The sequence below is a fragment of the Cupressus sempervirens genome, chromosome 6, assembly GCF_028749045.1.
Source record: "Cupressus sempervirens isolate cs-2001-9-10 chromosome 6, ASM2874904v1, whole genome shotgun sequence".
In the NCBI taxonomy this organism is placed as follows: Eukaryota; Viridiplantae; Streptophyta; class Pinopsida; order Cupressales; family Cupressaceae; genus Cupressus; species Cupressus sempervirens.
In genome coordinates, this window is record NC_143123.1 from 653,097,663 (window position 1) to 653,169,751 (window position 72,089).

Here is a 72,089-nt window from a genome sequence, read left to right on the forward strand (position 1 = left end):
AAGTGTGACCAACCTCTATGTCTATGGGTATGTCATCAATACATTACTTAACCATTGTCTTAACTAATCCTTGCAGTTCATTACAACATCATAACTCAACCTTTCTCTTAGGTGCTCTTGTTACATCTTGTTGATCAAATCCTCTTTATCAATCAACTAAGTGATAGCACTTGGATCTTATAAGCAAATGTCATTTCTAAAAATAGCAGGTTTGACATCAATGACAAAAAAATGATTGAAAACATTCATTTACAATAATCTCCCTCTTTGATCTTCAACAACAATGAGCTTTTCAATTAGATTTTCAACAATCTCCCTCTTTGGCATAGATGGCAAACCAAACTAATCAACCATCAAACTAAACTATCCAACCACAAACTAACTAGTTTATAACAATAAATCAAATGCCAAAAATTAAATTGTAAGATTACATCTCCTTCTACTATTCTGATTGGTTCATTTCAGCTTCTCCCTCTTTGCTATTGTCAACATAGCCTTGTTCTTTGTCTTTCTCCCTCTATATTGTTCATCTTCTACTATTCTGATCAACCTCTAAAATCTCCCTCTATCTTTATTTGTTCAGTTGTCTAGTACTCCCTTTTTCTAAATCTTTTATCTTCAACAATTGTTGATTAGTTGTTTACTTCTCACTCTTTGACAACAATGCCAAAGACATATTAGCATCTTTAATATGCAAGTGTATCTTTTATAGGTTTAGTCAATTTCTCTCTCTATCACCTTGCTTGTGACTAATTTGGAATTTCAGCACTTCTACTACTTTAGGCATGAATCCAAAGTAAACATCCTCTGCATCAATGTGTAAAACCTTCAACATTCAGCTCATTTGATGCAAGGCATTCTTACTTTTTCTTTAAGTAGCCTTAGCTAGGGGTATCACCCCTAATTTACCTCTAAGATACTCAAAAGCATCTTTAGGTAATGCCTTTATGAAGATATTGGCAATCTGTTCCTTTGAGCTAACATATTCCATCTTCACCTATTTTTCTTCCACCAATTCTCTTACATAGTGATACTTAATTGCAATATTCTTGGTTTTGGCATTCATTACAGGGTTCGTTGATATGTTAATAGTACTTGTATTGTCACAATAAAGTATCACAAGCTTAGTTATCTCTTCCTTAATATCTTGCAGCAAATGTTTGATCTAGACAATATTGGTGCAGTTTATAGAAGCTGCCACATATTCAACTTTAGCAGTGGACTGTGAGGTGCAACTTTGCTTTTTGCTTGTCCATGTAATCAACCTTTTTTCTAATAAAAGTGCTCCTCCACTGGTGTTTTTTCTATCATCAATGTTGCCTCCCCAATCTACATCAGTGTAGGCTCTCATTTCAAATTTTTCATTCCTTTTGTAGTACAAAGCAAAGTCATAAGTTCCTTTTAGGTATCTTAGTATTCTTATCATTGCCATTAGGTGATTTTCTCTTGGATTTGTAGAAAATCTAGCCACTATTCCAATAGCTAATACAATGTCTAGTCTACTATGTACAACATATTGTAGCTTTCCAATCATTGACCTATACAATGTCTGATTTACTTTAGTAGATTCATTATTCTTGGATAGCTTATGTCTAGTTCCTATTGGTGTGCTAACTGGTTTTGATTCTTCTAGCCCAAATGTTTTGAGTACTTCCTTGATGTATTTGGATTGAGTCACAAATATGCCACACTTCAATTGATGTACTTGTAATCCAACAAAGAATTTGATTTCTCCAAACATTGACATCTCAAATTCATGCTTCATTTGATTGGAAAAATATTTGCATAAAACATCTTTTCCTCCAAATATTATGTCATCAATAAAGATTTCTGAAATCAAAATGTCTTTACCTTCTTCAACTTTGATGTACAAATTTTTGTTGTCATCTATTCTATCAAATCCTATCTTCACAAGATATTTGTGCAACCTCTCATACCATGTTCTTGGTGCTTGCTTCAGTCCATAAAGTGCTTTGTGTAGCTTGCAGACCATGTCCTTGTTCTTCTCATAAGGAAATCCCTCTGGTTGTTCTATGTAGACTTCCTCTTCTAGTATACCATTTAGAAAAGTAGACTTCACATCCATCTAGTAGACTTTAAAACCTTTGTATGCAGCATATGCAAGTAATGTTCTTACTCCTTCCATTCTTGTAATAGGGGCAAATGTTTCCCCATAATCAAGTCCTTCTTCTTGTGCATAGCCTTTGCAAACTAGTCTGACTTTGTTTGTTGTTATCTCACCATTCTCATCAAGTTTTTTTCTAAACACCCACTTGGTACCAATCACATTCTTATTAGTTGGTCTAGGAACTAGAGACCATGTTTTTTTCTTCTCAATCTGATCTATCTCTTCTTTCATGGCTTTATACCAGTCATCATCTTGTAGTACATCTTTTGCTATTTTTGGTTCAACCTTGCTCAGTAGACATGATTCACTTCTAAGTCTATTTCTTGTCATGGGTTTGGTATCCTTGTCACCAATGATTTGATCGGCAGGGTGATGTCTTCTCACATATTTGGCTAATCTAGGTTTAGTCCTTCTTTCCACATTTGATCCTTCAGCTTCAGAGTCATTTTGTTCTTCTTCATCTGCCATTTCATCATTCCTTTCTTGCATATTGTTCTCAGAACCAACATGTGCATTTTCTACATTCTACAACTCAGCTTTTGAATGTAACTCGACATTCACAGACTGAGACTCAATAGATACTAAAGTTTGTTGTTAATTCCCAACTTGATTTGCGGCATTGTTTTCAATAGTCATTCCTTCATAGAAGTATACAAAGGATCTATAATCCTTTGGTTGCTTGGACTTATCAATCTGAACTTCTGCATGCTCATCAAAATTTATATTTGCACTCTCCACAACTTTGTTAGTGTTAGTATTCAAACACTTATATGCCTTACTTCTAGTGGAGTATCCAAGGAATATGCCTTCATCACTCTTAACATCAAAGTTTCCATTTCTAGTATCTTTGAGAATATAACATTTACAACCAAATACTTTGAAATGCTTAACATTAGGTGAATGACCATACCACAATTCAAAACGTGTTGCATTAGTACCTTTCTTAACTTAAACTCTATTTAGTGTGTAGACTATAGTACTTACAACTTCTCTCAGTACTTAAGTGTAACATTTTTCTCTATCATCAAGGTTCTAGCACAGTTAATCACTGATCTATTCCTTTTTTTAGCAATACCATTCTGTGGTGGAGTCCTTGGTGCTGACGTTTTCTTTTTGATACCTCTGTCATTGCAAAATACTTCAAATTCTCTTGATGTGAACTCACCTCCTCTGTCTGACCTTAGGCATTTCAGGTTCTTTCTTGTTTCCTTCTCAACTCTAGCCAAATACCACTTGAACATTTGAAATGCATCAAATTTTTTCTTTAAGAACATAGCAGTCATCATCCTGGAATAATCATCTACAAATAGCATTATGTATCTATCTCTTAGGTAGCTTTGCACTTCTATTGGGCCACATAAGTTTGTATGAACTAACTCTAGAACTTCATTGGAAGTGTATGCTTTGCTTTTAAAACTAGATTTAGTTATCTTCCCTAGTTGACATTGTTTACACATTATATTTTTAGGTTTCTTCAACTTGGGCAACCCTTTGACTTTGTTCTTCCTGCTAATGATGATCAAATTATCAAAATTAACATGACACAACCTTTTATGCCATAACCACACATCATCAAGTCTAACAATGAGACATGCTGCTTCTTCCATATCAAGATAAAATAGATTACTCTTAGTTTGTTCACCTTTTCCTATCAGATTTTCATCAGTATCATAGATCTTGGCAGTTTTGTTTCCAAATTCCACTTTGCAACCTATATTGCCTAACTGAGATACACTCAACAAGTTTTAGTTCAATCCTTCAACATAGTATGCATTATCACATAAAATTTTCTCTATAAGTTTGATAGATCCTTTTCCTTTGATTTGACATGGGGCATCATTACCAAATCTAACACTATTTCCATCATATTGAGTAAAGGTAATGAACTTACTTTTATCTCCTGTCATGTGATGTGAGCATCCACTGTCTATGATCCACTTGTCATTCTTGTTCACACAGGTAACCAATGTTATTGCTTCATCTTCATCTTTGTCTGATTCATCCTTCATGGCTACATAGACTACTTCATCATCATTCTTATTAGAATCTTCTTCAACAATTTAGCATCTCTTACCTTTCTCCTTGTAGTCTTTGCTATCATCTTCTTTCTTGTTCCTGTACTTATTTCCTTCTTTGTAGTTCTTCTTCTATGTACATCGTGCAGCAATATGACCTACTTCATTATATTTGAAACATATGATGGGGAGCTTACCTTTGAATTTTCCTTTTCCTCTATGGAATCTCCAAGCCAGTAGCACTTCTAACTGTTCCAAATCTTCTTCATCTATGCTGCTATTGATGGATGCATGTTTTTTTTTTCTTCTCCTTTTTCTTGATGTTTCCTCCTTAGTGTCTTTCATTGTTATCTTGGCCTTGAAAGCAGATTCAAGGTTCTCAGGTCTATAGTTGTCAAAATTGGATAGCTCAAATGCAGTCAGTGTTCTAACTATTCCTTCAAAGGTTAGTGTGTTCCCTTGTACACACCTTAGCTATTGGATGGCTGAAACTCTTATAGCATAGATAGGGAGTAGAGTTCTTAAGTATTTGTTGATGGATGTTTCTTCTTCCAGTTGTCCACCTAGACTTCTTATTGCACTCACCACTTCTTTTATTCTTGCATCATACTGAGCAACATTTTCACCTTCCTCCATCTTCATGTCATCAAACTTCTCTCTTATGCTTTCTCTCTTTGCTCTCTGGACATTCTGATCATCTCCATAGATATCTAATAAGGTTTTCCACATTTTGAATGTACTGTTACAATCATTGATGTCATCATATTCATCATAGCCAAGTGTAGAGGCAATCTCTAACATTGCTTGATTGTGCTCCTTCTTTTTGTTCAAATCATTTTTAGTAGGGGGTCTTGCTAGAGTTACATGCTCTATTACAATTGAGGTTTTTGCATAGTCACCTATTGATCCAAGGTGCAATTTCATCAGACTCTGCCATGCAACAAAGTTGTCTTTGTTGAGCTTGAGAACTTCACTCTTGGACATCTTGATCTTCCTGCTTCTAGTACCTTGAAACTAAATCAGTAGAAGGCTCTAATACCAATTGTTAGAATTTATTTAGAATAATTGAGAGGGGGGGGAGGGCGTGGTGAATTAGTTATTCAAGGTCCAAATGTCCCTTTCAAACTTTTCACTAAGTGTAGTCAATCCATTCAACCATTTATTCACCCAAACTTTAACTTATCTAATTAGAAAGTTACTATAAATCAACATGCAAGCATAACACATAGGAAATCAATGCATGACACAATGATTTACGTAAAAACCAAATTTGGGAAAAACCACCAGTAACATGGTACTTAATTCTCACCCTTTTGAAGTGATGCTCAATGAAAGGCCTACCCTATTCAAGGCTTACAACACACTATTAAATGTGACCTTGTTAGAGGATTTAACCACCCTATTCGAAGTGGGCCTAGTTAGAGGACTTTTAAAAAATTTACTTGGAATGCCACCCTGTTAAAGGATTTACAAATGGCTGTTAGGCCAACCTATATCCATAGGATTTTCGGATCTAATACAATTGCTGGAGTGTATTAGAAAATCTTGACCTAACTACAACATACAACTTATCTTGCAAATCTTATATCACTTCTTAGCTCATACCCTTGCCTGGCCTTCTATCTCTGTAGCTCTTAACAGCTTGCCTTATCTTTCAAGCTTTGTCTCCTTGAGTCTCCATACTCAATGTGCTAGTGCAATCATCTCTTCATGACCACTCATAGAAGTAGAGCCTCTATGCTCTTCCTTCTCCTAGATGTCTCCTTCTTGACACCCTTTCAACCACTTTGCAGATTTGGCACTTCAGCAACAATAGCATTAGCAAAACTTTGCTTCTTGGTCTATAACTTCTTAAATAGAAGTCTTTGAGTCCATTTTCTAACTCAATTCATCTTTTCTTCAATTTCAATTCACATGGATTAGGTGGGATTCATTGCATCTAACACATTCAATTTCCTCTAGAAACTTCTTGAATAATCCTTTAGAATTCACCCAAAAACAATTTACATAGGATTTTGTGCCAACAACTCATCATCCTTTTCCTCCAACTCATTCACAAAATTCAATGTAACCATTAAGTCTGCTTAGATTTGGTGAATCCTTATCATTTGAAATAATGCAACAACTTGACACTATTGAAATATTGGTGCTTGGCACATACTGTGTTACTCGACATCAACTATATTTTTCCTAATGCTTGGCACCTAAAGATCACTCAGCACATGAAGATCACTCGGCACATTAAGATCATTCGACACCAATTGAAAATTTTCTAATGCTTGGCACCTGATCTTTACTTGGCATACACTAGATTTTTCTGTTACTTAGCTCCTATAGAGAATTTTCTTGGCTTCAACTAACTTACTCAGCATCCACTAAAGATTTTAGTCTAAGCTTTGTAGTCAACCTTGTTACAACTTCTTCCTCCACTGTTTCTATGTGTGACCAACCTCTATGTCTATGAGTATGTCATCAATACATTACTTAACAATTGTCTTAACTGATCCTTGCACTTCATTACAACATCATAACTCAACCTTTACCTTAGGTGCTTTTGTTACATCTTGTTGATCAAATCCTCTTTATCAATCAACTAAGTGATAGCACTTGGATCTTTTAAGTAAATGTCATTCCTACAAATTGCAGGTTTGACATCAATGACAAAATAATGATTGAAAACATTCATTTACAATAATTTCCCTCTTTGATCTTCAACAACAATGAGCTTTTCAATCAGATTTCCAACTACATCAATTGACTTCGATAATTCAGAAAAAATTCTAAATTAGGTCAATTTTTTTCTTGAAAAATATCTAGGAAATAGGTTACTGAGTTAGGTTTTTATTGAAAATAGAAAATTTTGTTTATGATAAATTGAGTTCAAGTTATCCTTGTCAAAATGAATGTATGTCTAAATTATGATTGATGTCACTTCAAAACTTCATGTAAACCATACAATATTCAACCAAATTGAATCAAACCAAATAGATCCTCTAAATATTCATGTTACAAATCCAACATCAAAAGAATTACCTCATTATCATTTGTATAAAAAAAGTTATGCTTGTCAAGTGGACTATCACTCTTTAATAATTTCAATTTTTCATATGTACAACTTTTCGAGGGAGAAGAAAAATTTGACTTAAATATAATTTTAACTTTCTTAATTAAAAACTATGGTTACAAAGTAGGAATAAAGTACTAGAATTCAGTAGTTTATGTCATCTTCAAATTATATATAATTTTAGAGATATAGTCACTCGTATGTGAGGTTTATTTCAAAAATGTTGATTTCAGTGTAAAAATTGGTCAAAAAGTGGCACCCACTATTGTGGGATCACCCGTTATTTTATAAAGCATTTTATTATTGAAACCATTAAATAAATTTTAAATAAAACATATATTTCTCCTCTTTTTTAAGCATTTTCCATTCTAATAATTATGATTGCTACAATAAGGTTATAATAGATTTATATCACTATGAAAACTCAAGGTTTTTGGGTTAAAATTGAAAACATAAACCAAATTTTAAAATTATAATATATGTACTATAAAGTAATATTACCATTATAAAATAAAAATAAAAAATGTATGCACCCTCAAATAAAATTGTACCTAAAAATGGAATCTATATGAGCTTAGATGAAGCCTTAAAGTTTTTATTTTATTTTAGAAAATTACTTAATATTCTAAAATATTCAAGTACTAATAGGAGAAACTTTCTACACCATATGAAAGAGCTCAAAATTTTACCCAAGTGAAAAACATGTACTCCCAAACATGACCTCGAATGACTTACATATCACTATTTCAAAATTGCATGCATAATTTTGATGCTTGAATTTGTACCACATTTCTTAACTTCAAATGCATGTAGATTTTTCCTTAGAGTTTGATTTGGATGAAAATTTGACATTAGTTTATTTGAAATTCTTGAGTCTAATGACATCTATAGATTTACATCAACACACTCTAATTTTGAGTTGTGATAAAATCATAAGAAGAACATGCTCCTCAAAGCTACCAAAATATTTACTCAAATATCTCAAAAGGCTATCCAATTGAATTCAACAAACATTGATACTATGTAATATTTTCTTATGAAGGTAGACACCAAATATCTAGAGGTTCAGTAGGAAGAAGAATAAAAAATGCAAAGGACTATGATAAGAATAAATTGTAATCTAACCAAGAATGTAATATATTTGCTAAATTGGGTAGAAAACTATTACAAAGTAGACCCATTTACTAAATAGACTAATGTGAGAACTTTGGAGTGCATAACATTATGAAATGTCATAATATTATAACATGATAATTGAGGAGAACTTGTCATGGATATATGGTGAAAAAGAGAAAGTGCCACAAATCTACTAAAGGTGGATCATGCTCCAAATTGGAAAGATGTTTATGTTAGATGTTGCCTAAAGGAAAATAATGTTCTAAAGTGGAAAGGTTTTTGTGAAACACATTACTAAAGGTTGAATATATCATACATTTGAGTGTTATTGAGACATCAAATTTAATAATACAAGTTCTAACTAATAGATAGTTTAACTTTCATATATACACACAATACACCAATAATCATTTATAAATATAATAGACCTTTAACTAAAAATCTCATAGCTTTCACCTAAAATCATTTTCATACCAAACTAATAACATTTAATAATAAACCTAATATATTCAACATTATTGCCAGAAATATTTTCTAAATAATTATATTTAGAATATCTAAACTAATTTCTATTGCAAAAAAAATTGTCCCTGAAATTCTGAATCCCCAAGTGCAACACTAGTCTCTCGTGTGAAATGTGTACCTTAAGCAATTAATATAAATTCTCCTTGATATGCAGCTCGAAGTCCAATGTGTTTTACAACTGTCTACCAACTCGTAAGGTCACTTTCAATTGAATTTCCATATTTTATCTGCACTGCAAGTCGTGATGAAGTTCATTTAAAGTAAAATTCTCTGGTGGAATTCCAATCCAAACTAATGATTTATGTTTGATCACATGAGTTTACAGCTCATGTGTTTGAATCAGCTCCATAAAAGTGTCTAAGAATGTCAATAAAAACCTGCTATTGCTGTAAAGCTGTGATTTTACCACTGTGCAGGACGTCAACATGATTTGAATCATTCTGTTTGTTTACTTAACCTACTTTAGAAAGGCCGACAAAGCATAACTTTTCAAGGATTTGAAAAAAGAAGGAAGAATCGTTGAAAACCCATTCTAAGTGAGGTAGATGAAAGGTGACATAATGGTCGGCAATGAAAATGGTTGAATGTCTTTATCAAATAAACATTGTCAGTCACAGTGCACCGAGTGATTATATATATATATATATATATATAGACCAGCCTAAGATATCCATTAAGCAACTTTCGTCCTAATTCATTCCTTCGATTCTTATATCTCCTCTTTTCTATATTTGTACTTCAAATATTAGTGGCCATTAGGGATTGTTGTATCTTTTTATACTTTGGATTTTCATTCTTAGTGCCCATTGGGAATCGCTGTGTTTTTTCTATAGTTGAGCTTGAAATATTTGTGGGTATTAAGAATTGTTGTGTCTTTTCTCAATTTAAGTTTCAAGCATTTGTGGACATTAAAGATTATTGTTGTGTCTTTTTTAAATTTAAGTTTCAAGTATTTGTGGACATTAAAGATTATTGTGCCTTTTTGTATTTGGGCTTCAAATAATAGTAGGCCTTAGAAATTGTTGTGTTTTTCCTATATTTTGGTTTCAAATATTAGCGGGCATTAGAAATTGTTGTCTCATTTTTTATACTCAATCTTCTAGTCATTATAGATTGTTGCATCTTTTTTATACTTGAACATCATTTTCTATACTTCAGTATTAAATTAAAGTACACATTAGAGATTGTGCTATCTGTTTTATTAGTAAACATTAGAAAGAGTGATATGTTTTTTTATGCTGGGACTTGAAAGGATAGTGGGCATAAGAGAGTTGAGATGAACTAAAGACCTCGCTAGAACCTGAACCAGAAGAGAGAGAGCACCGCCGGTTTAACATCCATTAAAGATTGAGCATGTCTTATGGAGTGGACAGCAGGTGCTCTCTCTCTTCTCGCTTGGTTTCTGGCGATATGTATAAGGATGTAAAGGATGTTTCTTTGGATGGATGTAAACATTATAGATTACTTGAGAGGATAGTGGACATAAGAGAATTGAGATGAATTAAAGACCTCGCTAGAGTCTGAACCAGAAGAGAGAGAGCACCTCCAGTTTAACATCCATTAGAGATTGAGCATGTCTTATGGAGTGGACAGCAGGTGCTCTCTCTCTTCTCGCTTGGTTTCTGGCGATATGTATAAGAGTATAAAGGATGTTTCTTTGGATGGATATAAACATTAGAAATTACTTGAAAGGATAGTGGACACAAGAAAGTTGAGATGAATTAAAGACCTCGCTAGAGTCTGAACCAGAAGAGAGAGAGCACCGCCAGTTTAACATCCATTAAAGATTGAGCATGTCTTATGGAGTGGACAGCGGGTGCTCTCTCTCTTCTCGCTTGGCTTCTGGCGATATTATACACAAGGACGTAAGGTATGTATGGGGTGTTTCATCGTTGAAAAAAAAAAAAAAAAAGAGGTTTGGTTTGTCTAAATAATGCATATATTAAAATTCAGAACTAACTTCAGTTTCATTGATTCCTATTTAGCTGCAGCAGATAAAACGTTTGATGGTCCAGCACATTTACCAATTTGGATTCGGTTAGAGCAGCACACTCTTAAGATGCACGAGCAAGTAAATAGAGCGTTCGAGAAAGAGGGGAGGTTCGTAGCACACACCAACAAAGATTTAAAAATACAAATACGATTCCAACAGTAAATTCATTAGAAGATGTTCTGGTTTTTCATTCATCTTGTATAAACTTTGATGGTCGGATTTATCATTCTATCATGAATTAAGTTGATGTAGACTGCAGTTTAGCTGAAGCAATGGTTTTTAAATTTCTTTGTTCAGTACGTACAAGGTTTAGTCTTATGCCAATTGGAAAATAAAATCTCGTTTCATATGGCATTTAAAGTAAGTAGATTCTAGCTAGTGTTTAATTTTTTTGCCCTATAAACCCATTGTCTATTTAATAGAGGCATGATAGTCTGTCTGGTATGGCTTGGACGAGGACAAACAGTAGCTAGTGGAGATATTTGTCCGGAGAGCATTCATGGAGTCATGCTGTAGGAATTTTTTTTAATGGATAGGGATTGCATTATGTGCATGATGAGTGAATGATAGCTAGATGGTTAGCGTTGTGTGTCTATGGGAGCAATATATTTCTCTTTAGTGACATTTTATAGATTTGGTCAGTATATTTAGGTATCACGGGCAGATAACTTTATAAAGGAAAGGATGTCTATAATAAGTAGGGAAAAATGTTAGATTCGGTCATTATATTTGGATGGTTTTAAATGTAGATGATAGATGGATTTGGAAGTGAAATTATTTAATAATAATAGAATTTTATTTTATTTGTAAAATTTATTTGTAATAAAGATTTATTTGTTTAAAAAGTATTGTTTCTAAACATAGTTTTCTCTATTTTTTATTTTGTCCTTGTTTGTATTTGTATTTTATTTTCAAATGCAGCATTTTGTAGTGAATTTTCTTATATTTTAGATGGTCATGTTAGTAATATAATTGTCCATAATCATGTCACTTTTTCTAAATGTGCTCTTGTTCACTTACCACATTTTCCTATAGGTCAAATTATTTTGATTGTAGACATGGGTCTACATGTTTAGTTGTAAATCTAAAAGAAAATCTCAAGTTAGGATGTTAAAGAAAAAAATTGAAGATTTCATTCAAATTAGTTTGCAAGTTAAGTGGACCCAAAACCATTGTTTCTAAGTTGGTTGCATTGTTTTGGTATTTTTGTGACTGGTTTTTCTCTAGTTCAATATTTCCATTGGTTTGATCTATAACATGTTTGAGTCCTTCCTCACTTTTATCAAAACAATTTGTTTTTGTTTTACAAAGATTTGCTAAATATTATCTCCAAGTATTATCATTTACTAATTATAAGTGATAAAATGACAAAGATATAGTTACATAAGACATGTGGCTTATAATAATTTTATTATAACAATATAATAAAATGATGTTTTTGATGAAAAATATTTATAAAAATGATTTCATTTTTTTCTAATTCAAAATATATAAGGGAGAGATGTATTTGTAAAGAGAAATCATTTATAATAATGATCATTTTTCTTCCTCACTAAGAAGATCATGCTAATCAAGAAGACATTAGATTACTACATGATTTCCTAAGTGAGGAAATGATTGTCAAGAAAATCATAAAAATGGAGAATGAAAGAAGAGATATACCACAACTCAATCGATGGGATTCTATGGTGGACCCTTGTATAGTAACTTCTTTAGGTTCTTTGGCATGTGATAGGGTTGAGTGCTGCAACAATGTAACTAGTTATTGTGATTAGTGATGATCAACATTTTTTTTTGGTTTATGATATTGTTGCCATTATGTATTTTGTAACCTCTTTGATGTGTATATTTTCAGATAAAAAATGACATTAACAAAAAAATTCCATGATGCAATATCTAGGTAGAATATTAGAAAAAATTTGTGAACTTTAGTGATGACCCAATTGGGACACTATGTTTATTGTAAATCATTTTTACCCACTATCACTAATAATAAAAAGTAATGATTTTTTTATTGTATTGATATTTGTTAAATTCAATCATTATATTTTTACATATTTTACTAAGTGATAGTTTGAAGGCATATTTGAAAATAAGTTAGTTTTTATTCAGGAAAAAATAGGTTTATAAAAGATATTGAAACCCATTGGAAAGTAGATTTTGAAAGAGATTTACAACCCCATCTAAGTCACAGAGGTAATAAAAACCTATAGTGAAAGAACACTAGTTGAATAATAGCCCAAAATTTAAACAAAAGGAATAAAGGCTACCCGAAAAAAGGTCAAAGCCTCACAATAAATCATAAGGTTTTGAAAGGATCCCTAAAATTTGACACCTTAAATCAGGATTTAGAAGGAAACATTTACCTTGAAAGGGTTTTCATAAGCTCACATCACCTGGTATCTAGATTCTACAAGGATCTAACAACCAAAAAAAAAGAGCCTAGCAATATCTAACTAAGAGCCACAATCCTAAAAGGGTTTCTCAAGGGTCCCCCAATATTCAACAAACAACACTTGTGCATAGGAAAACCAACACCATAACCATAAGATTTAAACTCTATAAGAATCATGAAAACAAGAAGGCAAGCATAGGAGAGAACACATCCTCTTGGCTACATAGAATTTAATCTCCATAGGAATTTCATCCACTTCAATAGGATTTATAGAAAAGAAAGGGAAAAATTTTGAGGTAGATGGAACCCTATGAATCGAGAGTAGGAGAGAAAGGAAAAGATTATTAACACTTATCCCCTTAAAATAATTTCTCTAAAACTCCAATACAAGCCTTGTAACCATCAACACACTATCATTAGAACCAAAAGAAACTACAAGTGAAGGACACCTAGTGAACAAAGAGGAAGGGGGAGGCCATAAAAATGTAATAACCATTGTCACAACCCAATATGACAAGAAAATGTTCAACTAAGAGTCTCATCACTATTAAAAGACAAAAAAATCATCTAGTGGAAGACACCAAGTATAGGAAGAGGAGTTAAAAGGGAATATGTACAATAACACCCATTCTGTTGAAATGCATACAACCAAACCTCACTAAAGTTGGAGTCCACAAAGAATCTCAACAAAGATAATACACCTACTAATGTAGGGGCATCCTAGCTATAAGAGAAATCTTCCATTACCCAAAAAAATTCCCTTTTATTTCTTAAATAAGGACCATCTTAGTGAAAAGTTATGGTATCTAAAGGCTTATAACTTAGTAATTCAATCATATGAGCTTAAAATATCCTAATTTCTGAACTAGACGTTCATCTTGGACACATTAGCCTATTAGTTGAGGCTCAATGCCATATCATGAGTATTCATGGATTTATTGTGGATTTCTAGTGTGCAATTTTGGTATAAAAAATTCAAGCTCACCATTGAAGACCTTAGAGGCCCTAGATGGGCTCCAAAATGGGGTTGACTGGAGCTTGTGTTAGCTATGCCATGTAGATTAGAAGCTCAAGATTATGAAAACTGGTTATAATAGCCACTCAAAGCAATGGTTTGAAAGTTGTGGCCTTACAAAGTTGGACCAACCAAGATTTCAAAAATAAGTGTCAAAGGTGTATTAGATTGACTTTATATGTAACCTTGGAGTTATTCGGTCTTAAGGGTTAATGTTTGATGTCTAGAAACTTCCTAGATAGTGTAAAAATACTATATAAAGAATGCACATACATTGTCTAGGATAACTTTGTTGTAAGTTATTGTAAGTAAACCAACAATTTTGAAAGTAAATATAAGCATTCACATAGATAACTCATAACACCATTATTTTTTAACTAGGGAAACTCTAGCCAAGGGAAAACCCTGATGGGGATGATACCCACTAGACGATTCAATAAACAATAGGATCCTATTAAGGGTATTGACCCTATTAGGAGTCTATGAAGTACATATAGTGTCTCAAGTCCTTGTTAGGAGACTAGGCCTTGTTAGAAGCCTCAACCCTATTAGGAGTTTGTAGAGTAAATACAATGTATGAAAGAAGAGCCCACTACCCTAATATGCAATTATATAATTTAGTTCTTCACAAGAATATATATACATACAATACATGTTGTCTATTATACTTCACACTTGTTATGATCATACATTAGAATTTGCATCACATAAGGTTCAAAAATCTTTCAATCTCTCTGTACAATAGTTCACATCACATAACACTTGCTTGCCTATCATAGATAGCACACTTATCTTTGTAAGATAAGATCTTTACTTATACCTTACATATTTGCAAAACTTTTCTAAGTCATCCTTCATCACGCTTGACATAATATAAATAGCTTAAGGGTTAATATCCACATATTTGGTTATCATAACCTCATAATTATTTTCTAACCAAAATAATTTGTCAGGCCTACAACACAATTCTTTGCAATGCTCTATTATGTACTGTTAAATGCTTGCACTGGTAATTTAACCACATCTCACGTCATACTATCTGTATGCACTTGCACACTCACACACATCATCATGATATTGTAACAAAGCTTCCCTCAACTATGCATGAGCTAACTCACAACGAGTCATTCATACACTTAACATCTACTCTTTATGTTGTTGCAAACTGTCTAACACTTAGATAATTTTCTAACACTAAATTCATAAATGAAATGTTGAATGTATGTTCCCATAAATGAGAACCATCAAGACATTTATCTAACCATATTACCAATAGGGAGTCTACCATATTCTAGCACTTCCCAAGGTGGGTGTGGATATGGTTCCAACTTTGGAGGAACATTTTATTCATGTGGTCAGCTCGGCCATAAATTAGTAAAGTTTTCTACAAAGACATCCTTAGGACCTAGTAGAGGTGCAACCATGTTAGAACCTATCATGGGTGATGCTAGAAAATCCTACAAAGTATTTGCAGTGGTTGAAAAATGTCAAGCTATGCACCAGGGTACTGTAGTCGAGGCTATAGTTACATTACATGGTAATTCTTTTGTTTTATTAATAGATTCTAGTGCATCAAATTCTTTTATTTCACCTTCCCTTGTTCAATGATGTGGGATAGTGGCTACATGATAGGTTGCTAGGTGGCAGGTTGAGTTAGCTATAGGTTCAAAGGTGACTATGGATTCTATAGTGAGTGGTTGTGTGTTGGACTTGGGCACCTTCACTGCCACAGTTGATCTTCATATTCTGTCTTTAGGATCTTATGACATTGTGTTGGGTATGGACTAGTTAGCTACCCATCAAGAAAATATAGACTACCAACATGAGTTGGTTTAGTGTGTGGATGGCATAGGTGGGAAGGTGGAACTTGTAGGGGTTTAGAGGCCAATGTCCTTTGGATGATCTCAACTAAGCAACTGAAGAAGAGTGTATGACATGGATGTTAGATGTTTATGGTCTCTATAAGTGAGCTCAAGGAGGCTGAGAGTCATTAAGTAATGCTAGATGATCACCCACTCCTTCCTAAGTATGTTGATGTATTCCCTAATGAAATACCAGGAATACTGCCATGATGTGACATTGATTTTCATAGTGATCTAACTCCAAGAGTAGAACCTATTTCATGAGCTCTTTATCATATGACTACTTTGGAGTTGACTGAGCTCAAGTTATAATTGGAGGAAGTATTGGCCAAGAGTCATATTCATCCTAGTGTATCCCTATGGGGTGCACTTGTCATCTTTGTGAAAAAGAAAGATGGATCTATGCATCTATGCATTGAGTACTAGAAATTGAATATGGTGATGTTGAAGAACCAATTACCTTGTTGAGGATTGATGACTTGTTTGATCAGTTGAAGGGAGAAAAAGTGTTCTTGAGGATTAATCTAAAGTTGGGATACCATCAGCTTCAGATTCATGAGACTCACATTCACCAGACAACTTTTCATAAACGCTTTGGGCATTATGAGTTTATAGTTGTACTCTTTGGGTTAACCAATGCTCCATCAATTTTAATGAGTTTGATGAATGGAGCATTTTTCATGTACCTTGATCAGTGTGTCCTTTCTTCCTTAGATGACATATTGATCTATTCTAAGACTATTGGAGAGCATGAGGTCCATTTACACCAAGTGTTGCAGTGGTTATGAGACCATTACTTGTATGGAAAATTGGCTCAAGATAGATTCTTCTAGTCTGAGGTGAAGTGTTTGGAGCATATCATCACAAGTGATGGTATTTTAGTGGACCTAGAGAAAATTTGAGCTATTATGGATTGGTTGGCACCAAATAATATTTTTGAGGTTTGAAGTTTCATGAGATTGCTAGGTGACTACCTTCAATTTGTGAAGGACTTCTCACTAGTGGCTAACCCTATTACTTCTCTTCGAAAAAAGGGAAGAAGTATGTTTGGTTAGAATAGTGTGAGTCAACATTTGAGGATCTAAAGGAGCTTTTGACCAGTGCACTAGTCCTTGCAGTGTCTAAAGCTGTAGGTGTCTTTATGGTTTGCACAAATGTATCATTGGAGGGTGTGGGTATAGTCTTGATGCAAGATGGTCATTTGATTTCATATGAGTCTAGAAAACTAAAATACCATGAGCTTAACTACTTCAATCATGATTTGGAACTTGTGGCAGTTGTGCATGCACTTGTGCATTGGAGATATTTTCTTTTGGGACACATATTTGAGTTGCATTGGGATCATCACAGCTTGTAATATATCTTTGCTCAACCAAACTTGAAAGCATAATAGTGTCACTAGATGGAGTTCATGTGTGAATATGAATTTGATGTTCATTATATCAAAGGGAAAGAAAATGTCATTGTGGATGCCTTTAGTAGGAGACAACATGAGATATTAGTTTTGTCATTGGGATTGGATTTGGGAGGCCAAATCTTGGAGGCCTTACCTAGTGACACATGGTATTAGGAGGTGAGAGCAGAGATTGAGTTTGTAGGTACCCTTGAGGGAGGTTTTAAGGTTATTTTCTAGAGTACGATGGACTGCTATGATACTTGGGGCACACTTATATGTTAGTGTCTAGGAATCTTTGTACCTTGATTTTTTCAAAAGCACATCATGCACCATATTCTGCACATCCTAGTGTCAAGAATATGCAAGTTAAGCTTAGAAATTTGTACTTTTGGGTAGGGATGAGGAATGATGTTGCTGATTTTTTTTCTTCATGTCTAGAGTGCCAGAGAGTGAAGGCAGAGCATTAGCATACAACAAGGCTTTTGTAGCCATATACCATTTCAAAATGGAAGTGGGATACTATATCCATTGATTTTATCACTGGGTTTCATATGTCATCATGACAACATGATTGTATCATGGTGAGAGTGGACAAGTTGTCCAAAGTAGCATATTTTTCACCCATGAGAGAATCTTACATAGCTTCTTCTATAGCATATGTTTTCTTGGAATACATTATTCATTTGCATAGAATACCTTGATGGATTACATCATATAGAGATCTAGTGTTTACCTCATCATTGTGGACATCTCTCTAATATGATCTGGTTACATAGCTCAATTTTAGTTCAGTTTACCACCTAAAGACTGATGGTCATGCAAAGAGTGTGAACCAAGTTCTGGAAGACATGCTTTCCATGTATATGATGGATAGGCATCTATACCTTGTTGAGTTTTCCTATAAGAATGAGTACAATAGTTCTCTTGGTATATCATCTTTTAGGCCTTGTACGATAGACCATGTCATACCCCTTTGAGTTCGGATTGTTTAGAGGACTAAGTGATTTTAGGTCCAAAGATACTTTAGGATATGGAGTAGTAGGTTTTTTGTATTAGAGAACATTTGGTTACTACTTAAGATAGGCAAAAGAAGTATGTAGATGCCCATAGGTTGGATTGCCACTTTTCAGTTGGTGGCAGGTTGTTTTTGAGATTGTGTTTGAGGAAGAGCCCCATGAATTATGGGAAAGGCTCTAATTTGGTTCCACATTGTTTTGAACCATTTGAGATCCTCGAGATGATCAGTCCTATTTCTTATAGACTAACATTGCCACCTAGTCTATAGCGCATCCATGATATTTTCCATGATGTTGTTTTGAGGTAGAATATTCCCAATGTGATGCATGTACTTGATTGGAATGCTTTACAAGTGGAGGACAAGAAACTTTCTTTGGAGCCCATCAGTATCCTTTAGCACTAGAGACTAACCCTTAGAGGTCAAGATGTAGAGTAGGTAAGGGTCCAATGAGACTCGAGTGATGAGACTTTTTCTACTTGGGAAGATGCTACATGGTTGAGAGATTTATACCCTTATATTTTTGCAAGATTCCAAGAGTAATCCTATGCATCATGGGGGAGGATGTAGTACCTCTCGTGTTTGTATTCTATACCTTGTTATTTTTTTTTCTAAAAGATACTTTGATACTCATGTTTGAGGATATTCGAGATGACTTGATGGTCAGATACTATATTTTGATTTACCAGTATCATAGACATTAGATGCTATGTAGTTTTTTTTTATCATATTTGTATGATGATTCTTATTGATGTGACATTATTCTTTATGATGATATTTGGTTATTTTCTATTCAAACATATAGTCTATTTATGACTATATGATAGACTTACTAGATTCTAGATACTTTGATGTGATGCTATGACTATTTACTTCATTCTTGCATTGAGATTTTTTACGACACAATGAGTGATTTATATAGATTATTTTAATGTTATTTAATGCATTTATCTCTTTGGCTATATTATTATATGCAACTACACTTGATTGTGTTGCTTAGTGTACAGGATTTATATCCCCAATAGTGGCACATGTTATTAGTGATTTGAATGTTCTTACCTAGCCAATGTCATCTCTGTATGGTCCATGTATTCAATTTAATTGATTAATTAAACCCTTTGTTGATTTAATAATTCTGGACTCATTTGAATTATGTTATTAGACTCGTGAGTGTGTCTGTACATTAAGAGGTTTACAATTATCGTGTAAGTTATTAAGGAATTTTTTGATTCAAATAGTTTAAGGGAAATTTATATTTGATTTAAATATTTTAATTCTTGACAAATTTTCCATAGTTTTATTCCATTTAATTGGAATTTCCTACTTTTGTCTTGGTTAAAAAGGGGTTGTTTAAGTGAGCCAGTTAATTTCCTAATATTATATTCCAATTTTAAAAGTGAATATATATCCCAAAAGGGAATTATTTCCTCACTGCTCAACTAAATAGGAATTTTGAGAGAAAATTCCAAAATCCTCTTTGATGGATTTTTTTTAAAAATTTGTTGTAGGAGCTATGGGCGTGGGATCGTCGTGAGGTTAAGCTTGTTGGATCTAGCTTAGGGAGACCTCTGTTTTCTAGGATTTTCAATAGTGATTGCAGGGTGATTATTTTATTGTGCACTTTTTTTACGCTTTTGGATACAAGGTAGGGCTCTCTCATTTTATTGTTTTTTCTTTGTTTGAGTGTATGTTTCTAGTAGTAAATTGTTTGGAGGAAGAGAACTACTATTCACTACCTCTACCCAGTTTGGTGGTTACTAGCATTTGAATATTTTTGGATTTAAGGGTTTGGGGTTTTGTGTCATTATGCTAGCTATTTTTTCATATGGAATCCAAACTAAGATTTTATTTGATATTTGTGACTCTTATATCAAGCAACATAATGGGTTTTAATTTCAAGATTTTTATAATTTTTGGTTTCATCTCAATTTGCATGTTGCCCAATTTTCTTAGGTTTTCTTGCCATGGAAGTTAGTTGTCGATCTAGATTATCTGTAGGGATATCTATTTGACCCTTTTTGTATTTTTTTTGCATTTGGATTGGTGTTGAATCCATACTCTTAGATATAGACTAGTTGAGTGATCTATTTTATTTGTGTTTTATATGTTTCTCATCTAACCCTTGGTACTATAGTCATCATGTAGTTGGTGTGCCCACACATGAGCGTGTTAGTGTGCACTTGTCTTTCTTGTGAGACTTGAGCTCCTTTTTTCTTGTCGATTGAGTTATATTCGTTAGGGTTGTGTTGGGAAACTGCATTGCTTATGGGCACTCATCATGTGATGAGCATGGGTATGTAGGGTAGTTCGGTGGAGGGGCTTCTCTCATAACCATGGGTCATGTTCCCAATAAGGTATATGTGTAGAATTTTCTAATAAGTGATAACTAAATAAACTCTTGGGCAATTAGCTAAGACAAGAAAATACTACGTATGTGCTCTTCAATTTATCTAAGGGCCTAATGTCTATGTGGTCCATTTGGTGACATGGCACTATGATTTCCTGAGGGAGTGTTTACATTAGGTGTTAGCTTGGGCTCCATGATGCCAAGAAATCTAATCTCCACCAAAGTCTCTACATAGTAGACCCATAGAGTGTCTGACCAGGACCTATTATACTGCATTGTCTCATGATTTTGGTTTTAATCTTGTGTATTGTTTGGCATGAGTGTTAGCCATGGATGATTTTCTTTATGTGTGTATGGGGTTGGATCACTATCTCCATAAGCATGGTGGGAGTGGGCCTATGGGCTCCATATGTTTGAGAGGTATAGCTACCTTTACAACTGGTGAGGATTAGCATACAAAGTTGGTCTTTCTCCATGTTTAGTTCTAGAGATGGATGCTAACATGGTTCTCCATTTCTTCTAGAGTATGTTTTCATGTAATTTATGTTATTGTAGTTCATAGCAATAGTTGATTTATGCAAATGTATGTTCATTGTGATGTTTGTTTCCATTGGATTACATTAGATGCTTGGATTAGATGTTATCATTGAGATGTTAGACTTAAATTCAATCTTTATTATGCTTTTGAGTGTTTACTCCTCAATTATTTGGATCTAGTGCTCCCTGGTGTAGTGGTTCAAACTGTTTTCCCCTTTCAATTGCTTGCCAAATTTTTTCCTTGTAAACATGGACAAAAGAAGTTCATCACTAGGAGATATTGGAAATGTATTGTATGCCTTGGAGAGAAAGTTCACATGATACTAGAAAGTATCGCCTGATAGTATTAAGTTCTATCATACAACACCAAAAAAGTATCAAATGGTAGTAGTAAGGTCTATCATGCACTATCTGAAAGTATTGCATTTTAGTTATAGGAAGTATGACACAAAGCTAGAAAAGTATCGCTTGGTAGTACTGTGAAATGTCATATGACATTGGAAAAGTATCACTTGATTTCTTTGCAAAAACCTGGTATTCCAAATAGTAGGTATCTCCAGACTTTTTGGTTGAGAGTCAAAGGGTGCTCTGGATACCCTCTTGGGTGGTGCCCCCTTCTAGGTCTTGACAAGTCAAAGATTATTGGTTTCATGTTTGTGTTGGTTGTGTTGGCAAGTAGTGATACTAGGAGATTTAATGGATGTTTTGATTGCTTGGTTAAGTCTTCCATTGTGATCATTCGATATATTACATGTTGATGTTGTCTGAATAAATGCTTATTACTTCAAAAAAAATGTATTGTCTTGTATTTATCCAAGTTCCAAGGATCTTTGAGCAGAGCATTACAGGTAGACCCTAAAGAAACACACTTGGTAGTTGTAAAAATAATATAAGATATTGGAAAGATGCATCAAATTTTGGATTATGGTATGATAGATCACATTACTTCACTACTTTTTTATATAATGATAAACATTGGGTAGGTAATGTCAATGTTAGGAAGAGTACTAGAAGTGATGCATTCTTCTTAGGATGGAGATTGGTTTCTTGGCCAAGCAAGAAGTATGATTGCATTTCACAATATACAATAGAAAAAGAGTATGTGGTAGTAGATTTATTTTTTAATTAGATCTTTTGGATGAAGAAAATAGTGAAGGATATATAGGTATTGAGTTCTAGAACCTATTATTATTTGTTGTCACAACTCAAGTATAGTGAACTTGTCAAAGAATCCAATTTTACATTGAAACAACAAAAATAAATTATTATTCACTGTGACAACACAAGTATAGTGAACATGTCAAAGAATCTAGTTTTACATTGAAAGGCCAATTTTTATTATTATTAAATATTATTTTCTAAGCAAAAAGGTAACAAAATAGGAAATCACATTGGAGCATATTAGTACAATGGAACAAATAGAAAATATATTTACTAAAATATTTCCTAAGGATACTTTTGAGTACCTTAGATGTCTTCTTGGGGTAATGCATCCACTCGATTCAAAGTAATTGATGGAAGGATTGCATCAATCTAGTATAATAATGCCATTATTAATTCTATATTAAATGTTTGATGATTCTTGGGTGTGTGTGTTGCTTTGGAAAATTGGTACATTAGTGTGTGTTGGCACTTGGTATTCATAAATTGGTTTGACATCTAAATAATAAGAGTACTATCAATTCTTAGTTTGGCGTAGTCACACCTTTTTCATTGATATCAATGGAGGAGATTAGTACATGAAATATGAGCATTTATGTATGAGGAAGGGTAACACCTATTGGGGAGAGCATTCATAAATGATGTTAATGAGGAAATACTTATAAAGTTACATTCAATTGATTAAAATTTTGGAGAGGTATTTGAGAGAGCATAATTTCTTTTTGATTGATGGTTTTTCATCATATGTTTCCATCAATGATAAAGGGGTAGATTGTTAAGAATATACCAAAGAATGAGAATGTTAGTACACATATTGGATTCTTATGTATTGTACTCATGATAGGATTTTCATTAATGTCTAAATATATGTGTTTGAGTTCATGTCAAATAATGTTTTCTGCATTCCTGTGGCAAATTTTATCAGCAAGCCTTATATACATCAAGTTAATATATGTGGGATTAGTTTAATAATTAGGGATATGTTCATATCTAACATCTATTTTTGTGCATGTTAATATGAAGGACTAGATCAATCTAGTTAATTTAGTGAAGACGAATAATAGGCAAGTGTGCCCAAAATATTTTACTAGTATTTCAATTGTATCTAATAAGTGAGATATGATAAAGATAAGTGGGCTTATATAGCAGTTTAAGACACGTTCATGATGCTATATTCAAGTTAGAAATGCTGGAGATTATCCTATGGAGGTTGTTGAAGTGTAACATGTGATATGTTCACTGGTAGCTAACTCTTGTATTAGGATTTATTTTGGACATTTTAAAGTGCATTATAGTGTGTATAAATTTATTGTAATATCTTAAAATAAAGTCCAATATTTCTCATTGTACATTGGGGAATTCCAAAAGCTCAACTCAATTATCAAGGTATAAAAGGAAAGATTATTTCCTTAGTTGAACAGGTATTGCATTATACTCCATTGATGCAGATGTGGTTAGAGGATGATAATTTGATTAGAGTAGAGAAAAGGATAATGTTGAGATAGATTTGAGAACTTAAAAGTAACTATATTAGGAAAGAGATTACTATATTGGTTAGTCACTACGTGGATATGTTAGAAAATATATCTATTTTGCAATATTAAGCAATTTAAATAATGGGTTTAGTTATCTTCTTTGTACTCCTAAGAGGGCTATAATATTTTGATAGGCATTTGAATCCTCCTAATGCACACATATATGTACTAATTGTATTAAATTTTCTTCTAATAGGTTCATATCCCCCTACAAGAAACTTTTATATTAGCACATTTATATTGTGGGTTCCATCCCCACTAGGGTTTTCCCTCTGATCAAGGGTTTCCCTAGTTAACAAGCCATTGTATCATTTTGTAAGTTCTATCTCTGGAATTTCTCAAATTATGGATTATTGAAGTTGGATTTGATAATTTAATTTTCATTAAGCATACAATTGATTCACCCCCTCCTCTCAGTTGTATTGGTGTTATTTACTTTCCAAAATAACATTAATATTTTTATCTATTTAATCAATGACAATACTTACAATGGTATCAAGAGTAAATATATCTATTTATCATTCAATCCAAAATATGTAGATTATTACTTAATCTATCAAGAAAAAATAAAATTTGTGAAACATAAAAAAGTTTTAAACATTAACAATATAATATGTTATGGATGTGCAACATATCCACCATCATAAAAAATCCAATAATCATGCAAGTGTAGGAGTGAGTCATAGATGCATCATAGAATATACACACATAGTCATATTTCATACATGCATATCCAAAAATAACATACATATAACTTTAAAACATGCATTGCTTCTCTAAACAAATATGCATTAATATATAACGAAGGCACAATTTTAACTCATGTATTGGAGAAATGCACACATGCAAAATTTTAGACTGTATGGACTAAATTCAAGGACATGGATGTCTAACAAAGTATATGTTCTTGAATTCAAACCTAATTTTGACTATCATAAAATGCATCAAATGATAAAAATTGACAAGGAATCAATTATACATACCACCTCTCTATAATCAGGTGGCTTTTGGAGTCAATGGATGTGCTTGAAATAATATATGTGTAGTGGAAATCACATGTTTTCTCTAACTATTAGCATATATCCACTTTCTTTTACACCATTATTAGATAATTTCCAAAAAAAAATTAGTTATACTTTCATCATATGACTAGGTTTTCTCATTTCACTATAATTATCACCTCATCTTGGGCTTTATAAATAAGTATATTTTATTTTTTATCTTGTCCTATTTATCATCAGTAATTTGTTCCTAGTCACAAGGGGAGAAAAGAGTTATGTTCCCTAATGAGGCTTTACCTCATGGATACATGTCCTCATAAGAATTAGTGGATTCTCTCTCCACCTCAATTGAGCAATGGTCACTCATAGCAACACTTATACAAAGAGTCATACTAAGGAATCTTTTTTATTTAGTTATCCTTTCAAGGGTCATGGAGAGGTACATGACAACAGTCTCACCTTTCTACAAGACTTTAAACATTATTATTGTAGGAGCAACATCTCCCTATCTCCCCTATCACTATCCAAAAAGTTTCCATTCCTTCTTATCTTGTTTAACCAATTTAACCTCAACCATTTATTTCTCCAAGATTCTATAATATCTCTATGATCTTTCCACATGGGAGTAAAATGATCACTTTGGCTTCATTTGAAGCTAATTAACATTATATCTTTTGAGATTCGAGAGCATTTTAAGAGTAATTTAGTATTAGTGATGTGTTCCTTTGGTCTATTAGTAGATCATTTAGGAGCATAATTATTATCCTTAGCCATTTTGAAATCATCATCAATCCATTGTCCATTTATTATCTTACTTTGATCATTTTAGCACTGATTCATGCAAGTTGCATTACACAACCCCTTTCCAATCATGCTGAAAATTCAAAGAGCAATAGAATAATTAAGAAAAGCTTTAAGGAATAAGGTAGAAAGGTGTGCTCTTGGTTTTGACTACATCTTAATGCTTGATTAACGTTCTTGTAGAAAAGGTAGAATTGTTATGCTAGTTGGTAGTAATATTTTACATTCTAGGAGCACATAATAGTTATTCATATAGAAAGAATGTTTCTCACCATGGTTTCTTGGCATTGGATTTTCCCACCATGGATGATATAAAATTGTTTACACAACAAAATCCATAAAATTGAATAGTAATACTGATGGATTCTGGAAATCTGATAGTTCTAATTAGATTTTCCATCTAAAAATTTTGTGTCCATGTGTATGGTATTTTTGATTCTATCTTTCATTGATAGGTAATCAGATCAAAATAATTAATAATTATTTTTGATAGAATATTTCTAGAATTTTATCAAGAGTGACTCACACCCTCTCTGACTTGTGGTATCTTCAACACATAACTGAGATGAAAAATTCAAAATTCTCTCATTTATAAATGAGAAAGAAGAAACCATATATGTGAAATAAAAGTTCCCTAATAAAAGAGAAGACAAAAGACCTTGTAGAATCCCTTGCAAATGCCGTTAAATAGTCTTGAAAAATATTCCGTCTTAGAAAGAAATAGAGTCAACACACTAATAATATCAAACTATTACAAGACTAAGTACCATTGTTGATGAAGAGACATGATTATGAATCTGTATTTACAATATCAAAAAAATTAGACATGGAGACACCTGCATGAGCATGAACTAGATACTTCAACTACATACATTCTAAATTGGAGACATACAGATAAAGTCTCACAGGATATGTTCTTAACTAGTGAATATAAGAATATTACATCAAATAAAGTATTAAAAAAAAGTACAATGAAGACGTGTGACAATTCATGAGTGACCCTAACGTTTTGAAGAATATTCTTATGTCCCTAAAATTCTCAACCCTCAACCAACATGAGTCTCTTAAGTGAAATGTGTACCTCAAGCAATGAATTTGAATTCTCTGCTATATGCAACACAAATCCAATCCGTTTTACAACTCTCTACCCACTCGTAAGATCATTTTTATTTGAATGGTCATATTTTATGTGCACTGGAAGTCGTGATCAAGTTCATTTGGAGTGAAAAAAATATGGTGGAATTCCATTCAAAGCTAATGATTTATGTTTGATCACACGAGTTTACAGCTCAGGTGTCTGAATCAACTTCATAGGAAGTGTCTAAGAATGTCAAAAAAAATCTGCTATTGCTATATAGCTGTGATTTTACCACTGCGTGGGACGTAAAATGTTTTGTATGTTTATTTAATCTACTTTAGATTGGCCGACGAAGCAGATCTGTTTCAAAGAGTTGAAAAACGAAGGAAGAATCGTTGAAAATCCATTTGAATTAGTGCGGGTAGATGAAAGGTGACATGATGGACGGCACTGACAAAGACTGAAAGGAAGTGGGTGGCCAGCCCAAACGCATAATAATCACTATTTAGTCGGTATTTGGCCATGCGAATTGGCGACCAACTCTCCGGATTTTTCCATCAAGACCATCCTGACTTTAGCCTCAACAGTTCCCCTTCATCAACAATGCAAAAAAACCAAGATTTGCAAATTGGTATGAATGTAGAGTGATTATATATATACGGGCTTAAGATATCCATAAGCATCCCCTCATCCCGACTCAGTCCTTGGATTGTTCTACATTTCTATACCAGAGCATGATTAGGGATTTTTTTATCATTTCTATCTTTGGGCTTGAAATTGTAGTGCACACGATTAGGGATTGTTGTATCTTTTCTATCTTTGGGCTTGAAATGGTAGTGTACATGATTAGGGATGGTTGTATCTTTTCAATACAGGGCATGAGAGATTCGAAGGCCTCCTTAGAAACTGAACCAGAAGAGAGAGAGCACCGCCTGGTTTACATTCATTAAAGATTGAGTATGTCTTGTGGAGTGGACAGCGGGTGCTCTCTCTCTTCTCGCTTGGTTTCTAGCGATATGTATAAGGATGTATAGGTTATTTCTTCGGACAGATGTTGTTCGAGGTTTACATTCAGTAAGACTTGTTTTCTGGTAGACTCTTTAAGAACTTTTCTTAACTTATGTTATTGATTTTGTTTAGATAATAGATTACGTTTGGCACTAACTTCAATTTCATTGATTACATTTTAGCGCTGATTAATCTAGCTGCAGCAGATCAAACGTTTGATGATCCGGCTAATTTATCGGTTTGGATTCGGTTAAAACAGCACTCTTAAGTTTCACGAGCAAGTAAATTTAGTATCTAAGTTAATTTGGTTTTTCCTTCATCTTGTTTATAATTTGATGGTCTAATTTATCATTCTATCGTGAATTAACTTGATGTGGACTACAATCTAGCTTCAGCAATGTTTTTAATATTTCTTTGGATAGTTCTTAGAAGGTTTACTCTAATGCCCAATGGAAAATAAAATAAATTGTTGCCCTAGAAATCCTTGTGTATTAAACAGAGTGCCCTGGTATTCTATCTGGTATGGCTGGGATGAGGAGAAACAGTAGCTTGTGGGGATGGTACTACTCACATGTCAGCCTTTTGTGATAGGGTGTTTGTCCGGAGAACATGCATGGAGTGACGCTGCAGCTTTCTAAATTTATTGGATGGGGATTGCATTTATGTTGATAGGGACTGAATGATTGGTTGATGGTTAGCGGGTGTCTGTCTATAGTGCTATCAATATATTTCTATTTCTGAGGTATTTGTTAGATTTGGTCATTATATTTTGACACCATTCAACGAAACAAAGGGGATAGATACGTATGTAAAACAGAGGCGATTGATAGTAACCAGGGAAAATTGTTAGATTTGATTGTAATAACAAAATCAAATTGTTAGATTTCATAATTATATTTGAATAGTTTTTTAGTTTAAGTGATAGAAATGTTAGATTAATTGCCAACTTCTTTATGGAGTTTCATGACATGGTTTAACTACTTTTTATGTTCTATAAGTATAGTGATTATACTAAATATTGCCAGGTCTATCTTTTGGTGCAACAACAACTCTAACTTGTAACAAGTGGTATCGAAGCTTGGTCACATATTCGAGTCTCCTCATGTAATGCTAATGGGGTGACCTTTCGGATTTGTGACATGGCTTAATAGCCTCTTACGTTCTACAAGTCTAGTGGTTGTATCGAGCATTAACTAGTGGTACGACAATAACTCTAACTTGTAACAAGAACATATTTTTAAGTGAAACTATTTATAATGATAGATTTTTTTATTTTATTGATAACATTTTATTCAATTACTAGATCTAACATCATGCAATTATAGATAATATAGTGACAATTTAAGTGTTAGAAAGATACTTTTTAAATATTGTTATTTCTATTTGTGATTTTGTTATTATTTGCAAGTCTATTTTTTATAGGTCGATGCTAATAATATAGTTGTTCATAATGATGTTAGTTGTTCTAAAAGTACCTTTGTTGACCTACCCCTTTTCACTACATATCAACATTTTTTTTAATTGTAATGATGGATATAATTAGATAGTTGTATAAGAAATCTCAAGTTAAGATGTGGGAGAAATAGAAATAAAGCTCTTATTCAAATTGGACACTTTCTCACATTTTTTAACCATAACATATTATATAATTAATTAACTAAAAACAATTTCATAAAATATTTGTTTTATAATAATTATAAATATAATTGGACAAAGATAATATTTTTAAAGAGAAATAATTTATTATAGTACATTTATATTTTATTGACACCATTTAATTATGGGAAATTCAATAGGGATTATACATTTATAAGAGATGTCAGATTTTGATAAATTTAAATATAGAACATGACATAGATGTCAGTTTTTGTATTAATAATAAAACTAGTTCAAAAAGGAATCCTAGAGAAAAGAACTATAAAGGAAAACTCAATTCATTTCCCATCATTATACAAGGAGTAGAGAAAAAGTCTTATCTACATCAAAATCTAAAAACTACTCAATGAAGCATAGGAACACATTTTTGCCAAAAAATACATATAAAAGAGTGTAGTGGGAAAAAGAGCCCCTCCTCCCCCTGCATCTGTCAGCCCCCATCCCAAGCCTAATTACATAAAAGCTCATAGATAAAGGAACCCATCATATATGTAAAGTGATTACAAATGTACAAAAGTATTACACCCTAATCTGAAATACATATACCCATCAACGTAAATCCATATTAAAAAATATAAATAGGTTCTCCATTAAAAAGAGACATGGAGCCAAAAACCCCAAAAGATATTGTGAATGAATTGTTAGAATGGGGTTGTTGTTGTACCAAAATATTGATCTATCAATCTTGATACAACTACTCAACTTGTTGTACATAGGAGGTAGTTAAACCCTTGTCATGAAAATCAAGGGGAGCCATAAATAGATTTAAAATAATCTCCCCCTTAACATTACCTGAGGGTATGAGGATTCGAACCTATGACAATTCTCTAATACCACTTTTTAGAATGGGGTTGTCACTACACCAAAAGATCGATCTATCAATGTTTGACACAACCATTTAATTTATAGTACAATGGAGGTAGTTAAACCCTTGTCATGAATCCTGAGATGAGCATTGAAAAAAAAAATCCAATATGAACTATCCAAGACCAATATTCTTCAATAGATCAAAATAGTTGTTTTCTTTAGAGTAATCATAATATTACTCTGATTAAGACTTCAAGGTAGGTGAAGATAATACAGATGTTAAGACCACATAACCAAGACTCACATCAATTAATAAAATAGTACATTGACTATTTAGCTTGGAAGAAGCCACTTTCCAACATGAGATGCAAAATTAGTAAGATAACTTGTGAAGTAGCCAAAAATATGAAGCACTAAGTGAAAAAAATTAAATGTTATCCAAAATGATACCATCAAAAGATAATTTTTAGAGAGAACCTTGTTATGAAAATTCATCATGGATTGCCACAAAAGTGGATCTTAATGATGTAGAGAGTGTGAAAACTTCTCACAAAATTTAGCTTGGTAGTCAAGTGATACAGTGAGAGCCAAGTTACTCAGCACCTTAAGGAGTCGAGTGACAAGCAATGCCAAGTTTCTTGGTCTCCAAAGGAGATAGCTCAGTAGCAATGAGCTTGATCAACACTGGGCCAAGGGAACTCGATCTACCAAGGAACCGAGTGAACTTGGTCAACCTAGTTAGGTAGGGGACCGAGTGATCTTAGTTAATACAATGAATGGGTGAGTTCAATTAGCACTAAGACCAAATGATTTGGTAAGCACAAGAAGAACTTGGTCAGCACTAGAAGCGAGTTAGACCAAACAACTTGGTTAATAAGGGCACTGAGTTACTTGGTGACTGAGCTACAGTCTAGTTTCTACCACCATTAAAATAAAGAGATAAGAATAGAAACTTTCAACTCTATTTTGCACAAGTACTAAACACAATGAAGAATAGATAGAAAGGAGACAACAATAAGACAAATAACTTGAGATCGACTAATATGCCTACTTTCTTGCTTTCTATTGAAAATTTGATTTAATTATTACAAAACTTGGGAGCATATGCCTTCAACTAGAGTCAAAATAAATTAACCTAAAACTTCTATTGATAATATAAACTTGTAGCACAAGTTGGTTGCATACAATAACCCCTGAAACAATAACTGCTTCCATAGGACAAACAATATGAACTTACATAGAACAAAGACATCAAGAGATGTGTTATTGCAACCTCTGATCTTCTTCTTAATTTCTTGAAGCTTCATTCTACTCTCTAAATTCTCTTCACTCTTCAATTGATCCCTTTCTTTCCTTCTTATTGAATGAATAAGCATTCTTCCATTTTGTCTTGTCTCAAATTCTTTCCCTCTCATTTTGAATTTGAACTCACCTATCGAGTTGAATGCCTCTAATAGGTAGGTCAACGTTTGGCTCAAGGGGCAATTGATAGTTTTAAAAACTACCCCTTTGTCCCAAGACAACAAGTAAGGATCAATCCTAATCCAAATTAACTATGCCAAGACTTCCTCTTGGGCACACATAAGTTGCGATGCCCAATGGCTTAATGAATATGCCTACTAGCTGTTGCTTAGACTTGTAAAATTCCATCTTTATTTCTCCATTCTTAAGTAGCTCTCTAATGAAGTGATATTTGATCTCAATGTGGTTGCTTCTCCCATGGAAGACTAGATTCTTTGTAATGCCCTGCTCGGAGATCCTTGGAACAAGGATTCAATACAAGCCAAGTTTTTTTCTTTAAAAGTATGAATGCACATGACAACATCATATAGGGATCACAAAGATCACAATGGAAAACTTCACCACAATCTCGACAACCAACAAACCTTCGAATGCCACTACCAAATTAACACACACAAACAGACCCCAACAACGACCACACACATGATGAGGGCTTGAAGAAATGACCACTCATCAAAAAAATACCAAGCTAGGGTAAAAAAGCAAAAATCTAAAATTTGGCTAAGTCTAAAACCCTGAAGCCCTGAAATTTGGCAAAGTCTAAATTTTTGAAGCCCTAAAATTTCCTAGAATCTCTATCTTATCTCAGAGAGGTCTAAAACCTATCTCAAAAGATTTGTTGCATATATTAAAATATATCTTAAGTATAAGAATATGTCAACTTATACTTAAACGATATATTTTAAACCCCCTGGAAAGACTGTTTTGAACTAGAAAGGTGTGAAATCCAATAAGGTGTCCATAACCAACTTTCAAAACTTCCTCGGCCAAGCCTAACTACTCCTTGTTTCTTGTGCAAGAAAGTACACTAGTCTTGAGTTTCATGTGAGATCTTGCATCACTATGCATGAGGAAGTGCATGGCTTTGCGTGAGGATTTGCTGCACACTGCATGAGGATTTGCATCCCTGCATGAGGAAATACATTCTTATGTGAGAAAGTACATTCTCGCATGAGGAAGTACATTCACATGTGAGGAACTACCTTTTCACATGAGAAAACACATTAGCATAACAATAGAGCATAAGTAAGAGGTACAAAAACATGAAATCCTCCAAACTGGGGAGTACTAGATCCATGTAAATCGAGGAGTGAATACTCGAGTGCAAAAAAAAAAAAAAAGAGAAACATCTATCCATCTAAACCAAACCAGTAAAGAATGTACTGAATGCAACATCACAGTGAATAGAAGTAACATTGCAATGTATAGAAATAGCATCACAATAACCGAAAAACCAAACTAAGTATGTAGTTCCTCCCAACCTTCAATAGCATCATAAGACCATCATGGATCCTAGTCATCCCCCATGCATAACATCACAATCCACCAATTAGATCATTTGTACTATCGTAATAGGGACGTCACTACTAAAACATGCTACAATAAGCATACGTAAATCTAACATGCTAGTAGTAACTTGCATAAGATAATCCTACAAGTAGATAACATCACCTATCACATGATAATCATCCTAATAAGGAAATGCATCAAAACTAACATCATCTAAACATGATATAAAAGCATTCCAAGGTGATCCCACAATAATGGGTTCCACTTTTTGACCAATTTTGACATTGAAATCAATATTTTTGCAACAATCATCATGTTCAATTGACTATATCTCAAAAACTATAAATAATTTCAAGATGACATAAACTAATGATTTTGAGTGCTCTGTTCCTACTTTGTAACCATATTTTTTAATCTAAAAAAAAAATTATTTAGGTCAATTTTTTCATCTCCTTTGAAAAGTGGTACATAATAAAATTCAATATTTTTAAAGAGTGACAGTCCGTTTGACACACATAACTTTTTTTCTAGAAATGATAATGATGTAATTCTTTTGATGTTAGATTTGTAACATCAATATCCAAAGGATGCATTTGGTTTGATTCATTTTGGTTGAATATTGTATAGTTTATGAAGTTTTGAAGTGACACGAATCATAATTTAGACATACGTTTTGTTTGACAGGGATAATTTGAAGTCAATTTATCAGAAACCTTTTTTTTTAGTAGAAAGGTATCTCAATAAGCTAGTTCCTACATATTTTTCAAAAAAAATTTACCTAATTTACTAATTTTCCTGAGGTGTTGAAGTCGGTTGATGTTGAATCGATAATGAACCTATAATGAGTTAAACTCATATTTGAAAGTCTTAATGAATATAATATGTATTACAATTATATTCATTGAAAAGCTTGCTCCAAGTAGCACAAATTGGAATTTTTAATTTTACAGTAAGATATCATTCAATCTCAATTTTAGGGGTCAAAAGAGCCAATTTTATTTTTTCTCCAGAAAACAACACCAAAAATGTATAATTTGAGATGTTTGCTTGAACACTATGTTCGCACAAACTTGTCTAATATGTTTGTGTGAACACATGTTCTCAAAAATGTATAGGAAAAATAATTTGGTAGTCAAAAATTTAATTTAATGTGTTCGTGCGAACATGTATAACAATTTGTGTTTGCATGAACATAAAAAAAAGGTAAATTTATCAAGATCTCAAATGGAAAAGTGGAGTTTTAATCGTAAAATCATCGTTACAAATATGTTCGCATGAACATATTAACAAGGTATGTTCGTTCAAACATACCTTATTTAAACTCAATATGTTTGTGTGAACATATAATTATTTTATGTTCATGCGAGCATAGTTAGAATGTTTGGGTGAACAGATGTAAAATTCTATATGCAAATTTTTCATTATTTCGCGATTTCCTTCATCCCCCAAAAGTGGTACCCAGTATTGTGGGTTCACCCTCCAATAAAAGCATAAATCACAAGAAAGCATACTTTGGAAGTTGAAGTACCAAGTGAAAACATCCAGCAATGGTTGCACTAGGGTAAAAGACCATCTTTGTACACCAGTCCCTAACAGTGGTGAAGTTAGCTACACCTCCGAACCACGTGGCACCCATAGGTCCACAGCCATCATGCTGATGGAAATAATGATCCAACCACAAACACAAACAAAATAATCATCCATGGCTACCACTCATGCCAGATAGTATGATGGTTGTAACCAAGAACCCAAGACAATGCAAGGAGTACAGGCCCTGGTCAAATACTCATAAGGCTACTAAGTAGGGGCTGACATCATGGGGAATCACGTTGCATTGAAAAGCCCAAGCTCAGATTGTGCGGATTCACCATCCCTCAATAGAATGGCTAAGCACAAGCATTTTATTATCTTTAGTTGTCACTTAATTAAAAACTTCTTCAATCAAATGGGAAATGGACATTAGAATGCATGACAGAAGCCCCCTCCATATGATCCCTACCCTAACCATTCTCATCCTATGACAAGTGCCTGTGGGCATGCATATTCCCATCCCAACCCCAATGATCATAACTTCTGAAAGTACCATGGAAGATTAGGCCTCGCAAGTCACCCAATAGATGTACACGCATGTACTTGTGTGTGGCGCACCACCATCATGAAGATCATAACAGAAGGATAGGATAAGAACACAATGCAAAAGATCACTCAATTGAAAACAACTCTAGATGATGGATTTTACACGAATCCCAAGAATCAATAAAGCCATACATCATGAAATCACTCTATGGACATTAATTTGGGAGTATGGATTCTACATGAATCCCAATGATGCAACAAGACCAAACATCATGAACTCACTCAACTAGCCTCAATCTAGGAGTATGGATTCTACACAAATCCTAGTGTCCACAAAATAATAACAAAGGTCCAAGAGAAACCATAACAACAAGTATAAAAATCACTCAACCAAACACAAAGTGAGGAGTATGGATGTGATACACATCCCAATGCAACATAAAAGTGAAATAGTGGTCTGGCTGATATCCAAATGGATCATCCCTATCCACGACCCAACTCATGCCAAGAAAACTTGAGAATATAGGGTGGCACACAAAACGAGGTAAAAATCCCAAATTTTGAAAAAACTTGAAAATAGAAACCCATTTGGCCTTTGGGTACAAAAACCCCAAAAATCCAAAAAATAATCAAGTTTGGACACTATATGCAAAAACGGCCAACATAATGGCATAAAACCCCAAACCCTCATCCCAAAAAATAGGGAAATGTTCATACACGACCAATCGAGTAGAACCAGCAAACAAAAATAGTGGGGAACACTAGTACTCAGCCTCCTAACAAATGACTACCAAAAATAGAAGCTGAAATGGAGCAGAAACAATAAAACAGGAGAGCCCTACCTCGCAGCCAAAAGGCCAAAATGGGAAACTAAACCAAAAATAAAATGCCTGTAGAAGTGGCCAAAAATTGCAACAATCTAAGGTATCCCTGAGCTAGATCCAACAAGCTCAACCTCGCAATGATCCCATGCCCATAGCTCCCACAATGAACAAAGCAATATTTTCTCATGAAAAGGATTTTTGGTTTTACTCTCCAACTTTCTAATTCAAAAGTGAGAAGTGAGGAATTAAATTCTTTTTTGAATACTTATTCACTTTTTGAATGAATAATCGATTAGGAAAAATAACTAGCCAACCTAGTTAAACCCCTAATCGACCCAAACAAAAATAGGCTATTCCTAGTAATAGGAATTCATCTAATGCAAAGCTGCCAAAAATTAAAATAAATCAATTAAAAAGCTTGAAAACCCAAAAAAAACATAAATTCCTTAACAACTTTCATAACAAAGTGAACCTCTAAATGCACAGACACACTCACTCATCTAATCACATAATGCAAATGAGTTTAGATTTAATAATCACCAGAAGAATTAATTAAACAATTAAAATAAGGATACATTGACCATAAAGGGGCAACATTGGTAAAATATGAATAGTTGAATCATTAACTCCATGTACCACTAAGATATAAGTCCTGCACACTAAACAACATGATCAAGTGCAATTGTATATAGTATCATAGCCAAAACAATAAATGCATTAAATCACCTAATTTAACCATTTATTTAATTATACTAAAATAATCTATTTACATCACTCACATTCACATAAAGCATAACAATGTGGGAATGAAGTAAATAACCATAGCATTAAATCCATCACCTAACATAATTAGTGATATGCCAAATACCAAATAACCAAATATCATCATAAAACACACTATCATCTCACAATGGCATCATCATGCAATATGATCAACTAAACAACATAGTTGTCTAACATCTATGATACTGAAATCAAGGGATAACATTTGACCCTCAGGTCATCTCAAATGTAAAACATAACATGAGTAACAAATATCTCTTAGATCAAAATATAACAAGGTAAATATCCAAACCACATAACCAGAGAATCCAACATGGACTATCTATTTCTAATTATTAAGCATTTAATAATGGTTGTTTAAGCAACAACAAGGAGGAAATTAAAACACATAAGCAAACACCATCATAAACATGACTAACCATTTCTATAGGAACCTAGTCCAAGGCAGTAGGTAAGAAGTACATAGTACAATCTTTGCACACATCTTTGGGTAATCACATAACAACCTCATGATACCACATTGATCCTAGTAACCACTAGCACAAACCTCAGTGAACCATAAATCACATCATAATCTCATAAATTAGCCATAAGCATAATCAAAGTAATTGATACAGAAACATAAAATCACCTCTACAGTGTAGACCACTTAGGGTCACAATCATGATCCATCATAAAAAAAGATCAACAAGGTTGCATCCATCAAGATGACTTACACAAGTCAAATGGGAGAGGCACTACATTCTTTGATAATGCAATTGAGGAAATGTTGCCACAAAAGATTTTGCTTCCACCCTCTTGCTTTTCATTCAAATCTACCAAGATTCTCCTTAGCCAAATAGCTTCACATGCTGTAGCATTCACTACTATGTATTCAACCTCTATTGTAGTTTGAGCAACATTTGGTTTCTTCTTGGATGCCCATGAAATTTCACATGAGCCCATATTAAACATATAATTGGAAGTGATTTTCCTATCATCTATGCTTCCATCCCAATCACTATCAGGGTACCCAACCAAGTTAAAATCATTAGATCAACAATATACAAAATATTAGATCCCTTGGCACCATTCACATACCTTAGGATCCTCTTTCTCACTTGCCAATGGGAATCCTTTGGTGTTTCCATAAATCTAGATATCAAACTTACTACATACATCATGTTAGGCCGAGTTGTTGTCAAATACACCAAGTTTCCAACCATACTTTTGTATAATGTTGGATTCACATTTCTGTTGCAATATTCCTTTCTCAACTTTAGACCTACTATTGTTGGTGTTGGGGCTGCCTTACTATTCTACATTTTGAATCTCTCTGAGGTCTGATTTGCATATTTTTATTTAGAGATAAAGATTCCATGATGCATCTATTTTACTTCAAGAGACCTAGGTCTATTATTTCAAATTAATTCTTCATGGTCTCTTTGAACCCACTAATTGGGAAATTATTATTTCCATTGAAGATTTAGTCATCTACATTTATAAGACAACAATCAAAACCATACCATTTTCTTCCTTGATGTAGAGAGTGGGCTTACCATCAATTTTGCTAAAGCCATTGCTCATCAAGTATGACTCAATCATGCTATACCATGCCCGTGGAGCTTGCTTGAGCCCATATAGAGCTCTCTTCAACCTATACACCTTGTTCTTCTCACCTACAACTTCATAACTAGGTGGTTGCTCCACATATACCTCATATTTTAATACACCATTTAAGAAGGTGGACTTCACATCTATTTGGTATATCTTCCATTTTTTCTAGGCTATAATTACTATGACAACACACACAATTTCCATTCTTGCAACTGGGGCATATGTCTCATCATAATCTCTACCATACTATTGTTTGTACCCCTTGACAACTAATCTTGCCTTACTGTTATCTATTTTTCCTTTAGCATTGCACTTGGTCTTGTAAAAACTTTAGTTTCAAAGTGCTTGAAGATTCATCCACTTTGCCATCCCATGACTGATTTTCAAAAAGCTCCACATCTCTTGAAATGATGATCTTGGTGATTGGATCATACAACCTATAGGTCTTTGATTTCGAGCTATAGCCTTTGTCATCCATCCTTTGTCTTTGTCCTTTTTTCACATGTGCATATGTTACACATCCAAACACTCGCAAGTGCTCAATTATCCATCCATGTCTTGACCATGCTTCAAGAGGAATCTTGTCATAGACTACCTTTTTAGGACACCTATTTATCAAGTATACTGTTGTTGCTACAACCTCTCCCCAATATCTAGTTGGGAGTCACTTTTATTTCATCTCATGCTCCTTGCCATCTCAACAATCATCCTATTTTTCCTCTCAACAACTTCATTTTTCTATGGAGTATAACTGGCTGTAAGCTCCTTCTTGATGTCATTTTTCCTGTAGATATTTCTAAACAAATTGGAGGTATACTCCCCTCCTCTATCCAACCTTAAAAATGTTACATAGTGTCCACATTATTTTTCAGCCAGGGCTTTAAAATCAACAAATTTATCAAATGCTTCATCTTTTCTTTTCAAAAAATACACCCATTTCCTATGACTAAAATTATCTACGAGTGTCATGAAATAAGTACTCCCCTACATAGAAGTAGTTCACATAGGGCCAACTAAATTATAATGCACCAATTGTAATGGTAACCTTGTCCTTCTAGAATTACTAGAATTAAAGGGAAGCCTATGTTGCTTCCCCAAAATACAAGGCTCGCACTTATCACAAGAATCAACAATATTTGGAAAACCATGTACAATTCTTTTCTTGGACAATAAATTCAAATCAGAAAAGCCAAGATGCCTAGACCTGAGATGCCATAGTTTTGAGGGGTCTTCAATCATGCTCCTAAGAGATGATTGTTGATGTACTATTATACATACATGCTTGGGAGGTGCAACAATGACTTGATAAGAGAAACATGTCTCTATCTTCAAGGGGAACGTCAAATTCTTTGTCTTTTGGACTATAGCAATTATCTTCTTACTCCTATTCTTTTTGTGAATGACACACTTGTCATTTTCCATCAGGACCTTGTAACATTTTGAATGAGTTGTCCAACACTCATCAAATTATTCTTCATAGCTAGGGAAAAATAAATATTTCCTATCTCCTTCTTCTCAACTTGCTTGGTGCAGACCATAATAGATCCTTTGTCCATAATGGGAATGGTTCTATTGTTTCCCATTTTAATTTTACACTTGAAATTTCTATCAATGAAAGAAAATAAGATTTCATTACCACTCATGTGGTTGCTACAACCACTATCCAAGTGCCATACCTCAGGGATGCCTTCACCAATGTTATAGATGATGAAGGTTGTGGGATTGTTTTCATTTTCCATATTCACATCAGCCACATTTGCATTATGTCAAGTGATTGATTACCTTGCTTCTTTCAGCATTCACTTGCATAATACCCAAATTTATGATAGTAAGTATTCTACATTTCTCTTGTTGGAGTTCTAGTTCTTCTTTCCTCCTCTAGAGTTTTTTTGAGTGATGGTTACTCCCTCTTTATTGCCTGCTCATCCTTAGCTTTCTCCTCCAACATTCCTCTAACCATTTCTTCCACGACTTTTACTTCTTGAGCCTCTACCAAAGCCATTTTTTCCTCTTCCCCACATTCTCTTAGGAAGTTGTAGTTGACCTATTAATCCAGTGCTCATGGATTTGAAGAGTTCCCATCAACTCATCCATTGTCAATGTGGTGAGGTCCTTGGCTTCCTCAATGGTCATCACAAGATTTTCATACTTTTGAGGTGAACTCTTCAATATATTCTCCACTATCCATTTCTCTTCATACTCTTCTCCATTTGATTTGATCTAGTTTATCAAAGTAGAGATTCTTGAGCTAAAATCTGCAATAGGTTCATTATCCTTCATTTGCAGGTTCTCAAACTCTCTTTTGATCATCTATAGCTTAACTACTCAAACTTTATCAGCTCATTTGAATTTTATCTCAAGAATATCCCATGTTTCCTTTGAATAGTTAGCTACTTCTATCTTAGGAAAAATAGTCTCTAGCATTGTTGCTTCAATTAGGCTTAGGGCTTTTGCATCCCTTCTTATTGACTCCTTCAGCTGAGTCTTCTAAGGGTTGGTGATGGTAGCTCATACTATGCTAGGTTAGTTAAATCATTTAAACCATTCACCACAAAGTGCCACAAATCATTTAGAACCATAAATTTTTTCATTTTATTTTCCTAAGTGTCATAATTTTGTCCATTAAAGGACAGTGATTTTTGCTATGTCTTTCCTACATCTCTTGCCATGTCAAATACCTAGAACATAAATTCCTAAACTCATGAGAATGTGGGGCCTTAAAGCTCTAATACCATGTGAAAACTTCTCACAAAAATTTTCTTGGGAGTCAAGTGACATAATGAATGTCAATTTACTCGGCACGTTAAGGAGTTGAGTGACAAGAAATGTCAAGTTGCTTAGTCTCCAAGGAGAGATCTCAATAGTAATGAGCTCGATCAACACTAGACCAAGTGAACTTAGTCTAATTCGAAATAGAGTGAGCTTGGTCAACTTGGTAAAGCAATGGACTGAGTGAGGTTGCTAAACTCAGTCAAGTAGGGGACTGAGTGAGCTTAGTTAATATAGTGACCGAGTGAGCTCGGTCAGCACTAAGACCAAATGATTTGGTAACTCTATCAGCACTTGAATCATGTTAGAGTAGAGAACTTGGTTAAAAAGGATACTGAGTTACTTAGTGGCTGACCTACATTCTAGTTTCTTCCACCATTAAAACATAGAGATATGAACAAAGACTTATAAATCTATTTTGCACAACTACCAAACACACTAAGGAATAAATAGAAATGAGACAATAATAAGCCAAATAATTGGAGATCGACTAATATTTCTGCTTTCTTTCTTTCTATTCAAAAACTAATTCAACCATTACAAAATCTGGGAGCATATGGCTTCAACCAAAGTCAAAATACATTAGCCTAAAACTTCTATTGATAATATAAACTTGTAGCACAAGATGGTTGTATACAATAATGCCTAGAGTAGTCACTGCTTCAACTAGACAAACAAAATGATCTTACAAAGAAGAAAGAGATCAAGACCCATGTTGCTTCAACCTCTGATCTTCTTCCTGATTTCTTGAACCTTCCTTCTTCTCTCTAAAAGTTCTACTCTCTTCAAGTGATCTATGTACTTCCTACTTATTGAATGGATGAGCATTCTCCCCTTTTTTCTTGTCTCAAAAACTTCCCCTATTATTTCAAATTTGAATTAACCAACCAATTTTAATGCAGAGAGGTGGAAGGTCATATATAATAGATAGAAATGAATAATATAAAATCATATTTTAAAGAAACCTGAGCATAAAATATTGATTATAATGGAGCCTTGAGAATTATAGTACCCAAAATTTACAACTGATTGAGATTTAGGGCATTTTACTCTATATCCATTAAATCTAACAAATCCAATTAATATTTGAAATCATCCTCTATATTTTTAAGAGTCAAAGGCAATTGTGAAGTTATAGACACTAGGGCTTCCCAATTAGGTTTCACCACAAGAGAATAAATACATTATAATCAATTTGAGGTTGAGAATAGAAGTTATCAAGAGATTGAAAGAATGAATAATGAGATTAGCACCATGGTCATGCAAAACAATTTGCAAATGGCATCAACTTTTAATACTACTATGTTCCTTAAATTGTCATTAAAACTAAAGCTATTTAAGATTCATAAGAGGGGAATGTAATTGACAACCTTATAGGATAGTTTCATGCTATTGAATAATTCTAAAAACACTGCCCTATAAAAGAGAAAATATCTAGTAAAAGTTCCTCCTATGTGGACATCACCCATCTAGAAATTATAACATTGTACTAATTGAAGCAAGGTATCATCCAGGTGGAAATAATGTAAAATTTCCTTACCAGAAACAATTTTAAGAATATTTCACAATTGATATATGGCTAACAAATTTGACTTGAAAAATAGAGACAAGGTTTTTTACAGAAAAAATTCTCTTCGAAGGTGGTGAAAGAACATGGTCCCCTATTACCTTCAAAATACCTGCTCTATAGGCATGACATGCTAAGACAAAAATAAAATCAAATTGTGCATGTGAGACAAGGTTCTTAAAGGGCTCTTCCCATGGATGTATAATAAAAGAACTACAAAGTATATATAACCAAAATTTGAATGACAACATGCTTGCATTAGGGAAATTATCACCAAAAGAATGGTTTGAAGAGGGGCCCATAAAAGTAGATAGGTAGGATCAAAATACAGAAACCACTAATGTAGCTAAGAGATAAGTAGAGACAACACAACATGGATCATGCAAGATGATGTTCCTTTATCATAGCACTTAGTGACAAAATTAATCATCAATAAAAGAGGAGGATGAAAAACCATTTCAAGGCATGTAATAGATGTAGTAATGACAAATGGTGAACTAAAGTACAAAATAACATGTATCAAAATGACCTTCATAAGTACCCCATCTAAATGATTCTATGAAAACTATTGAAGCATCATTAAAGTCACGCAGATGTCCATTAATAATTTCAAATATCCAACTCAAAAAAAACCATGGGTGATAATTACTTTAAAATAACATGACAGAGTGGTAGAAGGTAATCAAGTTCAAGTGAAATAAATATTGCAAAAGAATATAGACCATCACAACAATAACTGAAAATGGGTGAATAGTATTTTAAGAATATTTGTTTATCATGATATTAACTAAGGTAAATCTAGTGGATTTAGAGAGGAAAGTAGCAAATAAATAAAGAAACCATTATTAGAAAGTAAAGTCCATCAAGATAACTAAGAATGAGGGTGGTGAATCAGTTATCTAATTAAAACAACTCGCAATATCCTTATTAATTTCAAAACATGTAAACAATAGATACAACAACCACAAAAGGATAACAATACACAATAACACCAGATTTGTCAACTAGGGAAACCCTTGATCAAATAGAAAACCCCAATGGGATGCTACCTACAAAATGATGTACAAATATATAAGTTCCATGTATAAGGATATACTCTCTTAGGAGTCAAAAAAATACATTCATTATATATTAGTCCCTATTAGGAGACTTTGAATCCCTATTAGGGGATTCTAATACTGTTAGGAGTTGTGGAAGACATAATCACCTAGTGTCCAAACAACTTCAATAAAAGACCACCAAACCCACTATCTAACTAGCCTTAGTATCATCCTTCTTCGAATAATATAAGTAAACAACTATCAACAATGACTTCTTTGCCAAATATAGTCTATGTGTTAGTACATCATTTCTCAACTACACAAAACACTTCTCTGATAAAAATATATTCAATGTTAGGTTCACTAGATCTCACATACAAGTATGCATACTCACATCACACAATCTCATCACTTTAATCACTCTTAATCACAAGGAAATAATCTTTCATTTATATAAAAACTACTAGAATAATTTATTGAGTTAGTCTTGGGGATTTCTTAATTTAGAATATATAGGACCATATTAAGATATTAAATTTACATGTTACATTGCAATATTATATTTTTCATAATTACAACCAAATTGTTAGCTCAAAGTCTTCAAAACTCTTCACACATGTAACATCTAACTTTTCTCCCTTAACCACACCATCTTTATCTTGTCTTCTATGTTTTAACAACTTCTATTAACCAAATTCTATCTCTGTTTGGAGATATAATCAAAATTTCAACAACTTCTACACATGAACTCTATCTGAATATTGTCTTTAATATTTTTTTAATAATTGTTAGGATAATTTATATAATACATCCTCAACTCTACATAACCTCATCTTCAATCCTTGAGCTACACGACCTCAATCTCTTTTTGACACTACTATGCCAATCTCATAGAATAACATTGATGTTGGATAAGCACACAAAGTTCACACTATGGTTTGGATAGCACAAACTATAGGCTCCTAAAATTTTAAAAATAGTGCAAGTGGGTTATAGCATCAATTCTCTATAAATTTTCAACATTATATATTTCTACGTTAAAAAAAAACTATTTTTAATTTTTAATTAATGTGTGTTATAAGGGTTCTAAGGACCCCTTAGAGCACATATAATTATTTTGTTTAGGTCAAAAGGGGACCCTTTTGACCCATTTGATCACATAATATGTGTCTTAAGGAGTCTTCAAACCCTTTACCACACATATAATGGATGCAATGGGTAAAAAGTAAAATAGAGTGCCCTATAACCCCTATTGACCTATTTGATCTCATAATGTGTGTTTTAAGGGTGTAAAGTGCCCTTTCAACATATATACAATGGTTTGAATGGGTAAAAATGGGTTATATGGTATCCTAAGACCTCTTTTGACCCATTTGATCACAAATGTGTGCCTTAGAGGACCCCTTAGCACACTTGAAGTGATAAAATAGCTTAAAAAGGATCATAGGGTACCCTATTGTTGGTAAGTTACATTGGAACATTGTTGGTTTTTCATTGATGTCAAATCTATAGATAATACATATTTCTACCTAATCTAAATCTCATATCTATTTGATTGATAATACAGGATTTGAGAATTTCTCATTACAATAACACCTAGAGGAAAGGTTGAGTTATGAAAAAGGAAGCTATAATGGACATTTGATTAGTTAGACCTTGATGAGACAAAGTAATTGTTTATGTCAGGAAAGTTAAGCCAAGATGAAAAATAAAGTAAATGGTTAAGGAATGACAAGTGATGGTAGTGTCGACCAAGTTATAGTCCATGTGAAGAAAATCTAGTGTTGACCAAGTCTTAGTGTCAACTAAGCAAGCTAGTCGATGTCATGAAAGAAATTTTTATACTGCCTAAGTGTTAAGTGATGAGAAAGTGTCATATTTAGTGATTGTTGAGTAGCACTATTAAAGAATGAATTTGAACAAATCATGATTCTGAGCTGACTCAATTGATTTCTTGGGAAATGTAAATTGTGTTGAAGATAAGATTTATGTGTTGGATCATTAAATTCAAGGTGAGGATTAGGTAAAGACCTAACAGAAAAATTCTAGAGAAGTTTCTAGAGAAAGATCAAGAAGATGGATAGATACAATGAATGGTGTCAAACTTAATCATAAACCCTAAGATCTATGGTGTCATGGAGAATGGTAAAGAAAAAATGCCTATTTAAAAAGGTCTAGAGTCAAATGATGTATGCAAGTGCACATGTGAAGAAAGGCATATAGAGAAAGTTGGATTAGAGATGTACAAGTGTGAGAGTGAATGCAAAGCTAAATGAGATTACTTATGCAAATGTTCCTAATATTGATAAGTGAAATCTAAGCAAGAAGGCTTAAGTGTTGTTAAAGAGGGAAAACTAAATTCTTGAAGGGTTGTTGAGCGAATCAAGAATAGAGATGATAGTGGAGAGCTTATGAGTGAATCAATACATGAATTGAATAAGGATTTAAACTTGAAAAGTGAGTTGTAATCATATAGATCAAAACCCTACTATTTTCTTTCTCATCACTGTAAATAGTTTGTATTGAAATCTTTTTAATAGAGATTGACCTAACAGTCATTGAAGGACTTAACAGTCTATGTAAATCCTTTCGCAAGGTGACATTCTAAATGAAATGATCAAAGTCCTCACACAAGGCCACTCCTAATAGGGTGATTAAATCCTCTAACTAGGTCACATTTAATAGTGTGTATTGTAACATTTAACAAGGTTGGCTCCTCATAGAGCTCACTTCAAAAGAGTGAAAGAAATTGGTGACATGTTGCTTGTGGTTTTTTTCCAAATTGGGTTTCCACGTAAAAGTTCTAGTTTCAAATATGTGTTGAATGGTTTATATGTTTTACATTTTATATTCAACAAAGCATGTTATATTTGGAATTGTAATTTTGGTTTATAGTAGAGACTGGGCAACAACAGGAACCATAATAGTAAGAGTTTTGTGTTTAATTGTTCAAATGGCACTTGAGGACCTTGAGTAACTGATTCAACAACACCCCGCTCCTCCCCAGTTATTATAAAGATTTCTAACACCTATAACACCTTTTAGCACATTTGATTAATAATATGTGGCTTAAGGGGTCTGTGAGCCCACTAGCACACATATAATCATTTGAATAGGTTAAAAGGGGCCATAGGGTACCCTATGACCACTTTTTACACATCTGATCACACATTGTGTGCCATAAGTGGTCCTAAAGTCCCTTCACACACATATAATGGATCCAGTGGGTCAAAATAGGTCATAGGAAACTTTATGACCCCTTTTAACCCACTTTATCGCATAAAGGGTTCTACGAACCCCTTAGTACACATATAATGGTTTTATTGGGTCATAAGGTATCATACAACCCTTTTGACCCATTAAATCACATAATATGATTTAAGTGGTATGAGGATCTTTTAGCAAACAAATAATGGTTCTAATTGGTTAGAAGACAATATAAGGCACCCTAGGACCCCTTTTGACCCATTAGATGACATAATGTGTTTCATAAGGGGGTTGAGGATCCCATAGCACACATAATGTGATTGAATGGGCTAAAAGTATCTTAGGATAGCCTATCACAACTTTTGACAAATTTGACAACATAATTTTTGTCTTAAGGGTTTCTCAAACCCTTTAAACACATATAATGGATCTAGTGGGTCAAAAGAGGTCATAGGATACCCTATGACCCATATTGACCCACTTGATAGTATAATGTGTATCTTTTAGTGTCTAAGAACATAATAGCACACATATAATGGTTTGAATGGGTAAAAAAAAGTCATATGGTACCATATGACCCCTTTTAACCCTTTTGAAAGCATAATGTATTTCTTAAGGTGTCAAAACCCCTTAAGACATATGTAATCATTTGAATGGGTTAAAGGAGGTCATAAGGTACCTTATGACCCATTTGGACCTATTAGATCATATAATGTGTCTCATAATTAATATGAGGACCCATTAGCATATATAACATGATTAAATGGGTCAAAAGGGGTCATAGTGTTTTATATAGCCTCTTTTTTTACCCATTCAATTACATAATATGTATTGTAAAGAGTGTAAGGACCCCTTAACACACATAATATATTAAAAATATTTAAAAGGGGTCATATGGTACCCTTTAACCCATTCACTCACATGATTTGTGTCTTAAGGGGTCTAAGGTTCCCTTAACACACATATAATGGTTTCAATGCATCAAATGGAATCTTTGGGTACCCTATTATCCCTTTTAACCCATTTGATCATATAATATACATATTAACATGTTTGAGAACCCATTAGCACAAATATAATGGTTCAAATGGGTCAAAAGGTCTCATAGAATACCCTTTGACCCCTTTTGGCTTATTTGATCACATAATGTGTGTCTTAAGGGATTTAAGAAGCCCTTAGCACACATACAATAGTTCAAATAGATCAAAAGGTGTCATAGGGTACATAATGTGTGGCTTAAGGTCCTAAGGACCACTGAGTACATATATAATGGTTCAACTAGGTCAAAAGGAGTAATAGGGTACCCTATGATCCCTTTTGACCCTTTGATTTACTAGTGTGTTTCTTAAGGGGTCTAAGGTCGTCCTTATAACACATATAATTGTTTGAATAGGTCAAAAGGGGTTATAGAGTGCCCTATGCCACATTTTGACCCATTTAATTTCATAATGTGTGTCTTAAGGGGTCATCAAAGCCCTTAATAGTCATGTAGTGTTTTAACTCAGTTAAAAGGGGTCATAGGGTATTGGATCACATAATGTATTTTTGAAAGTGTTTAAGGATCCATTAGCACATATAATATGATTGAATGGGTTAAAAGGGGATATAAGGATCCATTAGCACACATAATATTTTGAATGGGTCAAAAGGGATCTTATGGTTATCTATTGTAGGATTTGAGAAAATATGTAAATCAAATCCACAAAGCCCACGAATACCTACATGTAGAAAACCTGTCACGGAGAGTAAAAAGACAAGTGACAAGGGTTTGATTTGAAAACTCACAAATTGTATATTTAGATGAAGAAAAAAAAAATATTATAATTACAAAGAGCTCAATCCTTATAAAAGGAGATCGAAACTCAAAAAGGGTAACCTAATAAGTTACAAAGGGTAACCTAAAGGTGAAAGCTATTTAATAATTACTAATTAATTATTAAATAGAGAAAGCTAAAAAATACATAAATTGAAATATTAAGAAGGGAGAAAAGGTAATTTAATATATGAAATTATATTAACCTTTTTCTCTAACACCCACCCCCCCACCCCCCCCCTAAGATGAGTAATGATGCAGAAAGAGCAAGGAAACCATAATGCAATGCTGAAAACAAACTTGGGTCCTAGTAACAAGGCATGCTGAGGTACCCAATCACAAAAAAATCTCTATGAAAAGGAGAAATAGAGAAAACCTAGTGGGAAAAGAAAACTCTACTCCAAAAAGAGATTGAAAACCTAGTGAAGGATTGCAAAAGCCTCCAACTAGAGGAATGCTCCAGAAAATAGGAACAAATAGAGATCATGAAGGAAACCACTAAAGCATAAAGAAGACACAAACTCTATCAAATAGAAATTTTTGATTTGTATATCCTCCTCTAAAATAGAAGGCTTCAACCAAAGTAGGAATGAAAAGAAGAGTATCTATATGGTAAATGATCTACTTCACTGAAATGCATAGGTATCCAGCCACTTCAATCACCTACTACATATGATCAAATATTGAATACATAGCTTACTCCAACAAACCAAGGAAGAATTAGAAACAATAGAAGAACCCCCCCAATGCAAACAAGGGTGAGGTGATAGGTAGCTGATAAAGTGGGCCAACAAATCTCTTGTAGAACAAAAAGAACCAAGAACATTGAGAGTGAGGAAGAGGTACAAACACCTATAAAGGCATGTGTCATCGACACATCATGGGGCTAATTTCATGGAAGGGACACTAACTTGAAAAAAGAAGGCAATAAAATGAAAATAACTATCCCCCCATGGAATTTTATAATGTAGTGAGTACAATAAATCACAATAATGAGAAAGATCCAAAAAAGCAAGGAGTGGCACTTTATCTCAGTGTGTTTGCATAAAAATGCTTACAAATGATATTAAAAATTATTAGAAAGGGTAAAGAGCTTATACAACAAATAGTACAATCCAAAAGAAGAGATCCCATGCCAAGAAAACAATCCCTAGACTTGAAACACCCAAGATATCCACCATAGTGCAAAAAAGAAGAAAAATGATAGATAGAACATGGAGTAGAATTTGGAAGAAATTACAACATTTCTCAAAAGTAGACAGAACTAGCTTTCTAAAAATATAACATTTTTGAAAAATGGAGATGGGACACTCAAGATATGCCTTCTAGAGTGAAAAATAAAACATCTAGCTTTGACTACCAAAACAAGCAACCAAACTACATCAAAATAAAAAAACACCTGCATTAATGTCTCCATCTCGGAACCACCTTTTTGACACTTCTTTTGGATCAAAAAAATGTCTGTATGCTCAAGTTACGACAAAAAAACTGATGGGGCCCCTATAAATACATAAAAATTATTATTTTTTAATAAAAAATAATTTAAAAAATTTAAAACAAAATCCCCACTATCAGGGGAGTGACAACTAGGTGGAGAGGTAGGTATTGGGCAGAGTGGGGCTATGGTAGAGTTGTTGGCGGTCCGCTAAGCAGTAACTGTAGTAGTGACCACAATAACTAGTTAACTACTATGAGTTAAAACCACAAATATTTTTGCAATTTAAAAATAAACCTATGTTGAAGTGCATGCAGAGGCTATATGGCCCTATTGGGAAAAAAATGTTTTGCCTTCCAGATCAATGTTGTCCAAAATGGACACGCTTTATATGGAAACTGGGGTTTAACATCTTTTGAATCCATTTGTGAGGTCTGTTTGGCATCAAACTGCTCCAAGAATCAATAACCCCTCATTTTCTCAAGAAATTCCCAAAAAAATCTAGATCTAATCTATCGAACCCTTTTTCTTTCTTTTTCTCTAAATATTGAACAAGTTGTTGCAAATCTAGCTCTAATACCATGTAGGATTTGAGAAAATATGCAAATCAAATCCATGAATCCCATGAATACCTACATGTAGAAAACCCATCACAGAGAAGAAAAAGACAAGAAGAGGCAAGGGTTTGATCTAAAAACATGCAAATTGTATATTTAGATGAAAAAAAAAAATTATAATTACAAAGAGATCAATCCTTATAAAAGGAGATCAAAACCTAGAAAGAGTAACCTAATAAGTTAAAAAGGGTAACCTAAAGGTGAAAGCCATTTAATAACTAATAATTAATTTTTTTTTAAATTAATTGTTAAAAAAGGCATAAAGTGAAATCTTAAGAAGGGAGAAAAGGTAATTTAATAAATTAAATTAAATTAACCTTTTTCTTTAACATCTATCACCCCTTTGATCCATTCAATCATATAATGTGTGTCTTAAGGGGCCTATGGACACACACACACACACACACACACACACACACACACACACCCACACACACATTTTTGTTCAAATAAGTCAAAATGCATCATAGGGTACCCTCTAACCAAATTTGACCCATTTGATCACACAATGTGTGTGAAAAAGGGTCTAAGGACCCCTTAAAACACATCATAATGTTACAATAGGTCAAAAATGGTAATAGAATACTCTATAACCCTTTTTGACCCATTGAATCACATAATCTATGTCTTGAGGGACTGAGTCACCATTTAACAAACATATAATGGGTCAAATGGATCAAAAGTGGTCATAGGTTACCCTATGATCCATTTTGATCCATTCAATTAAATATTTTTTATTTTAAGGGATCTAAGGATCCTTTAGGACATATATACTGCTCTGAATGGTTCAAAAGGGGCCACAAGATATCTTATGATCCCTTTTGACCCATTTGATCATATAATATATCTAAGGATGAGAGAGAGTGTTCAGATTGGCATAAGTGTGTCTTGAATTTTTATAGTGTATATTTTATATTTTATACATATACTTAAACGTTATATTTGTTGAAAATAGATTGATACAAGTATGAGAATGTGTTCCAATCATTATTTTGTCACCAATGTAAAACCTACTACTTGGTGGTAAGACAATTGCTTGGTTGATTTGAGTACTATCATTTGTTTGATAGATAAGGAGGTTTTGATCAAATGAGATAATAGTAACACCTAGAGCAAAGGTTGAGTTATGATATGGAAAAGGAGTACACAGATTAGTTAAGAAAGTGATGATATAGTGCATTGACTATATACTTAAGGTTGCAAAGGATGAGTACAATGATCAAGTTCAAAAGAAAAAGTAAAATGAATTAACTATACCAAGCTTAATAGCCTACATAGTAGGTGTCAAGAAAAGTTAGTGCATGCTAAGTATAATATCAGTTGGAGCCAAGAAAAGTCAAAGTTTAGTGTATGCCAAGTAATACAGTGTAAGCTAAGTAAAGTTTAGTTGATGCTGAGCACCAATTAACTTTAGCTCATCTCAAGTGATTTGATAGTGGATGCCAAGAAATGCAGTTTATGTTGAGCATCTAAAGAAAGTTAATACTGAGTGATAGAATTATGAGAAATACCATGAATTCATTAAATCTGAGCTGATAAGTTTGATTTCTTGGATTGTGTGAACCATGTGTAAGATAACTATGATGAGTTGGTAGCAAATAATTTGTGGTAAACCATTTTGAGGTGAATTCAAAGAGGATTGAAGGAGAAGTTTTTAGAAGGGAATAAAATGAAAAGATGCATAGATTCATTGAATCCTACCTAAACCTAAAATGAATGATAAAGGTTGAATAGGAATAGATCTTAATTATCTATTTATAGAGATGGATGGTTAGCAACAAAGATTGTCATGTGTGAGAACCTAAGGAAGACAAGGAGTCTGAGGTATTGCTTCATTCAGCGATAAAGGAGAAGAGACTAGTATTGGCAAGAAAAGAAAGAAGGCTTAAGAGAATGGATGCTTGAAGGGTGAACAAGCGATTAGAGGTAAAGTGTGTGCAAGCCAAGCAGAATGGATGACTGAAATAAAGATTTGTAATCTACAAGTGTGTTGTAAGTTGTTATCAGATCAAGCCTTATTGTTACTTTCTAATCGTTGTACTAGTCTAGGGTAAATCCTTTGGATTGAGGTTGACCTAACAGTCATTTTTAAATCCTTTAACTAGGTGACATTCCAAGTGAATGATCTAAATTCCTCTAACAAGGCTCTCTCCTAATAGGGAGATTCAAATCCTCTAACTATGTCACATTTAATAGTGTGCATTATAACCTTTAATAGGGTTGGGATTTCACAAGGCATCACTTCAAAGGATTGAGAATGAGTAGCATATTACTGGTGGTTTTTCATGACTTGGGGTTCCACATAAAATCATTGTGTCAAATGTGTTATTGAATTTGTTGCATTTCATGCTTACAATTTTGCAAAGTTGATTTGACAATAACCTACAAGTTTAAGTGATTGTATGATCTAATGGATAAATACATGATGAAATATGTTTTATGGATATGGGTTCACTAAGCTATGAAATTTTTTTATTTGTACATATGGATCTTGGATAACTTATTCACACCCCCCCGCCCCCCCCCCCCCCCCCCCCCCCCCCCCGCCCTCAGTTATTCCAAAGAATTCCAACAATATTTTATGTATGTGATCTCTATGCTCAAATTGACATGAGTGTGTAGCATTTGAAAGAGTTTTCTATTCTTTCTTTATTATTGTGGAAGTACATGCACTATACTGTGTTCCCACTATAACACATGTCTTCTACTTAAACTACTATATTTTAATAGCATGATCATGCTATAGCATGCTAGTGTTATTTGAAAACTATTATATTTTCATAGAATTCTCATATAATTGTGAACTTGCACTATAGCATGCTAGCAGTATTATATGAGTGTAATTTTTAATGATTTACCAATTCTAAGGCTTTGAGTTTCCTTGGAGATCCAACCCAAAGGCTTGGTGGCTTCAAACAAGTCTAAGACATGTTTTCTAGCAAGTTTATCAAGAAATGGATAATTTTTCTTACATGCTCTCCATCAAGTTTATTTTTGGATGAATATCAATTATATTAGGCTACATGAAATTGTAGATCTCTGTGTCTACCATATAACCATATAATTTATTTTTATTTTAGACTATTGTAAGCCTTTCACCTATAATTTCTTTTGAATGTATGTTAATTTTTTCTCAAAAACAAACATGTAGTATTTGGGGTTTAGATTTTGGCTCATTTATTGAAATTTGTAACAAGTTAGTTTTTTAGAAACTAGACTCCATTATACACACTTTACGAAACAAAATTTGACTTTTAATTATTTCTCAATGCTTTTTAGAGGAAGCCCACATATATTTCACATTTTTTGGATGTGCTCACTTACAAAATTATATATATATATATATATATATATATATATATATATATATATATAACCCAAAAAATATGGGATGAACTACATGGTTTTAGCTAACTTTTAACTAGAGTGGTTAAAGAATTTGCCCAAAACATTAGGATGTTAGGGAGACAACATTTCACACTATGTTATGTCCTTTTTTAGAAAATAGTACCACTTTCTATGGCCTCATTTTTTGAGGTCCTTAAACTCCATTTTAAAAAACAATTAGTATTTTAGAAACTAGATTTTGAGAACTACAACTTTTTTTTTAAGTCATATCTTGAAATTTTTAGTGCAACTATCTTCACATTCTAGTTGAAGTTTAGAAACCACTAATTTCTAGAAAATAAAAATAAGAATAAAAAAATAAAGAATGCAGTATAGAACTAAGTCAATGTAAACTTCTTCTTCAAGTTCTCCATTTAAAAATGATTATTGGATATCCATCTCATACACTTTGAATTTCTTGTTTGCTACGCATGCCAAAAACATTTTAACTACTTGTATTCAAGTACAAAGTGTTAATGTTTCTTCATATCAATACCTTCTTGATGTGAGTAACCTATACATACTAGTCTTTGTTTGTTTCTTACAATCTCACCCTTTCCAATCATCTTATTTATGAAACCCACTTAGTTCCAATAACATTCTTAATCTTAGGTCTAGGAACCAATTTTTAACTATTATTCTTTTCAATGTGATCTATTTCTTCTCTCATATCTTTAATCCAAAAGTCATCTTTTCTCAGAACATATTGAAGAAGACTATTAAAGAGGGAGATTGTTGAGAATAGATTGATACAAGTATGATCGATATGCTTCAATCATTGTTTTGTCACTAATGTCAAACCTACTATTTGTTGGTAAGACAACTACTTATATGATTTAAATACTATTACTTATTTGATTTATGAAGAGGATTTGATCAAAAGATCTAACAATATCACCTAGAGGAAAGGTTGAGTTACAATTATGTAAAGGAGTAAAAGAATCAGTTAAGACAGTGATAACATGATGCATTGATAATTTACTTAAGGTTGAAAAGGCTAGTTACACTAAGAAAGTTTAGTAGAACAAGTTACACAAAGTTTTTTTTCCAAGCTTGACTGAGTGGATAGTAGGTGTCAATCAAAGTTAATGCAAACCAAGTAGAAAACTAGTTGGAACCAAATAAAAGTCTATTCTAGTGTATGTCAAGCAAAACAGTCAATGCCAAGTAAACTTTAGTTGATGTTGAGCACCAGTAAACTTTAGTTCATGTGGAGTGATTTTACAGAGGATGTCAAGGAATGTAGTATGTGTTGAGCATCAAAAGCCAGATAATGCTAAGTGGCTACACAATTTTAAAGATCATGAATTCGATGAATCTAACCCGACAAGTTTATTTTCTTGGATTGTCTGAACTAGGTGCAAGATAAGATTTATGATCTAGTGGCATAGAATTCAAGGTAAACCATTTTTAGGAAAATTCAAAGAGGATTCAAGGAGAAGTTTCTAGAGGAAATATGAAATATAGGGTAGATTCATTGTATCCTACCTAATTTGTTCTAACTCTAAATTGGACAATGTAGAATGAGCAACAAAAGATCTTAATTTCCTAATTGTAGGAATGATTGGTTAGAAGAAAAGATTGTCATGCACAAGAACCTATGGAAGACAAGGAGTCAAGGGTTTTGCTTCATCAACTGAACTAAGAAGAAGAGTCTGCATTGGCATGTTAAGCAAGAAGGCTTAAGGGTATGAATTCTTGAAGGGTGAAGAATCTAATAGAGCTTAAATGTATGAAGGCCAAGGAGAATGAAGGACTAAAATAGAGATTTGTAATCTTCAAATGGAGTTGTAAGTTGTTATAAGATTAAGGATTACTATTATTCTCTAATAATTGTATCAATCTAGGGTAAATCATTTTGATTAAGGTTGACCTAATAGTCATTTGTAAATCCTTTAACTGGATGATATTCCAAGTGAATGGTCTAAAGTCTTCTAACAAGGCTCACTCCTAATAGGGTAATTGAAATTATTTAACAAGGCCACATTTAATAGTGTGTATTATAACCTTTAACAGTATTGACCTTTCACAGGGCATCACTTTAGAAGTGTGAAAAAGAGTAGCATGTTACTGGTGGCTTTTCCCAAATTGGGTATCCATGTAAATTATTGTGTCAAATGTATTGTTGAATTTGTTATGTTTTATGTTTAAATTTCTACAAGTTGATTTGACAGTAACCTACATATTTTAAGTCATTGCACAATCTTATGGATGCATGCATGATGATAAATATTTTATGGGTTCACTAAGCTGTGAAAAGTTTTATTTATACATATGGACCTTAAATAACTGATTCAACCCCCACTCCTCGCTCCCTTGCCTTAGTTATTCTAAAAGTATTCCAACAAACAATATTAGAACCATATGCTTAAGAGGATTAGTTTGAAGGTACTAGAAGCAAAAAGACCAAGATGTCAAAAAGAGAAGTACCCAAGCTTAATAGAGATAACTTTCTTACTTGGAAAAGTTTCATGAATCTACACCTTGGAAGAGTTGGAGATCATGTACAATCTACCATTACTACTAAGCAAGTTGATCTTGCTAAAGCCCCAACCATTGAGGATATGAAAAAAAAGAAAGAACACAACTAGGCAATGCTTGAGATTGCCTCTACTCTAAGCTATGCTGAGTTTGATGATGTCAAAGGTCTTGAAAGTGAAAAGAAAATGTGGGATGCCTTAGCCACCATTTATGGAGGAGACACTAATGTTCTAAGAGCTAAAGCCAAAAGTCTGAGAGGTAAGTTTGATGATATGAGAATGGAAGAATGTGAAAATATTGCTCAATATGTTACAAGGATAAAAGAAGTTGTTAATGCCATAAGAGGAGTTGCTGGCAAAATAGATGATGATATTGTACTAAACAAAGTTTTAAGGACACTGTTGCCTATGTATTCTATTAGAATTTTTGAAATTCAAGAACTAAGATGCATACTAGGAAATAATCTATCACTTCAAGGTCCGGTAGGTAGATTCACTACTTTTGGGCTATCTAACTTTGATAATTACAAACCTGAGAAATTTTAATCTTCTTTTAAAGTTAAGGTGTTACTGAAGAAACCTGATGAGAAAAAGAAAAAGATGAAGTATGTGTCTAGTGACAATGATATAGATGAGGAGGATGTAGAAAAATTTGAAGCACTACTAGGAAGAAGATTCTATAAAGGTAAAAGAAAGTTCAAAGGTAAATTACCTATCATTTGTTTCAATTACAATGAGGTTGGTCATATTGCTAATAGATGTCTAGAGAAGAAAAACTATGGAGGTGATGACAAGCACAAAAGTAGGAGAGATGAGGATACAAGGACTGCAAAGGAAACGGCAAGAAGTCTTTCTATATGCTAAAGAGGGAAAAAAAAAAGATGAATCTAATGAACATGATGATGAAGTGGTATATGTTGTAATGAAGGAAGAATCTGATGAAGATGAGGCAAGTACACTAGTGACTTGAGTGAGCAAGAATGATATATGAATCATTAATAGTGGGTGTTCACATCACATGACTAGAGAAAAAAGTAAGTTTGTTACCCTAAATTGTTATGATGGAAATAACATAAGATTTGGCAATGATGCACCATGTTTGATAAAGGGAAAAGGTTCAATTAAACTCATTGATAAGATTCTATGTGACAATGCTTACTATGTTGAAGGACTTAACTATAATCTCTTGAGTGTATCACAACTAAATAATTTAGTATGTAAAGTTGACATTGAAAACAAGATTTCTAAGATAAATGACACAAATAGAAAATTGATTGGAAAGGGCGGTCAAACTAGAAGTATTCTATTCTATCTTGATATAGAGGATGCTACTTGTCTAGTTGTAAAATTTGATGATGTGTTGTTGTAGCACAAAAGGTTATGTCATGTTAATTTTTATAACTTGGTCAATATTAGTAATCTGAGAAATTTTGAAGTTTGCCTAAGTTGAAGAAGACTGATAATATAATATGTGAACAATGTCAGTTAGGAAAAATGACAAAGTCAAGTTTTAAGAGTAAAACTTGTACCTATAATAGTATACTAGAGATTATTCATATTGACTTGTGTGGACCAATTGAAGTGCAAAGCTATAAAGGAGACAAGTACATTGTTCTTTGTTGATGACTATTCTAGAATGATGACTATTATGTAGAAATAGGATGCTTTTCAAATATTTTAAAAGTGGTACTTAACAAGAGTTGAGAAGGAAATAGGTAAAATTCTAAAGTGTTTGAGATCTAATAGTGGAGGAGAATTCACATCAAATAAGTTTGAGATGTTCTATAATGATAGAGGAATCAAAAGACATACATTTCCCCCTAGAACCCCTCCACAAAATGGATTAGCCGAAAGGAGGAATATGTCTATAATGGATTGTTCTAGAACACTTATAATGGAGAAAAATGTTTCTTTGAAATACTAGAGAAAAGCTGTAAGTACAATTGTCTATACCTTGAATCATGTATAAGTCAAAAAAGGTACTCATTCAACGCCTTTTGAAATATGGTATGGATACTCACCCAATGTAAAATATTTTAAAGTATTTGGAAGCAAGTACTAATTTCTTAAAGACTTCAAGAATGGTAAACTAGATGCAAAAAGTGAAGAAGGTTTATTCCTAAGATACTCCACAAGAAGTAAAACTTTAAGTGTTTAAATACTAACACTAGAACAAAGTTGTGGAAAGTGCAAATGTAAATTTTGATGAATATATAGAAGTACATGAGGTTGAACCTATGAAAGAACTAGAAGAATACAAATCATTTGTATACCCTTATGAAGGTATACATTCATAATAAGATACTACAAATCAAGCTATAAACCAACAAAAAGTTTCAGTGACTCTTGAGTCACATACTATGAATGTCGAGTTGCATTCAAGAATTGAGTTACACTCAAATGTTCAGTTATAGAATGAAGTTGAAGAACATTTAGACTTAGAGATTAGTGGAAATGCTAAGCTACCTAATAGAGATGTACATAGTGATTCTGAAGCTGAGAGACAAATTGAAGAAACTAGAGTTGAACCAAGATTATCCAAATATATCAAGAGACATCATCCTGTTGCAAAAATTATTTGAGATAAAGATGCTAGACCAATAAAAAGAAATAGATTGGGAAATGATACATGTTTATTGAGCATGAAGGAACCTAAATTATTATGCATTAGAAGATGTGAACTAGAATAAAGCCATGGAAGAAGAGATTGAACAAATTGAGAAAAATGATGTATGGACTCTAGTTCCTAGACCAGAAGACAAAAATGTGATTGGCACCAAGTGCATATTCAGAAACAAGTTAGATGAATATGGTGAAGTCACATGAAATAAGGAAAGATTAGTTTGCAAAAGATATTCACAAGAAGAAGGAATTGACTATGGAGAGACATTTTCCCTTGTTGCTAGATTGGAAAGAGTAAGAGCTCTACTTGCTTATTTTGCATACAAAGGTTTCTAAGTTTATCAAATGGATGTTAAATCTATATTTTTAAATGGCATATTAGAGGAAGAAGTTTACATAGAATAGCCAGAAGGATTTTTTGATGTTAACAAGGAAAACATGGTATGTAGATTACATAAAGCTCTATATGGTTTGAAACAAGCACCAAGAGCATGGTATGAGAGACTTCATAAGTATCTTGTGAATATGGAATATGTTAACACAAAAGGGAAAATTTCTTGATATCTTCACAAAAGAATTACCTAAGGATGCTCATGAGTATCTAAGAGGTAAACTAGGGGTGTTACCCTTATCAAAAGTTTCCTAAGTAACAAAAGGAGTTCCTTGCATCAAATGAGCTACTTTTCAATACTACAAATTAATGTAGATGATCTTATTTTAGGATCTACCTAAAGTAATCAAAGAATTGACACTTCAAATCTATCACAAGCAAGGTGACAAAGGAAAAAAATGAAGAAACTAAAGAAGCCAATATTTGCATGTTAAGATGACAAGTTTTTGGCATTGTTGTCAAAGACATAGATAGTTACTAATCAAGGGAAACATAAGAAAGAAGGAGATAGTTATTGATTAGGAGTTATGCAAGAGATTATAAATTTTAAAAATTTAAAAAAGAGGGGGAAATCCTCTACATCTACCTAGTAAGAGGGAGATACATGAAGTAATTTAGAGGGAGTTATAGGGAAGAGTTTTGTAACCTATTTAGAAGATGGAAATTTTTGATAGAGGGAGAGATTTCAATATAAGAATTTTTTTTTTTTTTGGTATTTTGTTGGTCTTAATATTTCAACCTAGTTAGATTGGTTGATTAGTTTGGTTTGCCACCAATGTCAAAGAGGGAGATTTTTGAGAATAGATTGATACAAGTATGATCAATATGCTTCAATCATTGTTTTGTCACTAATGTCAAACTTACTATTTTTTGGAAAGAAAACTACTTATATGGTTTAAAGTACTATCACTTATTTGATTGATGAAGAGGATTTGATCAAAAGATGTTACAATAGAACCTAGAGGAAAGGTTGAGTTATGATTATGTAAAGGAATAGAAAAATCAATCAAGATAGTGATAACATGATGCATTTATTATCTACTTAAGGTTACAAAGGTTGGTTATAGTAAGAAAGTTTAGAAGAACAAGTTACACAAAGTTTTTTTACCAAGCTTGACTGAGTGGATAGTAGATGCCAAGAAAAGTTAGTGCAAGCTGAGTAGAAAATTAGTTGGAGCCAAGTAAAAACCTATTCTAGTGTATGTCAAGAAAAAAAGTGGATGCTAAGTAAAGTTTAGTAAATGTCAAGCACCAGTAAACTTTAGTTTGTGCCAAGTGATTTTATAGAGGATGTCAAGCAACATAGTATGTGCCAAGCATCAAAAGCTAGATTTTACTGAGTGGCTGCATTATTTGAAAGATCATGAATTTGATGAATCTAAATTGACAAGTTTGTTTGCTTGGATTGTGTGAACCGGGTGAAAGATAAGATTGATGAGTTTGTGCATAGAATTCAAGGTAAACCATTATTAGGAAAATTAAAAGAGGATTCAAGGAGAAGTTTCTAAAGGAGATATGAAATAGAGGGTACATTCATTGTATCTTACCTAATCTATCCTAACCCTAAATGGGATGATTGAGAATGAGCGACAAAAGATCTTAATTTACTATTTATAGGAATGACTGGTCAGAAGAAAAGGTTGTCATGCATCAGAACCTAAGGAAGACAAGGAGTCAAGGGTTTTGCTTCATCAAGTGATCTAAGAAGAAGAGTCTGCATTGGCATGTTAAGCAAGAAGGCCTAAGGGTATGAATGCTTAAAGGGTGAACAAGCTATCAAATCTAAAATGTATGAAGGCCAAGTAAAATGGAGGATTGAAACAGAGATCTATAATCTACAAATGGAGTTGTAAGTTGTTATCAAATCAAGCCTTATAGTTACTCTCTAATAATTATATCAGTCTAGGGTAAATCCTTTGGATTAAGGTTGACCTAACAATCATTTGTAAATCCTTTAACTAGGTGACATTCCAAGTGAATGGTCTAATGTCCTCTAGCAAGGCTCACTCCTAATTGGGTGATTGAAATCCTTTAATAGGGTCACATTTAATAGTGTGCATTGTAACTTTTAAGAGGGTTGGCCTTTCACAGGGCATCACTTTAGAAGATTGAAAAAGTGTAACATGTTACTAGTTGTTTTTCCCAAATTGGGTTTCCACATAAATCATTGTGTCGAATGTGTTGCTGAATTTTTTATGTTTCATGCTTACACTTTTGCAAGTTGATTTGACTGTAATGTGCATATTTTAAGTCATTGCACAATCTTATGGATACATGCATGGTGATAATTTTTTTATGGGTTCACTAAGCTATGAAAAGTTTAATTTATACATCTAGACCTTGAATAATTTATTCACCCCCACCCCCTCTCATAGCTATTCGAAAAGTATTCCAAAAATCTTTGCTAGCTTCATCAACACTTTCAGGTTCTACTTGAGAAATTAAACATAATTCTTCATGTATCTTGTCATAACTCTTTTGTGTTTTCTTCTAATAATTTGATCTATGGGATGATTCTTTATAAAAATCTCGTTAGGTTTCATTGGTTTAGCTCTAGCTTCTTCTCTAGGTTAGGACCTTTTTTTCTCTCTCTATTCCACAACTTATATCTCATTTGGAAAATCAATCTCAGTCTCATAAAATAACTCAAAATTCTCTTGGTTTTTCCTTACATTAGTCTCTTCATCATAATTTTAATCAAGCATCCTTTCCTAAATTCTTAACTTCTCATCGACACTAATACTTGTGCTCTCAAAAATTAGTGCATAAGCACCTTAGGGGAAAGGAAAACCCTAATAGTCACGTTGCCCTATAAATGGCCTAGCCATCCATTGACCAAATAAGGACTAGGTATTAAGTCCTAAGGTGTGTTGGAGTGTGTGAAAGTAGGTTGAGGGCAAGTGTGATCATGTTTTAGTTGTTAAAGACCTAATTAGTGTGACAAGGTCCTAATAAGGTCAACTATGGCCAAAGATTAAAAATCCTTCAAAATTGAGAAATTTTTGGTGAAATGAGGTTCATAGATGTTTTGGATCAATTTGGGGAGATTTGAATCAAACTAGATAGATTTGAGGAGTTAAAAGGGCATTTTTGCAAAAATTTCAAAATTTGCTCATGACAACTAATCCTCAAATTTAGGAATATGTAATAAAAAGGCCTAAGATTTGACCTGAGGGGTTGGACAATTAGAAACAAGGTGTATAAGGATAGATCGGTCAATTTTAAGGGGTTGGAAGTTGTATTGTAAGGAGTGTTCATGTGAAAGAAGAGAAATATACACAAAAAACATCCTTTTTGAAATAAGACCTTATATTTTGGATTGATAATCCTTTTTTTCTACATGGATTAGTTTCTTTATACCATGTTACTAATATATGAGTTATTTTTGAATGAGTTTGAATACATTTTACTATATTTTGATATTAAAAAAAATGTTTTGTGTTTCCTATTGGCCTGCATATAACATCTACACTAGAATGGCTATAACTTGAATGCCCATGGTTAAAACCTAATGGTCTTTGGTGTTCAAGAAGTATCCTTTGTAAATTATGTAAATATGGTCTTTAAAGGCTGGGAGAACAAGTTTTCTATTTTTCAAATGAGGCATAGGTAAGCTTGGAGTTGTTTGGCTAGGAATTCAGATGCTTGCAAGAATGTTTAAGTGTGCTTGCTCGATTGGGATGAGAAAATATTGATTGGGGAAATGAAGTAGGAGTAGTCAAGGGTTCATAGGCCAAAGGAGAATATATAAGAAGTATAACCAAGCACCCAAGAAGAGATTATTGTCATTTCCCTAAAAACCCTAAAAAATAGGGTTTTTTGGAAAAGTATTGTGCAAATGCCATGTGGGAGTCTGAAACCTAGATAATCCCTAAGTCTAGGTGTTTGTGAAATAAAGTTTGAAATTCAAAAACAAGGCCCGTTAAGTATTTTTAAAAATTATTTCAACTTCCTTTTTTATAGGAGGCCTAATTGGGGCTCATAGGGCCACAAGGCCTAAAAGAGCAATTTGGTGATTTTGAAGCCTTAGACTTAGAAAGATGGTGTAGAGTGTTTGGTAAATGACCTAGAACATTGAGGGGATGGTCAAAACATGTGTTGGAAATGTTGGGAGCCCTAGGTGTGTTTCTCCACTTGGTGACACTAAAGTGCTTAGTTGGGATTTAATGGGCTAGGAGTGTGATTTGAAATCGGTAGGTGAGTTTCTAGGTTGGAAAGGATTAGAAAAGGTCTTGTAGAGTAGGGTATCAAAACTAACCCTAAGAAGGGTAAATAAAACCTTGGTTAGAGGAAGAAGGCTCTAAGTGTGAGAAACTCCCCATCAAAATGGTGACAAGGACATTGAAAAGCTTAGGAAGTGAAAAGTATATGGAGAATCCATAGCTAAGAATATCATTTGGAAAATGTAGAGTTGGAAAGGGATTTCAATCCGCAACAAGAAATGAAAAAACTTCTTGAGGAAGTTGTCAAAGAGATGAAGAAAAAGCTAAAGGAAGTTATTGAGACTATAGATAAGGTGAAGGAGAAGTTAGAGGGAGAGAATGAAAAGGGAAAAGACAAAGAGGAGGAAGATGGGGAAATAACACCTACACTAGACCCTACATTAGTAGAGGAACCTTTTCTCAAAGCCTTGAAGCCATTAAGTGGTAAAGTATTAGAAGGCATACCTATTTTTACTAGGAAAATTGATGCAGAAGTAGTTATGGAATAGATTGAAAGCATGGAAAGTAACTTTGAATGTGCTGATTTTTTAGGGGTCCAAAGAATAAAGATAGGTAAATCAAGACTGAGAGAACAAGCATTAACTTGGTGGAATTTTTGTAGGAAGAAAGAGACAAAGAAAAGAAAAAGACTATAACTGATTGGAAGGCTATGGTAGCCATGATAAAAAGAGAAATACCTACCAGCAGATTATGATATCTAGTTGCACAAGAAGAGGAAAAACTTGAGACAAAGAGACCTAGATGTGTTTACATTTACAAAGGAGATTCAAAAACTAAGCCTTAGAGCTAGAGTACAAGAAGTTTAGAGTATCAAAGTGGATAGGTATCTAAATGGACTTAGATGGAATATACAAGAGGACTTAAGTATCTTCTCCCTTACAATATTGTATAGTTGTTATCAAATGACCCTTAAGGTGGAATTAAAATTGAAGAAGAAATAAGAATCTAATAACAAGGGAAGAGGAAGATGGCAAGATTCCAGGGGTGGACATAGAGGTGGTTCTAGTGGAAGAGGCATTGAAAATAGAGGTCAAGGAGACCCTAAATTGGGTGAGAAATATCATGTCTCCAACAATAGAGGGAGGCTATAATAGATGCATAGGTTTTTCTAGTTGTGGAAGAGGTAGATCGGGTGGGTTTTGAAGAAGCTGACACTTTGTTACAATGAAGTGTTATAACTATGGATAGTTGGGGCATCCTTCCTATAGGTGTCTCAAAAAGCCATCATCTTCATAAGGAGAGAAGAATATTACATATGTGCAAGAGGAGGACTACAAACATAGAAAGGTAAGATTGAACTCAGAGAATAGGGATAATTTGATGCTTAAGAGAATATTGAAAAAGGAACCTGTCAATGATGAACACAAGAAAATGAGCACTCTTTTCATAATCAAGTGCAAGATATTGGACAAGGTATGTAGAGTCATTATTGACTTAGGGTCCAATGATAATGTTATCTCAAAAGAGGTAGTTCAAAAATTGAAACTAACCAACATAACTCATGTGTGTCTATTGGTGAACATATTTTTCTTCACATAAAATGCTTATAAAATAACTCAAAAATTCCTAGACCTAAAGACAAACTAGGACCAATAGTTGGATCACATTGTAATTGAATTGTACAAGTGTCCTCTAAATTTTGTAGGGTACAACACCCCAATTGAATATGCAATGAATGAATTTAATAGATGCTTTAAACTAGAAAGTGAAGGCTTCCCTCACTATTCTTGGATAGAGGGAAAATGACTACAACTAAAAAAGGAAGGACTTAGCATACAACAATGGAAGCATACAATCTTCTCATCCATATATGTAGTTGGAAAGAAAAAGAAAGATTAAAAAAACAACAAATAACCCATGCAATAAATGAATATAGTAGTAGAATTTGATTCCATTATTCAGTCATAATTCACACCTAAACCAAGAGTGAGAACAATCTAATGCACATAGTCTTAAAAATGATGAAATCCTTATTCAAATAAAAATAAATACTATTCCTAAATGCTATTGACAGTCAAATACTTGTAGAAAATGAGAGAATAAAACTAAAATAAGAAGAACATTTTTGATCAGCATCAAAAATTGCTCTTTGCCTATACATCCTACATTTCCCTTCAAATGTAGCACACTATCTACTTGATTTGAGAAGAACCCCAATCACCCATGCAACACAAAGTCTATAGAAAATAAAAAGCCTCTACCCTCGAGAAAGAAGTACCTTCGCTTTGGCTTTGAGTTGCATATTTATGCTCCTATTTTAGTAAGTTAGTTTTAGTTATTAAAAATGAGTTTTGTTTGCTTCCTTATTGCATTCGTTTCTAAAAGCTTCTTCCTTTCTATCTTTGTCATTTCATAAACACTATGTTTATAATGATGGAAATGAAATATTTATCAAATCAAGAGCTTGTATAATCTGGACAAGTGTCACATAGTTTTAATTTTCTATTCTTCCAGCACAAATATCAATGGAAACTATTTTATATCAATATCTTTCCATTTCTTCTCTTGATATCATTAGCAGATGTATCTTAATGGTTGAAGTTCTATCTTATTGTATTTGTGTGATTCTTAGGATTATACTATCATTTCTTTGACCCATCCTAACAGCCACTTTCAATAGCACATTGATTCTTGTCATAATCTTGAGCTCTCTTCATCTCCATGTTATAGATTCTAGTAGCTATTAGATGCTCACTAGCATTACTAGACAAGGGAGCTTCTTACTGACAGAATGTTGCCTCTTGAGAATTCTATTGATGCATATCTATTAACATTTACACGCCATCTCAATTGTAAGTATTAACAATTGGAGTCTTGTGCTTAGGTTCTTTCTCACAAGAAATGTTGAATCACACTCCATTCGAAGTCTTCCATATTGCAGCTATTAGGTGAATGGTAAGGAAAAAAGTATGAATTCATCGGGTGGGGGAAATGTCAGCATTTGAAAATGAAAGATATCAAGTAATTCCTATTTGTCATTAGTTAGGTTCATATGTGACCCAACATCACTGTCACTACCAGTTATTTGCTATCATAGATGATTGCCATGATATTATTCATCTACAAGGAGCTTGAAAGTTCTCACAAGTCTATTCCTTGCAAACATTTGAGCATACATTGTGAGTTCAATATTTCTGACATTCTTGGTGTCTCAATGATGGTCTTGACTCCTTTCTCTATATTGGCATTTAGCCAAATAGTTAATGCACAACCTCCATGCCCAAGCTTATTTCTCACAATCCAAAAAGGATAGGGTGAAGGCTCCTTGTTTCTGTGAATGGGAGAATTAATATTTTTGACAAGAATGAAGCGCGTGTGGGATTTTGGAGAAACTTTAAACTTTGATTTTTCTTGGTGACTGCATTTGACTCATATGTGATCTCACATCATTTTTGATGCCTATCTCTAAGCTCAAATGCATGACAAGTCTTTCTCTCCCTCTTGATGTTACCTTTGCAATAGAAATGTGAGAGGTCCAACACTGGTGAAGAGAAATCTTTAAGGGAACTGACTGAGACTTTAAGACCAAATGGTAGGATCTTAGGCAATTTATCTATCATCAAGGATTGAAGCTTCTACTTTGTACCTTGGAGTTGAGTTTGAGCCATCCAATGATATTTTGTCATGGCCAAATTACATAGCACATACACCTTTGCTTTCCTATGCCTAGCTTGAATTGTCTCACCAATCACAAACTCAAACCACCAACATCATCTGTTATTTCTCATGTGTGAGTTTTTTGCCAAACACCCATATACTTCCTCCATTCCATAAGTTGCAATGTCTAATAGCAAGCTTTGTATCCACTTGTAATCACATTTCTCTCACATGGCAAGGTGCCAAAATACCCCAAATTAAACGCATGATGATCTTGGTAAACACTGACCCTTGATGTTGGGCAAACAACACTCTACTTTAGATGAATTCACATGCTCTATTTTGATTTATTCATCTTTTCTAATGGATTGGTATGAAGATATAATAGATATTGAGAAAGAAAGGATACCCCAATTCTATTAAAGGAAAACTGATTTCCCATTTGGACCATACCAACATCATGACTTTTTGAGGTTCCAAGTAAATGATATAATCTCACAATATAACTTGTAGCAATTATCTTTCACATATATACCATCCAATTTAAACTCAAAATCTTAGTCTTAGCAACACTAATTGAAAAACAATTTGGCCTTCTATACTATATAGTGAGAATAATGCATTGATTTCAAAGTTGGGAGTAGAGAGTTGTAGCTTCCCTTAGCAACTAAAATGTATAATATAGAAGACATCTTGAATAAAAACCATGAGTTCTCATGTAACTTTGACTATGAACCCAAACACTGACTGCACTTCCATTTTGGATATCTAAACTCTCAAGGTTCAATTGTTCACTTATACCTCAAAATCTACATTTGGAGTTGTCAATCTAAATTCAAAAAAACTAATACTGCATTTTGAATTCTCATTTCCAGTATGACAAAAATGTGTATTTAAAAATGAAGTTGGAACTCGAGATCTGCAAACTCAAACTTTAAACCATTGAATCACTAAACCTTGTTCAATAGGTAAGAACTGGTTCAGAGATGCTTTGTACAATCTAAACTTGTTTTCTTGATCTCAAGTTTTGGCACATGTGTCACTTGTTTCCCTCTTATAACAATCAGTTTGAATATTGCCTTCTTGAAACAAGACTCCATAAAGCATTTTTCAACATAGATTAGGGAAGGCTAAGGGGGAAAATATGTAAAAGTTATCAAGGGAACCAAGTTACCAAGTTTTAAAATTAGGATTAAAACACCAACTAACATTGGCTCTGACTCGGGAGCATGTGCTAAAAAGTGCATGAAGAATCCAACATCTCTGGTCAAAAGAATAGTGCCTAGTCCAATGCATAATAGAGTCAAAGCGCATGACAAAAAGAGGGTTGCTAATAGGGAGAGCAGCACAACCATAAAACAAAGCAAGGAAAGCTTATATACAAATATGTACTAGTGAGGAGACCTCATCAAAAGAATGTGAATGAGAGAATGACTTATGCAAAGCCATTCACTAGTTGACTAAAGTAGGAGCCTTTTCTGAATAATAGGTTGCATCCGCATGAAAGATCATAGCACCACTTCATTTGGATAGACTCCTTGTTGCTACAAGTAAAAATAATGTTGTACAAGAATTTGGAAAAGTATATGTTTTTCTCAAAGAGCCACAATTCATCATAAATTTTAGGATTTGTGAAGTCTTCCAACATAGAATTTTTAACATCATTAGTAGCCTCAAACTAAAAAGATTCATGATCCAACATCCAAAAAGAGAACATCACATCACCTTCAAACTATTTGTATAAAATAGTAGCATGGTGAAAACCAAATTGAATAGCACACATCATATGTATACTTGGATCAAATACATCAGCACATTCATTTTGTAGTCCCCATAACATACACTACAAGATACTCAATTTTCTGCCACAAACACTGAACTTCTCTTCACTTGACTAGCCACAAATTTGATGTCCTTTCTTTTCATAAGACCCATGGTAGTGATAGTGTGCAATTTTCTGTAATAGCAGCTCTTCAATGGATGTGTTGGTGGTCTTCTTCATAGAGAAATAATCATCATAAACACATGAACCACATGAAAATACCATATCTAACATATCATTTTGATTTACCAACCCAAGGAAAACATCTTCAAAGATAGCAACATCATCATTAGTGCGACATGAGTATGGTATATGAACCTTAGCTTTTACAGTTGAGACGTCAATCACCATTTGTGCTAGACTCTCTTCTTTTTCCTCCATTTTACTATTTTTAGAATAGGGCACAACTATGTTATCTTGGAGTTGATAAATTTTGGCATTCCTTGTATCAGTTACACACACTATTATTTTTTTGTGAAAAAGGGAAAGTATCACATCTTGATTATTACATCCTTTTGGATAATGAGAATCAATGATAAAAGACATAAAGCTTTGAACCTCATTGCACACCTTTTAGAACACTCAGTTGTTTGTCCTTCTCAAATGTACCACTTCTAGCATAGACACTTTCAAATTCTTTGTCTATTGTATCAACATTCTTGAGCACTATATGATCATTTTCTATACAAATCATGTTTTAAAAATATTCATCTTTATTCATAACCAAAAGAGAATTTATACCAGAATGTGACATGCTGAAATCTTCTTGGTTAAGCGAGAACAAAAATTGATTCATAATCTCCTCTTTTGCACAAAAGGTATTGTGAAAGCTTTCTAGAATTACAAAGGGCTACAATTTCTCATCATTGTCACTTCTAAAATTATTCCTCTTGGCTGCAATCAAGTCTAAAGTTCCATAACCCAAAGCTAAAAATGTACCAACATCTGTCTAGTCATTGTAGGAGAACATTCTTGGGTAGCAGGTGTCAAGGGGAAATTTTTTTCTTCTTCTTGAGACTATAACTTTTCACTAACCAAAAAAACTTCTTGCTCCAAATTCATTCCCACATTCAGTCCTTTTAAAAGAAAATTTCAGCATCACTTTCATTATCAACATTATCAGGAAGGTCTACTACCAAATTACCTTAAAAATAAAAAGATCTTAAAATGGGGCTTTCTTTAACATTCACACACAAAGAATCATTATTTTCATGGTCTTCCATGACATTAAAATATTCATATTCAGGCAGTTCTAAAGTTTGAAACTCTTCATCACTTATGGAAGTAGGAGTAAAACTTTCATTACTTAGATTCTGAGGTTTTGAAAGGGAGATAAAACCAGATGAATCATTCACATTTAAATTCACCATACTTATAATATTCTAAACATTATAGCCTGTACTTTTTTGCACCTCTTGTTCATCCAAGACAATATAATTGCAAGAGATATAATGAGATAAAATCACTGGGACTTCTTTGTCACTAACCTCTAGGTCTTCTTCAAGTTGCTACACCTTTCTTTTGTGCACTTCCAAGTCTTTCAACTTATGGTATGTAACAAAAATAATTCTCCACAATAGCCAAGATGTGGAGTCCTCTTCCAAATTCATGTTGTTCTTGATAGCTCAAGTAATGCATTTTTAAAACTATCCATGAAATCATGAAACACTTTATCCTCCATTGAATAAAGTTCCATGAGAGAAGGATCTAGCCTTGGCCTTGTCATAACTCTCACATTCGGCATGGTCTTTATACAGAGTCGCCAATCTCCTACACATGGGGATAATTTTAAAACTGAGGAAACAAATATAGTCATTGATCTTCATTTCTAATTCCCCAATAGAGTTACCAAAAATATGTTGGTGAATAGATTTGTCTTCACATAAAATGCTTATAAAATGACTCAAAAATTTTGAGACTTGAAGACAAATGAGGACCAATAGTTGGAATGCATTGCAATGGAATTATGCAAGCACCTTGATTAAATATGCAATGAATGAATTTAAAATATGCTTTTAACCAAAAAGTGAAGGCTTCTCTCACTATTCTTGGATAGAGGAAAAATTATTACAACTAAAAAGGAAGGACTTAGCATACAAAAATGGAAGCATACAATCTTCTCATCCATATATGCAATGAGAAAGAAAAAGAAAGATTAAACAAATAGCAAATAGCCCTTGTAATAAATGAATACAATAGTATAATTTGATTCCATTATACAATCCCAATTCACACCTAAACCAAGAGTGAGAACAATATGAAGCACACAGTCTTCAAAATGATGAAATCCTTATTCAAGTCAAAAACAATACTATTCCTAAATGCTACTAACAATCAAATAATTGTAGAAAAATAGACAAGAAAACTAAAATAAGAAGAACATTTTTTATCACCATCAAAAATTTCTCTCTACCTATACATTCTATGTTTCTCTTCAAATACAACACACTATCTTCTTGATTTGAAAAGAACACCAATCAACCCTACAACATAAAGTCTATAGAAAAGAAAAGACCTCTCCCCCTGAGAAAGAAGAACTTCCTCTTTGGCTTTGAGTTGTATATTTAAGCTCCT